This window comes from Cricetulus griseus, chromosome 3, assembly GCF_003668045.3.
Source record: "Cricetulus griseus strain 17A/GY chromosome 3, alternate assembly CriGri-PICRH-1.0, whole genome shotgun sequence".
NCBI classification, from domain to species: Eukaryota; Metazoa; Chordata; class Mammalia; order Rodentia; family Cricetidae; genus Cricetulus; species Cricetulus griseus.
In genome coordinates this window covers 171,705,786-171,777,442 of record NC_048596.1, presented here as the reverse complement: position 1 = coordinate 171,777,442, position 71,657 = coordinate 171,705,786, and the positions used below count along the sequence as shown (strand labels likewise).

At 44.5% G+C, this 71,657-nt stretch overlaps 2 protein-coding genes across 3 annotated transcripts; one reads left to right on the top strand and one right to left on the bottom strand.

Moving 5' to 3' along the window:
- The first annotated feature begins 14,888 nt into the window (after positions 1-14,888).
- Positions 14,889-35,841, top strand: Prss54 (serine protease 54). Of its 2 annotated transcripts, none has more exons than XM_027405709.2 (5): positions 14,889-14,949; positions 18,953-19,124; positions 27,884-28,142; positions 28,883-29,014; positions 35,311-35,841. In XM_027405709.2, exons 1-5 carry the CDS (start codon positions 14,889-14,891, stop codon positions 35,839-35,841), a joined length of 1,155 nt encoding a protein of 384 aa, XP_027261510.2. The 2 variants fall into 2 exon arrangements, with proteins under 2 accessions (XP_027261510.2, XP_035297310.1); XM_035441419.1 differs by having other exon boundaries at positions 18,953-19,128; positions 27,888-28,142.
- A 452-nt stretch (positions 35,842-36,293) lies between these two features.
- On the bottom strand, positions 36,294-63,742 carry Ccdc113 (coiled-coil domain containing 113). Its single transcript, XM_027405708.2, has 9 exons — positions 63,642-63,742; positions 60,768-60,894; positions 58,674-58,835; positions 55,462-55,617; positions 53,493-53,573; positions 50,560-50,715; positions 46,040-46,147; positions 37,573-37,728; positions 36,294-36,380 (listed from the first exon to the last, which is right to left on the bottom strand). The coding sequence occupies exons 1-9, from the start codon at positions 63,740-63,742 to the stop codon at positions 36,294-36,296; spliced, it is 1,134 nt and encodes a 377-aa protein (XP_027261509.1).
- Positions 63,743-71,657: the final 7,915 nt, after the last annotated feature.

Genomic DNA, 71,657 nt, shown 5'->3' with positions numbered 1-71,657 from the left:
TTTTTTCCCTTCAAGATTTTCTTACTTTTTTTGAGATTATAATTTAATTGCAACATTTCCTCTCTTCCTTTCCTCTCTCCACACACTCCCATATACCCCTTCTCACTCTCCTTTAAATTCATGCCCTGTTTTTTCACTAATTGTTGTTGCATGCATATTTGTATATGTATTCTTAAATACAATCTGTTCAGTCCATATATAACGATATTTGTATGTATGTTTTCAGGGTTGACCATTGGGTGCCCGACAACCAATTGGTGTGTTCTTCCTGGGGGAGAACACCTCCCTGCTTCCAGCTTTTCTCAGTTGCCTATACTTTGTATAGAGATAAAGCCCCACATTCAGTTTAACAAGTCCATTGGTGTCTGTAGCACAAATAATAAAAACCCAGAGGCACATATTAGGGTTCAAGCTAAAGATCAGAAAAACAAAGCAGTCAATCACTAGAGAGTTCTTACCTCTATGAAGGCTGGGGCGATCCTGTTCTCAGTGTGACTGCAGGCTGAATACACTGCCTTCCTGTCTCCACACACCTTAGAGTCCTCACCAGTACTGGGACTAAAGGCATGCACCACCACCACCCAGCTTCTATGGCTAACTAGTGTGTCTGCTGGGATTAAAGGTGTGTGTCACCACTGCCTGGCCTCTATGGCTGACTAGGGTGGCTAGCTTTGCACTCTGATCTCCAGGCAAGCTTTGTTAGATCATAAACAAAATATCACCACAGGTGTCCTTCTTGTTCAGCTCATGTTTGGGCAGTCATGTTGGCGAGACTTTATGGGTGTAGCTTCTGATGTTACTAGAAGGCACAATCTCACAGCAAACTCCCCCATCCTCAGACTCCTCCAGCCTTTCTGCTTCCTCTTCTACAATGTTCCCTGAGCCTTGGGTGCTTTTGTATCCATTGGAACTGGGCTCCACAAGTCTTTATTTTGATTGGTTGTGATTTTCTGTAGTGGTCTTCATTTGTTACAAAGAAAATTTCCTTGGTGAAGGGTAAAGACTACACTTATCTGTGAGTATAAGGGCAAATTTTTATAGGTTGTTGTTAGGGATTATGATAGTTTAGGAAACTAGCATTTGTAGATTCTCCCTCAGTAACCATTTCAATTTAGCACTGAATAGGTACCTAGGTTTTCAGTACCAGGGCATGTGTTCTCTCTTGTTGAGCAGTTCTTAAATCCAATTAGAGAGTTGTTGGTTGCTACCAAGGTATGCACGCCACTGCTGCAACCTTAGGGTTATCTTGCCATTGTGGTTGTTGATATGATTCATAGGTGTCACATCTGGATATGACTGTTGGTTGCCTCCTGCCTTTGGAAGCTTGCATGAAACCTTCCTACAAAACATGTCAGATTCATAAAGATACCACATGGCTTCACTGGCTCATGTGTTTGTTTATTTACAACTGTGTGTTTGTCAGTTACAAAACTAGAAAAGAGATCATGAGTGGGGAGGAAGAGGTCTTAAAGAAGGTGGAAAGCAAAGAGAGCAATGGAAAATATGCAATGGGAGAGCAGAAGCAGGGTCTAACTGGGAAAAGAATAGGAGGGTACAAGGGGAGAACAAAATATGACACATATGAATAAGCCATGCTGTAGCTGTTACTTTGTATCCTAATCTGAAAAATTAAAATAACTTCAATGGTTTCATCTAAGGCCTCATTAAGTCACACACACACACACACACACACACACACACACACACACACACACCCATAGCATGAGTGTGCTGTGATGAAGAACCAGGCCAGGATCCAGGATGTAGCTAGAGACAATATCCAGTTATTATCTAGGACTTAGTTATCTAATGTTTATCTTAGTTTATCTTAGTTATCTAATGTTCATGCCCCAGCACGTCACAATCCAGGCATGGTAGCACACACCTGTAATCCAAACGCTTGGAAAGTAGAGGCAGAACAAGCAAAGTTCAAGGTTAACCTCAGGTTCATACCAGGAGGCCAGGTTTGGTGTCACAAAAGAAAATAGAATCGGGTCAGCTTTGTCTTTGATACCCTTGGGTTCATTCTCTTCTGTTTTTCTTTTAAATATATTTTGAATCCAGTCACACCTCAATACATCCCACTTTGATAAATCCCTCTTTGACCTCTGAAGTCAGAGCCTCTGCCATCACCTGGATTACTCCAGAGATTAAATAGTCAATTTGGGACTGTTCACACAGCCTCTTTTGCCCCTGCCCACCACAATCTAAAATAGCATGCCTGCAGCCTACCTCTGGTTGGGCTTTGTTTTTCTCCTAGCACTTATCACGGACATCAGAGTGTACCTGATGTGTGTGGGGTCTTGTTTTTACCACACTGAGTATTGAGCCTGAGGTCTTGTACTTATTGGTAGGTGCTCTATCACTGAGCTGTGTCATCAGCCTCCTATTGATTTATTTATGCAAATGTATGGGACCAACTTGGGTTCTTTTGAAAAGCAGCAAGTACTGCAGAGCCTTCTCTCCAGTACCAGTACCCCCCCTTTTTTTTTAACCCTTGAAAACATTTTTCATTATTTTTAAAGGATTTGTGGTGTCTGTGTGTGTGTGTGTGTGTGTGTGTGTGTGTGTGTGTGTGTGTGTGTTTGGGCTACATGTCTATGTACCACATACAAGCAGTTTCCACAGATGACAGAAGAGAGTTCTGGATCCTCAGGAGTTAGAATTGCAGACAGTTGTTAGTTGTCTGATATGAGTACTGGAAACCAGGTCCTCTGCAAGAACAAGTGCTCCACTGAGCTATCTCTCCAGCCCCAGCTTCCAAAGTGCCTGGAATTACAGCACGTCCCCGGGCACAGCATGCATGTTTTAAATTTGTCTTTACTATTAGAAGTTCCCAGGTAGAAACTTTGATTTGTTCATCTTGAGCTAGGTCAACATGTAATAGCCACTCAATGAACATGTGTTGGAGGAAAGAAAATGGGGATGATTGAGGGTGTCAGTACCCAACCCAACCCCCAAGTTATCCCCCAGGAGACTCCCTCTCCTGCTCTGTCCTACCCTTTCCTTTTGCTCCTGACCACACAAACCGCCCTTTCTTTAGGACTGTCCTGTTTCAACAGAGAGACACGTGCACAGTTCTGGTGCTGTTCATGGTCTGCACCCAGACTTAAGTGATGAGACGGGGGTCCCAATCCTGGATCTCAACCTTTCTGTGCCTCAGTTTCCTCATCTATAAAATGGCAATAATAATGCAGGGTCTTAGCCCAGCCACGGAAGGCTGAGCTGGGTCAGAGGAAGGGCAAGTGTGCTGCTCACCCGTTTCCCCAGTCTCCCAGGATCCTGGAGACAATCAGTTGCAGCAGGGAGTCTAGTCAAGCAGGAACTCATTTATTGCCCCACAGCAAGCATCTTTTAAAGCAAAAAACCACAGAGTGAGAAAACAGCCAGCCAATCATGTGCCTAGGTGCCCTATGCTTTTCCTAGTCAACAGGAGCCATTCATGCAGTGACCTCATCTGGTTTGATCTAGGCAACTAATCATCTTTTTTTGTAAACATCTCAGGACTTGCCCTCCTGACTTCCCCTCAGCGCCATCTTTATTTATTTATTTATTTATTTATTACGTAAAACAGAAACTGTATTCTTCAGATAAGACTAAAATGTTGCCTTGTTTAGTATCTATATCCATTAGTTAGCAGTTATTACATACAACTTTATTAATGGCAGACAAAATTTGTTAAGGTTGAGCCATAGACAATTAGAAGGTACTTTGGTATTATTAAATGCAGAATTCATTTCATGCCCTAACTTTGAACCTACTGATGCCTACACACTATTCGATGAAGAAATTTTAGCAAATTGTCTACAGTGGAGAAGAGAGCATGAGGAAGTAAGGTGCTATCACTTCTAAGTAAACTATATAATGTACTGAAACATATGTTAGTGGAGTTTTCCTCAACGCCATTTTTAACTGGCTCATGTGCCCTTCAAATAATAGTACCCATGTCTCTCAGGTTTGCAGTGAAAATTATGAAAAGGACATTTTTGCATATTGATTTACAGTGACAGCTATCTTTAGATGGTGGTGATGGAATTTGGTTCTTAAAGACTTGGCTTTAAGAAATATACAGAATTACCAGGAGTAGGGAATCATCCAGAGAGAAGGAGTGTGAGGCCATGTCAGGCATTTCTGACTTGGTGATATGTGGCAAGGTGAAGACTGAAGAGGGGAGTGACCCAGGTGATACTAGGCAGGTTAGTGATTGCTGATGGCAGGGGACTTGGTGACCCTCCTGAGTTGCTTCTTGCCTGCTGCTGGGGAGGGAAGTCATAGACCATGATGCCCAGGGCAGGTGCCTGGCAGCAGGGAGGAAGGTGGCTGGAAGAGACAGAACATTGCAGTGGTAGGGCATAGTGAAGGGGCGGGACCACAGGAAGTCTTAGGGTATCCTGGGGGAGGTGGGTGTGACAGGCAAGGAGGCAGGGGAAGGGGCCTGCAGTGCCTGGCTGAGAGTAGCTGCATTCCAACACTCCTTGCCTTTCCTCCTAACTCATGAGGTTTAGGCACCCCTAATTTCCTGTCATCTCTGTTGGTCTCAGTAAGGTAAGGTAGGAAAGGAAGGCCATCTTCAGCAAGGCACAGAGTCTCAACAGCTAGTCTGACAGCTGCTTTTCAGGAGTCTCCCACATGATTTTATTCTACAAGGGACCTTTGGAGGGTCCCATGGCATCCTAACATATCCCTCTTGTCTTCCCTAAGATATCTTCTCTCTCTTTTCTTGGACTATTTATTTTAAGTTGTATGTAGGTGTGCGCCTGTGTATGGGTGTGTGCATGTGAGCACAGGTGCCCGTGGAGGCCTGAGGTGTCAAATCCCCTGGAGGTGGAGTTCCCAGAGCTGGGAGCTGCCTGAAGTGGGGGTGCTGGGAACTGAACCCAGGTCCTTGCAAAATCAGTATGCACTCTTAACTGCTGATCCATCTCCCCAGGCCCTGACTCTTTTTTTTTTTTTCCATAAATGTTTATTGACTGATCAATGCTAAAGACAGCATGGATTTTCTGAAACACAAACTAATCTTTGTGACTAATTACTTATACTAGAATGTTCTTAAAATTATCTGGGCTGCTTTTGGACACTCCAGAGAGGCTGGCAGGATGACAGCTTGTGTCCTGTAAATGTCCCTTACTATAAAAAAGCAACACAAGCTTATTAAAGGGAAAGTATAAAACTGAATAAAGCCAAAAATAAAAGAGCCCTTTCTTCTTCCCCCACCCCCACACCTTAGCTTGCTGCCATGGGAGGTGTGGCTATATATAGCCCATCAGACATTTTCCAAAGTGATCTTTTCATAATGTGTTTAGAGAAAAAATAAATGGATTCTACTTCCTGCTTCTTAGCTTGCTTGTCTCCATAACGGATGGCCTTTTGGAGGCCCGGGCGTTGAACTGCACCCTGTTCTGTGGCTGCAGATTCCCTCTGTGTGCAGCACTGTGCAGGGCTTCTACAGGGACTATAGTCTTTAGCCCTGCTACCTTTAATGTGAAATGCTTAGCCACAAAGCCATCAATTTAATTGGACGACACCAGACCTGGTAGCAGTTTTTGTCTTTTGTGAAGCTCCAGCTGGTGGCCTGGGCCCGGTGCCATGGGCTTCTCACTTAAGGGAACTCTAAACCTCCTCTGGGAACAATGAGGTCCCAAGTGGAGCCGGACAACGGCCAGTTCAGAGGTGCGGCTAGGTCAGAGTCTGGATGTAGAATGGCCCACAGCCCCAGCAGATAGTGGTTAGGCCTGCTTTCCATTTCCTTTGGGGCTTTAGTTGTTAACACTGCGAAACAGAACACAAGTCAGTGTGTGTCCTGGAAGAGCTCCACCTAGGAAGACAGACTCTGGGTATAGAAAGTGATAGTGTCTCCAGTGAGACAATGCCAGTAATGGAGCATGGAGGTACCACCAAGACCTATGGGGCCATATTTGCTGCAGAATTATCTTTAATATACTTTTAAATTGGTAACAGTTTAGATGTCCATGGACAAGTATCTTTGCTTGAATGTGAAATGTCCTGCAAAAGCTCATGCGTTTGAACCCTTAGTCCCTTGCTGGTGGTGCTGGTGGGACAAATTGTGGACCCTTTAACAGGTTGAGCCTCTTTGGAGGAAGTGGATGGATGGAGGAGGTGGTTATGGGGTACACCCTGGCCCTGCTTCCATCTGAAGCCCTCTACTTCCCCACTGCCCATGTGACAGAACCGGCGCCCTGAGCTCCTGCTGCCTAGCCATGAGCCATTCCTGCTTCACAGCCATGATATACCGTATGTACCCTCTTGACCTGTAAGCCAGAATCCTTCCTCCCTTAAGAAGTGTCTTTCAGGTCCTTTATCATGGTGACAAGAAGTAAAAAATGCAGAAAGAATGGATAGAGGCCCTCTCACAGGATGGAGTATGTGACAGCACTGAAAAGGAACAGAGAGATCTTAGACCAAGGCTGACAGAAGAACAGCAGAATGATACGTGTGGTGTGAGACATGTAAAGACCTGCAAGGATTTAGATTCACGCAACGGATAGTTAAATCACTAGGATTCTATTACTGATGACTTCAGAGTAATAAGAAGGGAAGAACTTCTGGATGGGGCCATATTGGGAACATCACCTTCATCTGTGAACTCTCTCTTTTCCTATCCATTTCTTCCTTCCCTCCTTTAACTTAAAGTCATCCCTTTTCCTCTTCTGTTTTTTCACTCAGCTTGAAGGTGACAAAATTGTATATGTACACACACACACACACACACACACACACACCCTGAATATATATATATATATATATATATATATATTATATATATATATATATGACAAGATGTTTCTTTTTTAATGTGTGTCTTAGTTACTCTTCTATTACTGTGAAGAGACACTATGACCAATGTAACTTATAAACTACAGTATTTAATTGGGGGCTTGCTTACAGTTTTAGAGGGATAGTCCATTATTGTTGTGGAAGGAAGCATGGTGATAGGCAGTATCAGGGTGCTCACAGGTGATCCACAAGTTGTAAGTGGATAAAGGGGCAGAGAGAGAGAGAGAGAGAGAGAGAGAGAGAGAGAGAGAGAGAGAGAGAGAATAAAACTCGGCCTGGCAGGCATGGGGTTTTGAAACCTCAAAGATCACCTGCAGTGACACACTTCCTCCAGCAAGGCCACACCTCCTAATCCTTCCCAAACAGTTCCACTAACTGGGGACCAAGCATTGAAACAGATGAGCTTATGGAGCCATTCTCATTCAAACCACCATAGTGTGTGTGGTATATGTGTATGTATGAATGTGTGTAGGTGTGCTCACCTGTGCATGCACCTGTGGAGGCCAGAGGTCAGCAATGGGTGTCCTCTGCTATTGCTATGAACCTTATTTTTTGAGACAGCATCTGTCACTGAACCTGGAGATCACTGGTTAGCCTAGGCTGACTGGCCAGTGAGCCCCTCGATTCCCCCATCACTGCCCTTCAGTATTGGATTTACAAATACACATTGTTGTGACCAGCTTTTATGTGGGTACTAACAGTCTGAACTTAGGTCCTCATGCTTGCCAGCTCAACACGGTATTTTATTGTACATATCTGCTATGAAAGGATTGCCACACTCAAGCTAGTTACCATGATCATAACTCCACATCATTATCCTCTATTTAACCTGCCAGAACACTGACAATCTGTTCTAGTAATGACTTTCACATGCAGGACTCGCTGCTGTCAATGACAGCCACCATATTGTACAATGGATCTCAGAACTGATGCATCTTGCCCAACTGAAGCTTTGGTCCCTGTGTGCCTCATTTCCCCATCCTTTCTCTGTAGATCCCGGCATCTACCATTCTGTTCCATGATTCTTGGGTTTTTCAGATTTCATACATAAATGTTATGAAATAACTTTCTTTTCTGTACCTGGTTTATTTCTCTGAGATAATGTCCTACAGATCCATCTACACAAACGGCAGGATTTCCTTTTTTAAGGTTGAGTAATATTCCAGGGTGGGTAAATACAATGTTTTCATTACCCATTCATCTGTAAATGGGTATAGGTTGCTTCCATATTGTAACTCTTCTGGATAACACTGCACAAAGAGGGGAATGCATTTATCTCTTTGATATTCAGATTTCATTCTCTTCGGCACAGTTCTATTTTTAAGTCTTTCTTAAGGGACCTACATACTGTTTTCCAAAATAGCAACATCATTTTAAACCCTTCCGTCTCTGCACATGGGTCTCTGTCTCTTCAATGCTTGTCTTTTTAAAATCATCTGTCCTAGCAGATGGTTGGTGATGCTGTGTGGTTTCCGTATACCTGCCAGCCACCTGAGTGTCTTCTTTTGAGAAATATCTACCCAGTTCCTTTGACCACTTCAAAAATTTTAAGATTGCATCATCCCCTTTTAAAACAGGGTCTTTCAATGCAGCCCAGGCTGATGTCACGCTAGCAGGCCTGCATCAGCCTCCCGAGCCCTCAGTGGGATTACAGGCACACACCATGGCCCCAGCTCTTACTCAGTTTGTTTTGAATAATAGGAATTTTTTCTGGCTATTGAGTTGACTTCCTTAGGTGTCCTGGATGATAGCTCCTTGCCAGATGCACACCTGCAATACATGCTCCCATGCCGGAGGCCATTCCTCATTCTGTTTTTGTTGTTGTTGTTGTTGTTGTTTTTTCCTTTGCAGGTGTTTTTGGCTTTCTTTCTTTCTCCATAGGCTGGCACTGTACAAAACTCATAGCCCATTGGTCTAGTTTTTCTTTTTGTTGTTATGCTTTGGAGCTGCGTCACAAAAGTCCTAAAATGTCAGTTTTCCCCTGTGCTTTCCTCTACAAACAACGGGCTATGGTTTCAGATCTGTGTTTAAGCTTTAATCTATGTTGAGTTACCTTTGAATACATTGTGAGGGAAGGGTCTGATCTCATTCTTCTGCATGTGGATATCCACACTGTGTACCAAAGGGATTGTTTCCTCATTGTGTTCCCTTGGCAGCTTTGTTGAAGATTAACTGTCCACAAATACATGTGGACTCTATTCTATTCTACTGTCCTAAATACCTATTCTTATTCCAGTACCACACTGTTTTGATTACTATAGCTTTGTGGCATACTTTGAATTCAAACAGTGACAGGCCTCTAGTTCTGTGATTTTGGAGCCAAAAACAAAATGCTTTATACAGGATTGTCTATGGTTCCATGTGAATGTTAGGATTTTTTTTCTATTTCTATGAAAAAAGAGACACTGATTTTGTTTTTATGAGACAGGGTCTCATTCTAAAGACAAGGCCAGCCTCAAATACAGAGGTTCATCTGCCTCTACCTCACAAGTGTTGGGATTAAAGGTGTGTTTTGCCACACATGCTAGCATTAAATTTTTGATAGGGGTTGCATACAATCTGTAGATTAAGAATTATGGACATTTTAACAACATTAATTCTTTCAACCCTAAAACAGAGAATATTTCTCTAGTCATTTGTGTCTTCTTTCATTAGTGTTTCATGGTTTTTAGTTGACAAATGGTTACTTTCTTGATTAAACTTCTCCCTGAGTATTTCTGTGCTACTGTTATGGGATTGTTTTCTTGATTTCCTTGTTCAATTGCTTGTTGTTACTGTATAGAAATGCTGCTAATTTTCTCTCTGTGTATGATTTGTGCATGTTAAAATATGTGTGTGAGTATGTGTGCATGTGGAGATCAGAGGTTGGTGTCAGGTGTATTCCTCAAATGATCACCTTAATTTTGGGACCAGGGTCTCTCACTGAAGCCAGAGCTTCCTGATTTGGCTCAGCTGACTGAGCAGCAAGCCCTGGGCTCTTCTTGTCTCTGTCTCCCCAGTGCTGGGATGACAGACATGCACCAGAGTACCTAGGTCTTATGAGGGTGCCAGGGATCCAAACTCAGGTACCCATGCTTGCACAGTAAACACTTTACCCACCAAGCCATCTCTGTAGCCCTAAATTTTGTATGTTAGATTTATAGTCTTGCAAATTTACTGAACTGGCTTATCAGCTTTCAAATCTTTTGTTTGTCTATTTTTGTTTCCGAGACAGGGTTTCTCTGAGTAACAGTCCTGGCTGTCCTGGAACTCACTTTGTAGACTACGCTGGCTTTGAACTCCCTGAAATCTGCCTGCCTCTGCCCCACAAATGCTGGGATTAAAGGCATGTGTCACCACTCTGCCTCAAAAGCAAGTTGGCAAATAAGTTGTAATTAGGTACATGTCTAAGAAAATTCAAATCCAGAATTTGGAGAGAGACCTGTACACCAGGACTCACCTCAGCATTCTTCACAACAGGCAAAGGATGGGAATGCCTTGTACACGTACCCAAGGATGAATGGATATAATGTGATATTTAGAAAGGAATGAAGCCTCTAGTTTGAAGGCTCAGTGGATAAAGTGCAAACTTGAGGTCCAAACCCCACATAATGCTTGGTGGCTGTGGTGACCCACATAGGATTCCAGGCTCAGAAAGCAGAAATCCCTGGAGCAAGCTGACTATGGAAACTAGCCTCATTGGTAGTCTTTGCATTTGACTGAGAGACTGCCTCATGAACACTGAGGAGAATGATGGAGGGAGACTCCAGATATCAACCTCAGCCGCCTGCCCTCTCCCCACATGCACACATAAGGAATGGAATTCTGATATGTGCCACCACACAAATGGACAGAAAAGATGGCATGTTGAATGAAATGCCAGACACAAAGGGACAGATACTGTGGGGATCTAATTGTATGTGGGATGGTGCCTGTAGACAGAGGAGATGGGGGTTATGGTTTGATAGGCGACTTTCCATTTAAAAAGACGAAAAACCTCTGGAGCCAGTTTGGTGGTGCACACCAGTAATTTTGGCACATAAGGGACAGAGGCAGGAAGATCACCACAAGTTTGAGGCCATCCTGGTCTACATAAAGCTGTGGGCCAGCCCTCTGGGACTACTAGGTAAGGTACATACATACATTCTGCTTCATAAAAAGAATGTTCTAGAGATAAACAGTGGTGATGGTTGCCCAACACTAGAATGTTAACACCACTGAACTTCCACTTAAAAGGTTTAAGCGACGAGGTGGTGTGTATGTATATCCTTCACAATATAAGTAAATGAGTAAATAAGTCCAACTAGTGAAAATGACAGGTAAGGAACTTTAAAAGTTTGCCCACACATAGAATAAATTTTTAAAAATTGAAAGATCATATAGAATAATTTTTAATTAAAAAGTCTGTCCTTCTATAAATACCAGTGGGAAAAATCTAGTAAAAATCATTAAGATTAAGTTTTTAGAAATCTGGAAACCAATGAACCAGAAGAATGCCTAGAAAGAAAACCAGCCAGCCCAAAGGAAGGTCAGCTCTGAGGGGTCTTAATTGATCTGAGTCCTGCCCCTACTTGCAAAGAATTGCGGGACATACAAAGAGCCAGGAAAGGATTGTCTGCATGCAGGGGACTTACACACAGTACTAGGGATGAACCTAGGCTCAACTACTGAGCTATAGTCCCCAGACCAACTAGCTATTTTCAGAATATTCAAACAACTAAATACAGAAAAGGAAATTATGGGAACAGTGAATGAACAGATAGATAAAATTAATAAATAGCTAAAGAGCTAAAACATTTTTAAAAAGGGACCCAAATAGGAATTTTGGAGCTGAAAATCATAATAACCATCTCTCCCCAATTCCACAGAGCATTTCAGTATCAGACTAGAACAGAGAGGGAAACAATTGGCCAACTTAAATCAATCAAGATCATTAGGCCTGAGAAACAAAGACAGATGAACCCGGACACCAAAAGTGCACCAACGTATGTGTAATGCAAAGAAAGAGATAAAGCGGCAGAAATAGTCACGGTAACAATGGCCAGAAAAGCCCCAGATATGATGAAAATGTGATTCAATATAGGCAAGAGGCCCAACAAACTTAAGTCAGATAAATATGAATAGTTGCATTATTCACTGTATCCCAACATAGAAACAGCCCTCTCATAAGAGGAGAATGGATGGTAGTTATATTATATGTATGTCCAGCATATGGACATATATGTACTATTAGTTAGTCTCATAAAAGAATGAAGCACTGATAAACACAGTAACATGGATAGCCTTGAAATCATCGTGCCACATAAAAGAAATCAGATGCAGAAGACCACCAAGTACACGATCCAGCTTAGATATATGTTCAACATAGGGAAATGCACAGAGATGCAGGGTAGACTGCAGGTTGCCAGGCCAGAGAAACAGGGGAAATGGGATTATAAACAGCCTGAAAAATCTTGAAATATTTCTGCAAAATATTCCAAACTCTTGATTCTAAAGTCAAACCAACAATCTACTACGTACTTGCTATTTGTTCAAGTATCAGTATATTATCTACTTTAATTAAGCCATTCATCATAACCATAATTTTTTCATTTTTTGCAAATCATTTACAATGCTTAGTATGGAAATTGATATTTTGAGTTAGTTGAACTAGTATGCTGTATATTCTTGTTTTAACTGCTGGAGGCTCTTGAATAAACCTGTCTTTTCTTTGAAGGTGAAAGTTCTTTTGTTTTGTTCTGGTGAATGAAATGGTGTTTTTCTTGTGAAATGACTGATTGATTGGTAATGACTGCCTACTCTGAGAAGTATTCTAAGAAGTTCAGACTCAGAGGAAGGGTGCAGTGTTTGATTAGTGATGTGTGCTATGAGCATGGCACTGGAGAGCTAATTGTTTGCAAGGCCAGTCAGTTATTATTTTCCTTTATCAGTTATCCTGGAGAGTGAAGGAAATATCAGATACCATTTCCCAAACACTTCATCTTTGGTGATGATAAGTGACCTCTTGGCTTAATAAACATAATCAAAGAGGAACCAATGAGATTTCCTTCAAAAGCATTGGACTTTTCTAAAAGGTATGTTTTTGATAAAAGTTCATGGTTTTACAAGTAACCCCTCACCTATACATCTTTGAGTAACTTCAGTAAACTCACCAGGCTAGAAATCATTTCTTCTCTCTGTACCTATGTTCTCTATCTGGGGTGAATAGAAACAGACTCCTCAAGAAAAGGTCACTTAACAGTCCCTGCCCTCTAGAGAGCAGCTATAGCTTTGTCCCAGTTCTGATCTCTGCTCCTGCCCCTGATAAAAACAGTAATGGCCTGGCAGAGAAACTCAAGGAGATGGCTCGCCACCTCCGGGCTGGAAGCATCTGGGTTCGCCCTTCCCCTGCCAATCCCCAGGTGGGTAACTGTAGGGAAGTGACCAATCTGGGCCATTGTGTCCTTATCTGGGAAAGGCTTCCTTTGTTCTTCCAAGGAGGCTATAGGTTGGGAATGAGAAAATGCACAAGAAAGGTCACGGGGACTTCCAACATCAAACAATGAACAGATGGCTTTCACTGCCCAAACCCGTTCCCCAGAGGACATCAGGGGTCAGCCGGAGACAGCCACCACTTTCTTAGGACCCATGTTCCATTTCCTCAGACTTCCTCTCTTTGGTCACTATTATCCACCAAGTGAATCTCTTCTGAGAGCCCATGCCAGCAGCCCACTAGCCTTTTGTGTTTCTACGGAGTTATATCTTACCATGACGTTGTCAACACTCATCCAGTCCTAGCAGATGTATGAAACTAAGGCCTGCTCTTAGCAGCTGAAGAGCAGATCTCACCTGGCCACATTATTTCCTAGAACCTGCCCAGGACTTTAGCTTGTACCCACAAGGTGAGAGCATGGGGGAAGAAAACTGAGCTCCATCTCCCAGAGGCCATCCTGGCAGTGTGAGGGACTGGAGACATGCTCACTCTGTCAGGCAACTTGTATAAGTGAGGGCAGGTGCTGAGCAGGAGGCAGCCTGTAGCTACAACCAAGGACCTTGTCATCTCGCAAAGGAGGAGTCTTCTTAGCCATACCCAGAAGGCATCTTCCAGAATAACCTCATCAAGGCCAGCTAATAACACACATTTCATCCTGTTTCTCTTAAATCCAAATGTTTGCTGAGAGATGCCGTGGTAACCATGATGCCATAATGGAACATTCTTCCCAAGGCGTAGAGAGAAACTCCCCTGTAGAGCTCTGCTGCATAAGGCCACAGTGAGTTCATTTCTCCTTTAGTGGGAACAGTTCACAGAAGAACTTGTCACACCATCCTGAGGACAAAGGAAACATCTCATGTCATGAGGGGAACATGGTGACTTAGAACTGTGCGCACATTTTCCTTAGGTCATGGTGCACAGTTTAAGGCCGGGATGTGAGGTGAAGCCCCGTGGGCCTAAGGGTTCATATAGTTTTGAGCTCACATTCCAGATTTACTGCTTAGTTGCTGAGTGACCTTGGGCCTGTTACTCAAAGTCCGAGTGTCAGTTCTGAGTCTGTAAAATAGGGATTACGAGAGTGCCTATGTCGAGGGTGGCTATATGAATGGACTGAGCTAAATGCTGAGACTGTTGCTAGTGAAGACATCCCAGCAAGACTTGATGTGAGTTTTAATAGGAGGGTGAGATCGCAGTAAGACACTAATCCCTGGGGGAGCTCCCACCAAAACCCTGTCTTTTTTTTTTTTTCTTCAGCAGTGTTTTATGGCTATACAGTTAAAGCAAGGGTTGAATTCCACAAATCAAAAACCAACCCTTATTAGAGAACCAACTCTCTAGCACACCCAGAGCCCCAGGCTACCCTGAGAAGAAAACTGGAAAAAGCAGACTACCCTCTCTCCTTGGGCCAGCTCTCAAACTGCTAGCTGAGCATCGGAGCCAGACAGCCGCTTCCCGCCTATGTCTGTACAGAACCCAGAGCTGGGGATGTGACAGGTCAGTTTGCTCACCCGGGAACCTTTGGTGGTAAAAAGAAATGGGCTTCTACAATAGGAATCACCCCTTGCGGTGTGGGAAGATGATGGAGTCTTGTCTCTTCTGTCTTCCCAGCTGCCCATGGTGCTCGCTGCGTTTCTCTCCGGGGATGGCAGAGATTCAAGCGGTGCTGCTGGTCCTGCTGTACATGTCTCACTCATCATCTGCCAGTGAGTGCATCCCTTCCCAAGGTGTTCAGTTTCAGGGGGAGCCTGGGCTGGGGTGGGGTGGAGGGCCATTCAGGAAAACCCAGAGGCCCCTAATGCCTAGAGAGGAACTCACTTGGTAAGGAAGCCAATCCCCAGAACTTTGTCCTGGGCAGCAAGTGTGAGTGGTGAACTAGGCAATGCAGTATCAGAGCATGGGTGTGGGACTAAATCTAAGGCTTGGAGACAGTTATGAAAATCAGCTCTAGGGCACAAAATGGCCTATGGGGCGTAGGGGTCAGTGTGAGAACTGCTTCCCACACAGACTTGATGTGAGTCCCACAGCAGCAGAGGTCTCTTGGGCAGCAGAAGTGACTTCTATGCTCGCCTCCTCCTTGACCTGTAGACTGCTCAGGACTAGCAAACCAAGTTTAGGAAAAGGTAGGTGAAGAGGGGACAGATAAGTTAAGAGGGCTCTATCCCCCTTTGCTGCCATTGGTTAGATAGGTGATCAAACACACACACACACACACACACACACACAAATGCACAGACCCCACACCTCCTCCTCCTCCTTTTCCCTGCCAAGGAGACAAAGAGACCATCAGAAACAGACATGGTATCTTTCCCATTAAGCCATAGCTGAGACCCAAAGCAAACACTTGGTTTGTTTTCTCATCATGGCATTAGAGATGGAATCAGGCACAAGGCAGTGACTGCACAAGTATTCTGCCACTGAGCTGCTTCCCCAAATAGTGTTTTGGAAAAAGGAATGCCATCACATACATGGAGGTTCTTGGTTTGGGAAGGATTGGCTAATCCCTGTGTTAAATGGGAAGGATTGGCTAATCCCTGTTTTATAGATCATCAATGTCTCCAGAGAAAACTCAGGGCACAGATAAGGAATGTCATTGTTGGTATTTCTGAAGTATCCTTAGTGTTGTCCCAGCAAAGCCTGTGTAAGAGACTATCTATGGATGGAAATTTGGTCCCAGGATAACCCATAATGAAGAGGTCCTCTGAGTTCTTTTTTGTTGTTATTTGTTTTGTTTTGTTTTTTGAGACAAAGTCTCACTATATAGCGTTGGCTAGCCGTAGTGCTCAGTAAGTAGACCAGGCTGGCCTTGATTTACCTGTCTCTGCCTCCTGAGTGCTGGGATTAAAGGCATGTGGAAATACCTAACCCTCTCTGAGTTCTTGACAACATTATAGATAACAATGTACTGTATGTTTTGGAAATGTCTTTGCTGCCAACAACCTAGGTCACCACCAGAAGAAGCCCTTCTATTTACTTCTAAATACTCATCCTTTGGGTCTTCCTGTAGCCATCAGTCCTTCAAGTGTCACTTCCACCGACTCCCAAAGTCCATTCCTACAAGCTTAGTTCCCAAACCAGTGCCTGGGAGGGCTCTGTGTAAGTGGCTGAATGGCTGAAACGGCATTCACTGGGAGCCCAAGGCACAGGATCTGCTATGGGTACCTGTTACATGGCATGGAGACCCAAGGCCTCCAACACAGAAGCAAGCATTGGGTATTTGCAGTTTGGGATGTGAGAGCAAGCAGGGAGATTGTTTGCAGTTTGGGAAACGGTATTGCCAATTTTGCTCCAAGGTTCAACGCTATCATTTAGAGAGATAGAGTTTGCATTTTCCCATAGTCTCCCCTATGATCTTGCAACAATCCCAAGTGGTACATAGGCCCATGACTATACCCTTCAAAAGAGGAAACAGCACCAGAGAGAGTAGTGTCTTGCCCAAGAACTCACAGCATACTAAGAGACTAACTTGACTTTGAAGTCTGCTTCTAGACTCTTCCCAAATTCATGTCAGGGTCTACTCTGGGAAACTTTTTTGCAAATGCAGTGTCCAGAGATTTTTCATAGATGCCAGATGCTCTTGGGGTGGAGAATATCTACACCCTGGCTCCACAGGGAGCTGAGAAAGAGTCCTGTGGGCACTGGAACTCAACAGAACAAGGTGTGCCAACCGCTGAGGGAGGCCAAGGGCCAAGGGAAGGAGTCAGCAGTTTGGGGGAGCAACATAGTTCTTGGAGTTGCCATCTTCTTATGAATGATCCCTGGAAAGTTGGGGCTTAGCTGACCCTACCCAGCACTGTAAGGAAGTCAGTTCCTGTCCTTACCTTTTCTTTCCTTCTCTAGCCTCCATGATCTTTTCCTGTTCTAATAGTCTCTATGCTTGTATGAATATAGAACTTTAAGAACAATACAGACCCATCCAACCTTAGGCTGGAAGAAGAGGCATGGCATTTAAACAACATTGTACTCTCCCTGGAAACAAAATCCAGGTTTCCCAGGAGAATGCACAGTTGGACAGTCTGGAAGGCAGAGGATGAGCAGGATTGGGAAGGGGAACCTCCACATGTCAGGGATTTTATCTCCTCTGACAGGAGGTCAGGGAATAGACAACGGACGGAGTCATTTTACTCACACATCAACTTACTAAACACCAACTAGATACTAGGCACCATGCTAGCTCCTAGGGACACAGTGACAAGCAAAACAGACCTGGTGGGAGGAGCCATGCATATCAGTACTTGCAGGGGATGCAGGGAAAGGCAAGCAGGAATCCGAGGCTGAGGGTATGTCTGGAACTCAGACGAGAAGTTTAGTGGTGGAGTTTGGACTCCTTGGCATTGGCTCCATATGTTTCCACCTGTGGGATGGAGACAGGTGCTACCTGCCCTAGAGCTGGAGTCCCCCATCCACTTTAGCAGTGTCTACCTCCAGGGTCAAGGGAGACTTGTCCCAAGTAGTGAATGTTGGCTATGCTCAAGACTCTTTCACTTTCTTAAGTTCTTGTCCTAGTATAAATTCTGCTGCTGTGGCTAAACTAAACACCACGCATGAGGAGCTCAAGCGGCTGTTACATCACACCCATCGTCGAGAGCAGCGAGAAATGAATGCTCATGTGCTGCCTGCTTGTTCGCTCAGCTAACTTTCTTTGCTTTTGTTGTTTTCTTGTTGTTTTGGACAGGGTCTCACTATGTGGCACTGAACTCTTCTGTGTAGACCAGGCTGGCCCCAAACTCACAGAGATTCCCCCTGCCTCTGCCTCCTGAGTGCTGGAATTAAAGGTGTAGGCCATCACCCCTGAGACTTCTTCACTCTTACACAGTTACTGTGTACTGTAGACAGTACACAGGTACTGTCCAAAGGGGGCTGGTCCTTCTTCTATCAATTAGCAATTAAGGCAGTCCTCAACAGACATGCTGTCAGTCCAACCTTAACTAGATAATTCCTCATTAAGACTCTTTTCCCAAGGTTGGAGAGATGACTGACTCAGTGGCTAAGATCACTGGCTTCTCTTCTAAAGAACTGGTGTTCAATTCCCAGCACCCACATGGCAGCTCACAGTTATCTGTAACTCCAGTTCCAAGGGAATCCAACACCCTAACACAGACATGCATGCAGGGAAAACACCAATGCACATAAAGTAAAAACAAATTATTTTAAAAAACCCAAAACTCTCTTCCCAAGTGATTTTAGGGTACATCAAGTTTATAATTAAAGCTAACCATCACAGGCTTTATCTTTTGCATCTACCATAGTAGAAAATAAACCAGAAAAGGTTAAAGCACAAGAACACACAAATTCACGCATACATTTAGCCATAAGAATGACATCACAAAGCTGTAAAACTGCACCACACCTTGTGAGAGGAGAGTTGGGAAAGCAAGCAACAGCTTTTCCCCGAAGAAAGGGTCTAGACAAGATGCTTACAGGTCCGGTTGTCACCTGCTTTTGTAAGAAAAATTGCCAGACAAGGCCTAGGAAGTGGCCCCACAGAAGAGTGCCAGTAGTAGGGTCCAGTAAGACCTTTAAAGGGTTCAGAGATGCTAGCAAGCATCTTTTATGTGGAAGATCTCCTGGGACGAACAAAGCAGCAGGGTGGTAGAGCCCCAAGCAAAACAGAGCCTGCAGAACAGGAGTCCCAAGGGCTTGGGAAATGGCAGCGCCCACAGGGGGCCAGCTTCTTACCACACAGTGAGGCCTATGCTCCCTCTGCAGTTTGCGGCTCCCAGAAAGCCATCATCGTGGACGACTCCAAGGAGAACCTCGTGGGCAGCAACGAGTTCCCCTGGGTGGTGTCCCTACAGGACCCAGAGTACACCCACCTGGCATTCGGCTGCATCCTCAGCGAGTTCTGGATCCTCAGCACTGCTTCCGCTCTCCAGCACAGGCTAGTGCTCCCCGGGTAGATGGCTGGGCAGGGTGCTCTGTAGGAACCGGGACTGGTGGGGCCAGAGGGTAGACGCCAGGTGTACTCGCCTGAGCCAAGATCCTGAGGTCACCACTGGCTCATGGGACTTTACATTGATGGCACCAGTGAAAAACGAGATGCGGATTATTTAATTCTATCCACCAGGTGTCCTTCCGGGATAAGTTAAGAAAGTCTGCAGGACACCTTGGGCCTCACAAATGTCATTGCCACAGACAGAAGGGCACAAAGAAAAACCGAAGGAGATCAGCATGCTTCCAGAATGCTTTTCTCTGGGTGATCAGAACACAGACTTCTATCGTCCAACTGTGCTTGTTTCTGTTCCCCAGATTATATACCATAAACCCAAATTCTCACAAATAAGAAAAATTATAAATATGCTTAAAGAAAATATTTGGAAAACATTCTAAAATATTTTCATAAACTGTGGAACACTTGTAGTCCAATGACTTTAACTTTTGAGAATCAGCAGCAAGGAGATAATCTCAACCTCTGGGGAAAAAATATTTCCTGCACAAAGTTGCTCACTGAATGGCTAATTGCACAGAAAATTCCAGAAAGAAAGTAAACTTCCAAAGGGGATTGCTGCATAGACCTGTGATCCCAACACTTGGAGGGTGGAGGCAGAAGGAGCAAGAGTTCAAGTTTCTTCATTCTTAGTTATATGCTGAGTCTGAAGCCAGCAAACAAAACAAACAAACCCAACAATCAAGTAACAGCGAACATCCAGTTATCACAGATAAGCAAATTATAATACAATGTCTTGTGCACACTGTATGTTAGAGAATATAACTGCATTACGTAGCTGGAGGGAGAAAGAATAGAGTGTATCAGCTTTGTGATGTCATCACTCTGATGGCTAAATGTATGTGTGAGTTTGTATGTTCTTGTGCTTTAACCTTTTCTTGATTAATTTCTACTATGGTAGATATGAAAGATAAAGCCTGTGATGGTTTTGCATGTGCATGTGTAATGCACACGTGTGTGTGTGTGTGTGTGTGTGTGTGTGTGTGTGTGAGAGAGAGAGAGAGAGAGAGAGAGAGAGAGAGAGAGAGAGAGAGAGAGAGAGAGATCGGGTATCTTCCTCATTGCTTTCCACTTTACTGAAGCAGGGTCTCTCACTGATTTGCCTGGATTTTGCCTGGGTTTTGCCCAGAGCTGGCTATCTCTGCCTTCTGAGTGCTAGAATTACAGGCAGGCCACTTAGCTTTCATGTGAGTGGTAGGGATCCAAACTCTGGTCTTCATGCCTGCATAGTGAGTGCTTTATCCACTGAGCCATCTCCCATGCCTGAAAGAATAATCAATTTAATTAGCCAAAGAAATTATAATGTAAACATGAAATCGAATATTCTATGACTGCTGAATTTTAATACTTCATTTATGTGTTTTTAAATTTATTGTTCTTTTGGTATGCATAGAAAATAATAGGCTTCATATGGCATTTTCTTTTTATTTATTTTATTATTAAAATTATTTTTCATAATATATTTTAACAATGTTTCTCCCCTCCTCAAAATCCTCTCCACCTCTCTATCTACTCAACTTTGTTCTTTCTCTCTTTCAAAAACAAAACTCAAAACAAACAAGCAAAAGATCAATAAGATAAAAAGATGCCAAACAAAACAAAATGAAACCAAAAGTCCACAAAAATATCACTGAGTTGGTTTTGTGTTGGCCAGCTACTCCTGGGCATGGGGCCTTCCCTGGAATGTGGTTGATATACTGATTTTTCCCTTTGCTGGCAGGAATCAATTACAAATAGTTTCTTGGTTAGGGCTGCTACCTGTAAGTCCAGAAGGAAATAAGCTTGCTGACATTCTAACCTTGGACTTTGTGTGTACACTTCCTCCTCTCAGTGCTGGGATCCCATAGGTTGGAACCTGTGAAAGTCTTGTGTTTTACTGGCACAGTCTCTGTGACTTCATATGAACTTCAGTCCTGTTGTATCTGGAAGATACAATAGTGGAGTCATCCATTACCTCTGGCTCTTAAAAATCTTTCTGCCTCCTCTTCTTCATAGATCCCTGAGCCTTGTGAGGAGAGGTTTAATGAATATGTCACATTTAGGACTGAGTATTCCTAAGTCTCTTATTCTTTGTACATTGTCCAGTTGTGGGTTTCTGTCTTAATTTCCACGTACTGCAAAAAAAGCTCTGATGTGTGTTGATCAAGGCACTGATCTGTGAGTATGTCAGCAGGAGTCATTTTATTGCTGTGTTCCTTTAGCAGAACAATCATATTAGGTTTCTCTCTATGCCCATGACCTATCTAGTCTCAGGTTCTTGATGACTTTGTATCAGGTATGACTTCTATCTCATGGAGTGGGCCTTAAATCCAGCTCCCCAAAGTTGTTGGTTACTCCCATAATATTTGTGCCACTATTGCACCAGTATATTTTGCAGGCAGGTTGCTGCTATAGGTCAGGCTTTATAGCCAGATGATATTGATAGCTACCCTTTTCCTTTGGTAGTGTGCAGAGACCTTCCAGTACCATGAACACAAGTAAGTAGGAGTGAAGCTTCTATTAGGCACCAGATCAACTTCTCTGTGTTTAATGGCATAACTGATGTCTTCAGCAACAGGGTCTTACCCTCAAGTTGTGGAGAGTAACCAACAGCCTTGGCAATAGTCTGTGATGTCAGGGGCATTCCATGGGACACCTTTGGCCAGCGACTCAATAAGATGTAATCCATTCCTGATGCTGGAGGTTTACTTGGTACCATAGATGTCTACTTTGTGATGGTGTTTTCAAACATATATGTGTCATTGTATTTTGCCTAATCTGCTCTCATTACCCTCTGTTGTTCATGGTCCACCCTTGATCCTCACACTGGTGTGTGTGTGTGTGTGTGTGTGTGTGTGTGTGTGTGTGTGTGTGTGTAATACAGAGCCTTGACTTTTATTATTTAAAAACATTCCATACTTATTTCACTTTCTGACTCTGTGCTTATGCCTTCAACACTTTCACAACAATGTTCTGCTGCTCAATAAGGGAGCATGCCTGATCTTCCACGACACACTCAGTACACATGGAACCACCGTAGGCCCTGCTTCTCTGTCTTAGATAATTTCATAGGGACTTCAGCTCTCACAACACAACCCCCCAAAGTCTGACTTGGCACATGCCACATGCAGATTTTGGTGCTTCCCCAACCTTCTTAATATAAAAGTAAACAACCCTATGGCTAGGGGTTCAAGACAGCCTAGTTTTATGAGACTGTATTGTAGGAAAACCTACAATGGTGTGTCAAACATGGGTCATTCCGAGTGTGTCTCAGCACTGTCTCCAGAAGAGCCAGAATTTATATTTTTAAGTGGAAATCCATGTATATAGTTGAATATCCACAAAGAAGCAAAGATATGCAGTGAACTCACTCCCTTGGTCACTAGTTTCTTTCCCTTGTGCCATGTCCTGTCATCACTTTCTTGGATGTTTTTTGTTTTTATTAAAATTAGAAACAAGCTTCTTTTACATGTCAATCTCAGTTCCCTCTCCCTCCCTTCCTCCCCTATCCCCCCACCGACCTCCTATCCCAACCCCTTTCTGCTCCTCAGGGAGGGTGAGGCCTTCCATGGAAATCTTCAAAGTCTTTCATATCATTTGGAGCAGGGCCTAGACCCTCCCCAGTGTGTGTAGGCTGAGAGAGTATCCCTCTATGTGGAGAGGGCTCCTAAAGTTCATTTGTGTACTAGGAGTAAATACTGATCCACTACCAGTGGCCCCATAGATTGTCCAGACTTCCAAACTGACTTCCTCCTTCAGGGGGTCTGGAACAGTCCTCTGCTGGTTTCCCAGCTATCAGTCTGGGGTCAATGAACAACCCCTTGTTCAGGTCAGCTGTTTTTGTGGGTTTCTCCAGCCTGGTCTTGACCCCTTTGCTCATCACTCCTTCCTCTCTACAACTGGATTCTAAAATTCAGCTCATTGTTAAGCTGTGTCTGCTTCCATCAGCTACTGGATGAAGGCACTAGCATGGCATATAAGGTAGTCATCAATATCATTATCAGAGAAGGGCATTTAATGTAGCCTCTAGACTATTACTGAGATTGTTAGTTGGGGTCGACCTTGTAGATCCCTGGACATTTCCCTAGTGCCAGAATTATCTTTAAACCTATAATGGCTCTCTCTATGATGGCATCTATTTTCTTGCTCTCCTCCATTCCTCCCCTGACTAGATCTTTCTGCTCCCTCCTGTCCTCTTCTCCCCTCTCCTTCTCCCCTTCCCTTTCTTTTAACTCCCTCTCCCCATGATCCCCATTAGCTTAGGAGATCTTGTCCCTTTCCCCTTCTCCTGGGACCATGTGTGTCTCTCTTAGGGTCCTCCTCCTTTCCTAGCTTCTCTGGCAGTGTGGATTGTAGGCTGGTAATCCTTTAATCTATGTCTAAAATCCATATATGAGTGAATACATACTATTTTTGTCTTTTTGTGACTGGGTTACCTCACTCAGGATGGTTTCCATCCATTTGCCTGCGAATTTTTTTTTTTTCCCTGCTGAGAAGTACTCCATTGTGTAAATACACCACATTTTCTCCATCCATTCCTCAATTGAGGGGCATCTAGGTTGTTTCCAGTTTCTGGCTATTACAGATAATGCTGCTATGAACACGGATGAGCAGAAGTCCTTGTATGAATGTGCATCTTTTGGGTATATGCCTAAGAATGGAATTGCTGGATCTTGTGGTAGACTCATTCCCATTTTTCTGAGGAACTGCCATACTGATTTCCAAAGTGGCTGTACGAATTGGCACTCCCACCAGCAGTGGAGGAGTGTTCCCCTTTCTCCACATCCTCTCCAGCATAAACTGTCATTGTTGTTTTTGATTTTAGCCATTTTGACAGATGTAAGATGTTAGGGGTTGGTGAATATCTTTTCCCAGTCTGTGGGCTGCCGTTTTGTCTTACTGTGTCTTTTGTGTTACAGAAGCTTCTCAGTTTTAGAAGGTCCCATTTGTTAATTGTCAATCTCAGTGTTTGTTCTACTGGTGTTATGTTCAGGAAGTGGTCTCCTGTACCAATTTGTTCCAGGGTAACACCTACCTTCTCTTCAAAGAGGTTCAGTGTGGCAGGATTTATGTTGAGGTCTTTGATCCATTTGGACTTAAGTTTTGTGCATGATGATAGATATGGATCTATCTGTAGTCTTCTACACACCAGCATCCAGTTATACCAGCACCATTTGTTGAAGATGCTTTCTTTTTTCCATTGTAAAATTTTAGCTTCTTTGACAAAAATCAGGTGTTCATAGGTTTGTGGGTTAATATTAGGGTTTTCAATTCAATTCCATTGGTCTACCTACCTATTTTTGTGCCAATACCAAGCTGTTTTCAGGACTATAGCTCTATAATAGAGCTTGAAGTCAGGGATGGTGATGCCTCCGGAAGTTCTTTTATTATACATGCTTGTTTTGACTATCCTGAGTCTTTTGTTTTGTCATATAAAGTTGAGAATTTTTCTTTCAAGGTCTGTGAAGTATTATGCTGGGATTTTGATGGGGATTGCATTGAACCTGTAGATTGCTTTTGGCAAGATTGTCATTTTTACTATGTTGATCCTACCTATCCAAGAGCATGGGAGATCCTTCCATTTTCTGGTATCTTCTTTCATTTCTTTCTTTAAAGACTCAAAATTCTTACGATACAGGTCTTTCACTTTCTTGGTTAGCATTACCCCCAAGGTATTTTATATTGTTTGTGGCAATTGTAAAGGGTGATGTTTTTCTGATTTCTTTCTCAGCACGTTTATCGTCTGTATATAGTAGGGCTACTGATTTTTTTGAGTTAATCTTGTATCCTGCCACTTTGCTGAAGGTGTTTATCAACTGTAGGAGTTCCCTGGTAGAGTTTTTTGGGCCACTTACGTAGACTATCATATCATCTGCAAATAGTGAAAGTTTTACTTTTTCCTTTCCAATTTGTATCCCCTCGATCTCCTTTTGTTGTCTTATTGCTCTATCTAGAACTTCAAGGACAATATTGAAGAGGTATGGAGAGAGTGGACAGCCCCTTCAATAGCTCAGTTGGCAGAGCAGAGGACTGTAGTGGATGGATTTTTTTTAAACACCTAATATGTTCATGGATATCTATATTTTTCTATATTTATTCTTATGTCTATTAACACAAAATTCTCTCTCCCCTAGTCAGCTTAGATTTCCATAACAAAATATCGTAAACTGGGTGGTTTAGCCCAGAAAGTCCAAGGTTAGAATGTCAGCAGGTTTGTTTCTTTCTGGACTTACAGGCAGAAGTCTTCTAGGTGTGTCTTTACATGGCTATTTCCCTCTGTGTAAGAATAAGACAGAAGACAGACTGGAAGATTCCTGACATCAACCTCAGTCACACAGACACACACAAACACACACACACACAGACATACCACATATATACATGAAAAGAAAAAAGGGGCAGGGGACTCTGGTTCTATTAGATTAGACCTTAGGTACCTCTATCTCCAGATGTAAAATAAAGGCTTTGCTACCAAATATGGTCCCATTTGGGGGGATCATGATTCGTTCTATAACATCTTGTTGTAGAAAACCCTCTCATGTCCTATTTATGGCTCACACTTCTTCTCCAGGGAGGACTTTCTAGGCATCGCTATGCCCCTGGCTTGTGTCTGTGTAGAAGTCTGAGGTGATTCAGGATGGCTACAAATACTTATCTTCCCAGGAGATGCCTGGCTTAGCCCTTCCATCCCAGCTCCTGCCATGACTCTCATTTCACTTCCATGAGTTTCATGGGTTAGACAATAAAGTGTTTGCTCAAATAGAATGATTTCATCTTCATTGGACTGGACATCCAGTTATGCCAGATCCTCCCCTGTCACTCATGATCCACTCTGCTCTCTCCCCTCCGGTGTGGGTGATGCCTTTTCCCCGTGCATCCTAGCTGCAGTTGGGTTTCATCAATGCAAGCACTGACAACAGACTGGAGGGGATAGTAAGATAGTAAGTCTTTATTCTTCTTGGCTGGGACTGGAAAGATGGCTGCTCCTCCAGAGGTCCTGAGTTCAATTCCCAGCAACCACATGGTGACTCACAACCATCTATAATGAGATTTGGTGCCCTCTTCTGGTGTGCAGACAAACATGCAGGTAGAACACTGTATACATAATAAATAAATCGAAAGAAAGGAAAGAAGGAAGGGAGGAAGGAAGGAAGGAAGATAAACTTGGCTGATTTCTGTCTTGTTGGTCACTGTTTTTGGCCTGCTTTCTAAGTCTTTCATCGTTTTCATTCTCCTCATGCTGCTTCTAACTTGACATTCACCTCAGTGCTAGAAGATGACTTTCTTTCTTTTCTTTCTTTCTTTTTTTTTTTTTATTTTTCAAGAGGGATGGTTTCTCTGTAGCTTTGATGCGTGTCCTGGAACTTGCTCTGTAGGCCAGGCTAGCCTCAAACTCACAGAGATTTGCCTTCTTTTGCCTTCCCAGTGCTGGGATTAAAGGCATGCACCACCACCACCACCTGGCTTCTTTTTTTTAAAAAAAAATAATTTATTCTTATTTTATGTGCATTGGTGTTTTGCCTGCATGTATGTCTGTATGAGAGTATTAGATCTTGGGGTTACAGACAGTTGTTAGCTGTGGGTGCTGGGAATCAAACCTGGGTCCTCTGGAAGAGCAGTCAGTGCTCTTAACTACTGAGCCATCTCTCCAGCCCTTGACTTGCTTTATTTCTTATCTATCTTGTTTGCTGAGAAACTTCTCACCCAGCTGCTCAAGAGCTCAGTGGCAGCAGGTGTCACAAAACAAGGGTTTTGCCAGCCCTTGTTCAGATGTTGAGTGTTGAGTCCTCTTTATGGTTTCATGGTGTATGTGTTTGCTTTACATTCTTATAGTTTCTTGGGTGAGTCCCAAGGGGAGAAGTAGAGAATACCCAGCTTAACCCCACCACTGGTAAGCCATATCCTCCCTAAGTGCACTCACAGAGTAAGTGAGGCAGATGCTGCATTAAGATATTAAAGGGCCAAGCAGCAGTGTTTCCCACCTTTAATCCCAGCACTCTGGAAGCAGAGGCAGGTGGATCTTTGTGAGTTTGAGACCAACCAGGTTTACAAAGTGAGTTTCAGGACAGCCAGAACTGTTACACAGAGCAACCCTGTCTTGAAAAACAAAAAACAAAACAAGATGTTAAGTGCTGAGATGATGAATGAGAGTCATGATTACATATTTTGTATTTTTTTCTACATTAAAAATAGTCATATAGAAGTTACCCAATAACATGTGAACAGATGATCTTTGCATGGTAGGATAAATAGTATCAGGACAGAAGAATCCCCTAGGTGACCTTGGGCTCCCAAGGGAGAGAACAAACCTAGAAATTCAGGAGATCCCTGGAGACTGAGTTCAAAGGTATGAATAAAAACTAACGAAGTGGGGGGTAGGGGCTGGAAAGATGACTCAGCAGTTAGAGCCCTTTTGCTTTTCCAGAGACCCTAAGTTTAGTTCCCAGCACCAATATCAAGTAGCTCACAACCATTATTAACTCCAACTCCAAGGAATCCAATATGTTCTGCCCTTGGCGGGTACATGTGGCATGCACACACACACACACACACACACACACACACTCACATAAAATGAAGATAAAATACCCGGGGGGTTGGGTTGGATGAGCATGCCATATTGAAAATAAAACCATAAAAAAATGAGAAATGAGGAAAGTGTAAGGCTTCCTAGCCTTGACTTCTCAAAATCCTCTTGTTGTCTTTCTTTCTAGGAAGAAGGTCATTGCTGTTGTCGGTATAGCAAACATGGATCCCAGAAAGATTGATCACACAGAGTACCCAGTCAATACCATCATCCTCCATGAAAACTTCAATAACAAATCCATGAGCAACAATATAGCCCTCGTGAGGACAGAATCTGCCATACATTTCGACAACATGGTCCAGGCCATCTGCTTCCTGGACAGAAAGCTACCTATATCACCAGCCTTGAAGAACTGCTGGGTGGCAGGATGGAATCCCACGTCTGCAGTTAATGCATTCCTTCTCCTAGAGGAGGCTGTGTGTGTGCTGGTGGTGGGGGGTGACTCAGAGGAACTTCCCTAGGGCCTGTCTGTCTTAATCATTCAGGATGCTTGAGGTTTTAGAGTTGATTCCAAGGGTTTACCTTTCTGGGCTTTCCTTGTGCTATATTCCACAGGTCTTTTTTTCTTTTTAGCACTATACCCACTTTTTAGCACTATACCCAAAAAGTGTAGAGTCCACAGACTGCCTCACCAAGTGCTGGGAGGAGTAAGGGGACAAGGGCTGGGTGTCCTCTTACCTAAGCCACCCATTTCCATCATTCTTGGATAAGAATGAAACAAGAAAATGCATACTCTTTAAGTATGAAGGAAGGGTGACTTGCTCTCTGCCTGTTTACAGATTTTTGTTTTGTTTTGACACAGTGTTTCTCTGTGTAGCCTTGACTGTCTTGAAACTCACTCTGTAGACCAGGCTGCCCTCAAATTCACAGAGGTCTATCTGCCTGCCTCTGCCTCCTGAGTGCTGAGATCAAAAGTGTGAGCCACCACCGCCACAAAGTTACAGCTTTAAATTCAAAGCAAAGATAGTTTTCAGTAAAAACTCAGACACCAGTTCTGATTTCTGTGGGTAAAAGGGTTGTGTAGGAACATCTTCTGTTTATTCCTGTTTGGAATGTGAGTTGCTGTCGGTTTGACCAGGACTGCCTTCTTGTTAGTAATTCTTGGGCTCTCTGTTGCATGGTCCAGACAGGAAATCACATGACAATGAGTATCCTGAGGAGAATCTCTGTGAAAGACCTTGACCTGTGTCCTGTACCTAAAGAACGGAAAACAGAATGTGCCAGTAGCACAAATATGGAATCCAACAATGCTTGCCTGGTAAGAACTTGATACAGTAGAAACCAAATCTTGAAAGTAATCATTGGCTGCACCAAGGGGTCCTTGGAGCTCCTCCTTACTGAACAGGGAAAGAAGGCAGGGGCAGTGCCTTGGGATTCATGTCTCTGGTAGGACTAACACTTGACAGAAACCTACAGGATGATCATTTAATACAGCCAGTCTGGCTAGCCACGCCCCTGTGTGCCCCCCCCCCCCCGTCCCCCCCCAGCCCACATGGACTCTCACTCTCAGTACCCAAGTTCTCGCCCTCATTCTTGTTCAGTATGTACTTTATCCACTGAGCCATCCTGAGCCACTAGCCTTTAGCTTTTGAACTGAATTCTGCTCATGAAACATCTATTGGTGACTTTGGTATTTGGAATGTTTTCCTCTCTTGGAAATGGGACCTGGTGTCTGGTTCCTGAACACTATACTTCTCAGACATAGAAGGAACTTCCAGCTTCAGAATCTGACTAATGGGCCCCTACGGGCCTAGCAGAGCTGCTCTTTACCTTTCCCCTTAACTTTTAGAGTTTTTATAACACTTTGGGGGATATCAGGAGGAAGGACCACTCAGTGAAAGCGGCCCCTGTGTGGTAGCTGCCTCTGACCCCAGGTTAGACAGACCTGTCTCAAGGGCCCTGGGCCAGTGTCCTCTGTTCCCTATACATCAGAGACCAGAAATCATGGCTCCACTAGGTGGAAAGAAGAGGAAAATCAAAAGAAAAACCCTAGCTAATTCTGTGCCTGGAGTTAGCAACAAAACCATATGGATAGCCAGGGTCATCTGTACCCACTACTGTGTCAGAGCCATCAAGCTGTGTGTCCTATATCCCATCCATTTTCTTCTCAAGCACAATTATGATCCACTTGGGGATGGGACCAGTGAAAGGAGGGAGACCACACCATTCTTCAGCAGGGAGCTCCATGCCCCAAGCAGACTTAGTGTGTTATGGACAATGGTCATTCAGCAATCCCAAGTGACCAGCCCAAACTCTGAATAACATTTCAATCCTCTGCCAATTGGTGGAGTGGGGTAACGCAGCAGACTATGGAAAGAAAAGGAAATACATCACAAGGATGCTATGCTGCCCCTTCCCTGGAGTGAGCAACCCAGAATATTGTACAGAACATGCTGCCCATGAACTGGCTTTGGCCTTCTTGAAGGCTAGCCAGGCATGACAGTGTCTTTGCAGAATGTATGTGCCTCAGCTCTGCCCTGCTTTCAGTCACTCCTTCTTCTACCATTCACCCTCACCTCTGCTCTGGCCACACTTCCTAAGCAAGGGCAAGTATATTGGGAGGGGACCCAGGCCATTACCCAGACTGCAGATGAGAAGGGACTGATAAGGTCAACCTTTGCTTCTCCGCTTCTCATCCTTGAGTTTGTTAAAACTGTTTGCTGTTATCAGTTGCCACCCTGCTCACTGCTCGCTCAGTTCAAACAGCAAGAGCAACATATCATTGGCAGCTTGCCTGGCTTTTCCAGTCAAGGGGGCCATACAGTCAAGGAGGGTAAATAGTCCTTCCCCTATCTCGGACCCAGATGGACCATGATATGAGAGTGGAGGTTTGGCACTTGCAGAAGGGGGACCCGGGGTGTGATAAATGAAACCTAGTAGTTATCTTGAGACTGTCCCATTTCCCTCATCTTCATACAGAAAACTTACAGCCTTTAGCAGCCCCCATGATGACCATAGCTAATACTTGCCTGAGTGCATACTGCATGCCCAGCACCAGTGCTGCAAGTGTCACGCACTAGTGAATCTCCACATTGCATTAGAACCAGGCCACCTGCCCCAGTCACAAATCCAGCTCAGTATGCTAAGCCTCTGTCCTCTCGCCTTGCAGGAGTTAAGGTGTGTGTGGCAGAACACCTGAGCCCCACTGGACTACTAATTCAGGAAAGGGGGAGGCTACCACATGGCAGGGTTGGTGAGCAGAAGGAGTAACTAACTAGCAGCTGGAGCATGGGTTAGGAAGCTGTGAATCAGGACAGTCTGAGTTCCTGGGGAAATGCTGACCTTCCTTCCCCTCCACACAGCTCTTCCTTGGGAAGAAGGAAAAAGAGGAGGCTTCAGAGGTTTGATGATTCTGAGCCTGCAAAACTGATATTTGAGGAATGAGCAGCCAAACTAGAGGAAAGATTCAGAGTACCAGCAAAAGCCAAGACAGGAAAATGAGCCAGGAAGCTACAAGCAATCTGGGAGCCAAGGCCACAAATAACTTGCATAATACAAAGAATAACTGGGATGAGGAAGTAGCTTAACGGGCAGGTGCTTGCCTTAAATACAGGCCTGGCTTCAGGGATTTGATCCCCAGCTCTGCATTGTAAACCAGCTGTGCTAGCCTGTACTCCCAGCATGAGGAGGTGGAGTCATGGGGCTCAGAGTTCAAGGTCATCTGTAGCAGCATAGTGAGCAGGTTATGTGAAATCCCGACTAAAACCAACAAGCAAGAAAAAGGGAGAGTGAGTGTTATTCTTTTGTTCAAATTAAAAATAAAGAAGAGGAAGGGGCGCAAGATGAGACATGTTAACCAGTTTATTATAGGCCAGGCAGAGTAGGGAGACTAAGAGAGAAGAGAAACAGGGTAAATGGCTGACCGCCATGGCCGGTCGCCATAGAGAGAGAGAGAGAGAGAGAAGAGAAGCAGAAGCAGACAGAGAAGAAGAGAAGAGTAGAGAGTGTAGAGAGAGAAGTGTAGAGAGTAGAGTAGAGAGAGAGAGAAGTGTAGAGAGAGCATAAATGGGCAGGGATCCTCTTTTAAAGGGGTCCTCTGCACCTGTGTGCAGACTTAGTTCCCATGGAACCCAGGGCTGACCAGGGTACTACCTGTTCCACCAGGCAACAGGGGCAGGCCAGCATAATGCCTGAACCTTTCAATCCCACCTTTACTTATTATTTTTAAATGGTGGGGTGTTGGACATGGCAGAATAAGGAATAAGGGCATTGAATTCTCAAGACTGCTTCCTGATGACATGGGGGGCATTGACCATCTTTGGGGGACCTGAGAAGGTTGGGGTGCTGCCAAGTCCTGGGCTAGCTGGTTGTTTCATCACAGTCCAGGCTGGCAAGATGTTGGCAGAGCAGAGGACAAGGTTAAGTTTAGAAAAAAAATTTTCCTTAGGTTCTGTCACTTGAGGGGATGATTATAAGATGAGGGAGATTATAAGATGAGTTCCCCAAGGAGTCCCAACATGAGGGAAGGGAGTCCAGGGACCAGGAAAAGACTGAATAATATTTATTTGGAGTGAATCTGACCTGTTTGTTTAGATCCAATTCAGCTCCCTGGAACTTACAAGAATCCTTAGAGTTTGTGGAAACATAAGTATTAGACATATTAGCAGCATATTTTGTTAGAAGCAATTAGAAGCAAATTAGAAGCAATTTGGCTGAAAGCATTAACAGTTTAAAATTGACATATTTTTTAAGACAATAAAAAGCATCTTAATCTTGACCTCGTAGTTATGAGGTATTGTACAATACCTCATGGTATTGTAGAACTTTACTATGAACAGTAGCATGAGAAATAGAGAAATCAGGAACATATTTCATTCTTTTTAATGTCTCAACTCACTTTATCATCACTTAAGCCTTTTTATCCTCAGACCTTCATAACTTTAATTCATACATCTTATATTACCATCTTAGACCTTCCAAAGACCTTTATGCCTTCAATTCTCAGACCTTCATAACTTGCATTTATCCACCGTGTTAGACCTTTCCATCCTCAGAACTTCATAACTACATTCCCAGACCTTCATACACCTTACACTTTACTATCTTCACATAGATAAACCCTAAAATACCTGTTCCTGAAATCTGTTTTGCTTTAAGCTGGCAAGACTACCAGTCGTCAAAAGAATCAGAGTTCTTGAGAAGGATAAGATTTTACCTGAATTAATGACTAAAGAATGACAGAGACTTGCCAGAAGGCTATATGGACAGCTACTCCCAAGGTCCTCCATCCATAGTAGCGGGCTGCAGGACACCTGCCTTCCTGCTGATAGCATGTGACCTGTGGATTACAGACTACAGGAAGGCTCCCTACCATTGGCCCAAGCAACCCGGGGAAAGTCGATTCCACTGTCCTCTTGTGCAAGGTCTGGAGTACTTTGTAGCAGTTGAGGTGAAGAGCAGGGTTGCTCAGTGACTAGCGTTGTCACTGACTCGAGATGAAGTTTCTTTAGTGCCCATCAGTCTTCTTGGAGGAAATGGGGTGGGGCCAGCAGCTGGCCTGTCGCTCTGTTATGAAAAACTTTTTAACAAAACATTTTAAATGCCATGTTCTCTAGATCTCTGAGCACTTGAGGACTGTCTGTTTAGTATCTCAGCAGTTAAAAATCTGCCTTTAGTTAGAGAAAAATCCCTTTTGGTAATAAAAAAAGCTGTACCTTTGTAAATGGCTTACAGGATGGACTGAGTGGTATAAATATTTTGTTAATTTGAAATAGACCTTTGTGATTTTAAACTTTCATCATTTAAAGATACATGAGTTAAATTTAAGTTGTATAGACTTAACTTATATTTTAAATATAGTTAAATTAGACCTTTATGACTTTAAATGTTCACCATCATTTAAAGATACATAGCAATTTATAAATATGAGACTTAGCACAGTTTAATATAAGTTGTATATAGTTAGATAGGTATGAAGTTAAATTACAGGTACAGAGACAAGCAGGACTGGATAACAGTAAAAGGAGGAACCAGAATGCAATCTCTGATCCCTTACATGGTAGCAAACAGACAGGAGATTTAAAGGGACAGAGTAGATTTAAACAGAGGGCCCTGGAAAGACACAGTATTCTGTAAACAAGCCATGAGCAACAGAGCCAGTGAAAGAAGAAATCACAGACAAAAAATAAATAAATAAAAAGCAAAAAGATCTGGCAGCCAGGTTTGCTGGCACAGGCCACTGGAGTGGGCGTGCCTACAGGTAGGTCACATGGCCAAGATGGCGGTCCCCAGGTTAGCCCACATGGCCAAGATGGCAGCCTCCAGGTTAGACCACATGGCCAAGATGGTGGCGACCATAAGCTGCTTTTTTTGTCTGTTTACCCTCCTGTTGGCTACAACCAGAAAAGTTCCTCTATGCATTTCCCATGGGTGAGACAAATGGAAAAACTGGCAAAAAGCTCCTCTCTGGATGCCCATCGGCCCATGGGAGTTGCCAGGGGGCTGGCCCCTAAGGGGACACAGCTGTCCCGAAACAGAAAAGGACCCAGCAGTCCAAACTGAAAAAGCAAAAAAGCACCACTCCTGGAGCAGGATCCCAAGCCTAACCCTCCAGAAATTCAAGGGATATCTTACCAGATTGTAGCGAACAGGCAAATGAGTGGGTTCCAAAGATGGTTAGTTGGAAAAGCGGCAAGTTGAAGTGTAAAGAGTTCCGGCATCTCAGGCCGCTGCAGGCAGGAGGAAGTGTCGGGGAAAACCGGAATGGAAGTGGGTTATGAGTTCAGATTTTATGATCCCTGAAATTTCCTGTGCCCCTGGCAGGAGAGGTTGCAGAGAAAGCCTATTCCACCAGCAAGCTACGAGAGAGCTTATGGAGAGAGCTTAAACCGAGTTGGGCACCAATGTTATTCTTTTGTTTAAATTAAAAATAAAGAAGAGGAAGGGGTGCAAGATGAGACATGTTAACCAGTTTGTTATAGGCCAGGCAGAGTAGGGAGACTAAGAGAGAAGAGAAACAGGGTAAATGGCTGACCGCCATGGCCGGTTGCCAGAGAGAGAGAGAGAGAGAGAGAGAGAGAGAGAGAGAGAGAGAGAGAGAGAAGCAGAAGCAGACAGAGAAGAGTAGAGAGTGTAGAGAGAGAAGTGTAGAGAGCGAGTGTAGAGAGAGTGTAAATGGGCAGGGATCTGTCTTTTAAAGGGGTCCTCTGCACCTGTATGCAGACTTAGTTCCCATGGAACCCTGGGCTGACCAGGGTACTGCCTGTTCCACTAGGTAACAGAGGCAGGCCAGCATTATGCCTGAACCTTTCAGTGAGAGACAGAGAGGAAGAGAGGAGAGAGAGGTGCTACCATGTTGTAGTTGGTGGTGGCTGTCTAGATTTGAAATGATAACCTGTAATTTGCCCATTTCCAGAGAGAATCAACGTAAAACCTTCTAAAACAGACACTGGCACAAGAATGTGGGCTGGAGAGATGGCTCAGAGGTTAAGAGCACTGTCTGCTCTTCCAGAGGTTCTGAGTTCAATTCCCAGCAACCATATGTATTGAATGGCACAAGAATGTATTGAAAAGGAAGGTTTTCTCAAACCCAAGATCTGCTCTCCTTTATTGCAGGGGGAACCAGGAAGCCCTTTGATGTGCCAAGTGAAGAAGCTGGATCTCTGGGTCCTCAGAGGAATTCTGACCCATGGAGGTGACTTGTGCCCCGGCCTGTTACTGTATGCCAATGTGGAAGACTACAGTGACTGGATCATAGCCAAGACGAGGAGGGCTGGCCCTTTCCTGTCTGCGCTCAACCCCTGGGAGAAGTTGGTCCCTGAGTTCCAATTTGACGAATCAAATATTGCCCTGACAAAGAGCGTGTATTCTGTACATAGCCATGCTGAATGGCCCCGATCCTACTCCCAAGGATCAAAAATGTCCTCTCTGTATGACATGTCAACAGATGATGGGAAGAACTTCAGGGTAAATGGTCTTCAGGAAGCAGGCTGGCCTTCGAAGGTGGCTGTTCAACCTATGTACTACGACTACTACGGTGGGGAGGCGGGGGAAGATGGGGCTATGGCTGGCCAGAACAGGCTGCATTGGCCCCAAGAAATAATCTTGATGTCCCTCGTGCTTGTTTTCTTGGGCAGTGGTGTCTAGCTAGCAGCTAACCTACCCCACAGACAAGAAGTTCAGAGTGCAAGGTGCTAGGCATCTACCGTACTGTTCTGGTGTCTGCTCTTGAAAGGTGCCACCTGGGCGGCCACGGGCAGGCCCACAGCAGCACGGGCTGGCTCTCCCTCCTCTGCCCCACTCCCATATATGGGAAGGTCACTTTCATTTATGCTTGTGAACTAAATGTGGGCTAACAAGTGTCAAACCATTAGAGTGCCCTGTGGTTCTTTCAGTGTTAATGGTGTCAGGGGCCAGACTGGGAAGATATTCCCATGGGTAGATGTGGCCCTGCCGGTGACCATCGAGATGTGGTCTGGTAGTGGGGGGCGGTGTGTACTAGCTGGGCACAGGAAACAGTGAGAGAACCCCACTACTGGAAAACACTAGAGTACTTTAATGGGTCATTTCTCAGTCTACAAGCTATGGGTTGTTCCTGGCTATTTCCCTGGGGGCCGGACTGTCTGTAGCTGCTCATCTGATGTTTTCATTTTATTCCAGGCTTTTCGGTACCCCTTTAAAGAGATCTACAAAACAAAAAGGGGGGGAAATGGAAGAAAGTTACTTGGGAAAAATAGCATGTGCCTGTGCTGAAGGCCACTGCCATCTATAAACTGCTGACTATGCAGATGTCCCCTTGAGGGGCCAGGGTCCTGTGGTGCATCCCACTGGCAGACATTATCATAGAGCAATGGATACCCAAAAAACCTTTCTAGGGCTGAGGATGTAGCTCTATTGGTATAGTGCATGACTGGCATGCTAACAGCCCTGTGTCTGATCTACATATATACATCAGGGTGGTGGTGAACTTAGGAGGTGGGGGAAGGGGATCAGAAGTTCAAGGCTATCCTCACCTATATATTAAGCTTAATTAAGCTGAAGAATAGACTGGGATACATGGGACACTGTCTCTAAAACAAAAACAAAAAACCCAGCAACAACAAAATCTCAAAAGAATGTTTAAAAAGAGTGTGTTTTTGTCCAAAGAATTGAGATGGTACATGTTGGATTCTCTGCTCAGTTCCAGGTATGATATATGCCAAGTTAGAGCCCTCAGGTCCTCCCTGTCACCAAGTGACTACTTGAGGGAAATGGAGGGCCTCACTGTGTAGTTTTGAGTAGCTTGGAACTCACTATAGAGACCTGGCCTCAAACACAGATCTGCCTGCCTCTGCCTCCAAATACTGGGACTAAAGGTGTGTGCCACCATGTGTGTGGTTTCTCATTTTCTTAAACACTGTCTTCTCTATGTAAGAAGCAGCAGTTACTTAATACCCATGGTATGGAAAGATTTACAAGATTCTAGAATTCATTGTGGAAACAAGCAACTAAATACACTTGTGTAACAAGAATCTCTCCCTGACCTTAAAGCACACTGTCTTTAACCATTAAAAGTGGGAGCTTACGGTGGTGGCATACGTCTTTAATCTCAGCATTTAGGAGACAGAGACAGACAGATCTCTGTGAGTTCAAGGCCAGCCTAGTCTACAGAGTTGAGTTCCAGCACAGCTAGGGCTACACAGAGAAACCCTGTCTAAATGAACTTTCCACTGTTCATTCATTTTGGCTGAACAGTTTAAACAACTGCAGAGATTTCTCATGGACACAACGTCCAGCATCCCTATTATCTCAGCCCGGTAAACAAATCCTGAAGAAACATGTTGATGGCTTGAGATGCTTGGTGATCCTGCTCTGTCTTCCTGGGGACAAGAGGCTCACCTCTGCAATCTCCACCTTCCTCTCCCACATTTTGATGGCCTTCTCCAGCTCCCCATTCAAGATCTTCTCCTTGACATACATCATCACCTGGGGAGCCCGGAACTCTGTCAGCTGCTTCCGTAACTTAGTGTTCAAGGTATGGGCTTTGGCCCTGTCCTGTGGGAAAGAACCCATCAGTCCATGAAATTCTGGGAGCTCCTGCTCCATTCCCACATCTCAAAAACAGTTCACAAACTGAGGATGACAGTCTCAAGATGCTGTGTTTTTCTAGCAAGTGTGTTTTTTTTTAAATCTAGTTCAGAAATGCTAGAGACTAGACTTTTTGTTCCTTCTTTCCCTTCTTTATTTTCTTTCTTTCCTTCACTAAGGACTATGCCTTCTCTTGTTTAGTTTCTTTGTGTGTGTGAGATTATATATTTATATACACTTTGATTTCATCAGTCTCAATTCACTTTCCTGCCTTCCTGTGTTGTAAAGTACACATAACAAAATTTTAACCATTTTAAGCACTTAGCTCAGTGACAGTAAGTACATATATAATTCTAGCACTTGAGAGGTAGACACAGGAGGAATTGGAATTTTAATTCATCCTTGGGTACATACAGTTTTGAGGTTGGTACGAAGTACATCACATCCCTCACAATCTGGGGAGGCAAGCTACTCCTTGGTACTTCCAAATGAAAAGCTATCATGTCATGGATCAACATGTGGTGTTGAACCCTCCTTACCAAGGATTGCCTTTGGAATCCTTATGTGTCTGGCACTGGTACCATTGCCAGACTGGTTAGAAATGCAGACCTGGGCAACCCCAGACCCATCTTGTCAGTCTGAACTCTAACAAGCTCTCCAGGTGATGGGTTTCCAGTTGCCAATTTGACAAGCACTATTTTGATTCACTGTGATGCAAACTAAAAAAAAAAATTACTATTAACATGTTTTAAGAAGGTGGTAATCTAAGCAGGTTGGTGGTGGCACATGCCTTTAATCCCACCACTTGGGATTAAAGGCAGGTAGATCTCTGTGACTTTGAGGCCAGTCTGGTCTACACAGTGAGTTCCTGACAGCCAGGGCTGTTACACAGAGAAACCCTGTCTCAACTGCCCCACCACCACGGAAAAAAAAAAAAGCCTAGGCTACATAGTGAGACCCTGTCTTGAAAGAGGAAGAGAAAGAGAGGAGAAAGAGAAAGAGAAAGAGAAAGAGAAAGAAAGAAAGGAGAAAGAGAAAGAGAAAGAGAAAGAGGAGAAAGGGAGAAAGAGAAAGAGGAGAAAGGGAGAAAGAGAAAGAGGAGAAGGAAGATTATGAAGCACCAAAATGTGTTATGGCTGTGAGGGTCATGCTGTGAAGACCAAGGACTACATCAGAACATTCTACTTGTATATCAGGAATGTCACTACACAGAAGATGGTCCACTGTTCTCATTCCATGGCAGGCAGGAATTTTGCTGAAAGTTCTGGTCGACTGCCTAAGGTACTGACTGTATTTGGGAGATAGTATGAAGGACTCATGCCTAACGACTTTGTAGGAAACAATGGAGATCTTTGGGATAGCCACTTTAGAGGAATTGTTTATAGTTTCTACTGCTGTGATAAACACTGTGACCAAAAATAACAAGGAGAATAAAGAGTTTATTTCATCTAACAGCCTTTAATCTGTCATCCGGGAAAGTCAGGGCAGGAACTCAAGGCAGGAACTTAAGCAGAAACTGCTTTCTGGGTTGTTTCTTATGGCTTGCTCAGCCTGCTTGCTTGCTTCCTTGTTTTTTCTCCCTCCCACCCTCTTTTCCTTCCTCTCTTCCTTCTTTTTTTATATTTTATTTTTATATGTATATATGTATGGGTTTGTGGATATAAGTACAGTACCTCAGAGGTATTGGATCTCTTGCAGCTGAAGTTACAGGCAGTTGTTAGTGACTAGATGTGGATACTGGGAACCAGAGTCAGGTCTTCTCCAAGAGCAGTGCTTTCTCTTACCTCCTGAGCCATTTCCAGCTTCCCAGCCTGCTTTCTTATAGTACCCAGGCCCACCACTGCCCATGGCACGTTGGGCCCTTCCACATCAATAATACATCAAGAAAATGCTCCACTGCCTATTAGGACCCATTGGACAAGATGGTGGAGACATTTTCTCAGTTGAGGTCTCCTCTTCCAAAAGGGCTTCAGCTTTGAATCAAGTTGATATAAAACTAGCCAGGTTCAATAATACAAGTGGCAACAAACAAAACAGTTGACCAGCCAGATGTTTAACAGAACCAGACAAACAAAGAAGAGCCTCCTTGGGTCTAGAGAAAGCCTCTTACTGGAAAGAGGCCTGGCCATGACAAGGCTGTGCCTGCTGACAACTCAGCAAAAGCAGACATATAATCTACTGACCTGGTCCAGCCAGATCACTAAACAGTGACGACACCATGACAGGAGTTGCTATATTACCTAAAATGTGCAGTTTTCTGAAAATTATGAGATGGGCAAAGAAACAGGAAAATTTGACCCACACAGAAGAAACAAAAAAAGCAAGAAAACCAGGCAACATGAACTGTCTCTGGAGGAGTCTGGATGGGACTAAAAGCAGCTATTCAATTATCCAAAGTAAATCATACTGAAAGACTTTATGGTGATGCAGCCCTTTTAGTCCCAGCACTCAAAAGGCTAAAGCAGGAGTATCAAGAGTTTGAAACCCTGGGCTACACAGCAAGGTTCTGGCTCAAAAAAAAAAAAATCTTTTTGAAAAAATTTATGTATTTTATATACATGGGTGCTTTGTCTGCATGCACACCAGAAGGGGACATCTAATCCCATCATAGACAGTTGTGAGCCATCTTGTGAGGGCTAGGAATTGAACTCAGGACCTCTGGAAGAGCAGCCACTGACCTAAACCATTGAGCCATCTCTCCAGCCCCTCAAAACATCTTTTTTAAAAAAGATTTAAATCAGTAAAAGATGATAACATTTCATTAAATAGAGAATATTAATAAAAAGATGACACCAGGACTGGAAAGATGGCTCAGATGTTAAGAGCACCGGCTGCTCTTCCAGAGGTCCTGAGTTCAATTCCCAGCAACCACATGGTGGCTCACAACCATCTGTAATGAGATCTGGTGCCCTCTTCTGATGCGCAGGCATACATGGAGGCAGAATGTTGTATACATAATAAATAAATAAAATCTTGAAAAAAAAAGACACCATCACCATTAGTAGTTTTTTGAGTCAGGGTCTCTCTGTGGAGTTCTGGCTGTCCTGGAACTCACTACGTTAATCAGGCTGGCCTCAGCCAGAGTTGAGATCCACTGACCTCTGCCTCCTGAGTGCTAGTATTGAAGGCATGAGTCACTATACCTGGCACATCATTAGCTTTTGAATGGGGAGTCTGGGCTAGACGGTGGCTCAATGGTTAAGAGCACTATACTGACCTCCCTGAGGACCTAATTTGGCTCCTAGCATCTCCATCAGGCAGCTCTCAGCCACCTGTAGCTCCAGCTCCGAGGAGATCTGCACTCACTGCCGGTGCCCACAGGTAGACATGCACACATATGCATACTAAAAAATAAATCTTTAAGAAGTGGAGCACCTGGAGTCCTTTGCAATGCAATAGCGGGAAGGAAACCTTCAATTATTTGGGGGAACCAACAGTAGATTTAGGCTGTTAGAAGAACCAAGTACTGAACTTGAAGATGGATTGGTAAAGATTATGTAATATGAAGAGAGAAAGTGAACACAGAAAAACTAACAGTTTCAGAGAAATGTGGTTAACACTGAGTGTGGTACATGTAGTGATAATAACAAAAGGGGAAAAGGAAAGAGGAACAGAAAAACAAGTTTCCATGGATAAGAATCTCCCAATTTTTATTTAAAAAACATTAAACACCTGGATAATTTAACAAGCTCCAATGAGGACAAATGCAAAGAAACCCAACCCAAATGCAGCTCTCATAACACTGAATGATAAGGCAAAGGGGAGAGCTTATATGGGAAGGAAAAAAAAAAGTCAATCCTGTATGCAAGCATGGTAAGATCACCAGCTGATTGCTGATCAGAAACAACAGAAGACACAAGACAATGGAATACAACATAGGCTAAGTATGGGGGGAAGAAAAACTGCCATCAAGACTCTGAGGTGTGTGTGTGTTGTGTTTGTGTGTGTGTGTGTGTGTGTGTGTGTGTGTGTGTGTGTGTATTTTCCTGCAGGTGCATATGGAAGCAAAGATCAATATTAAGTATCTCTCTTGGTTACATCCCATCATGTTTTTTGAAACAGGTTCTCTCACTGAACCTTGAGCTTTACTCATTTGGGTAGGTTGGCCATCCATGGTCTCCAAGAATCTTTTTGTCTCCACTTGTCATCGACCAGCCCTGAGGTCCCAGATGTGCACCACTGTACACATAAAAGTGCTGGGGATTCAAACACAAGTCCTCATGTTTCCACAGTAGGTGTTTTACTGCCCAAGCTATCGCTCTAGCCTCCAGCACTTGCTTTCTAAAACCATTGTCAATTAAGAGGGATCAGGACTCTGAAAAACATGGTTGAACCTTAGATGGGATGAGACATCCAAGGTGAGTACACAGCATCTTCTAGTGCAAGGGAAGAAGTCTAGATTGATATGGCATTGCGCATAGGGTCATCCTACATGGAATCTGCAACAGTCACAGCACATCAAGCAAAAACAAAGGAAGTATATATAAAAACATGGACTTTAGTCAATAATGATGATCAAGCTGAAAACCAGTGACAGTCAAGGGACCGCAAGTCCTCAGGAAAACAGACATCATTCGAGCCTTTGTCAATACTAGTCACAGATCTCTTAACTGATTAAAATTCAAACATGTAGGAAACACATATCATATTGTGTTTGGAGCCTATGCCCTATAAAAGGAAAATGTATTTGAACAGTACAAAGAACAAAGACCAGGTGGAAAGAAAGCCATATTGAGGAAGAAGTAATTTCAGATGGCAATTCAAATCCACAGAGAGTGACAAGAAGACCACTGTGGTCAAATACAGTTAGTAGCATAAATTTTAGGTCAAACCTTATCTCTTTTCTATCAGCTCTTGAATCCTCTCCCCAAACTTAAACTTAGATGTAAAACTTGAGCAGGTCAGTTCTTCACTGTGCCTGACTAGGCAGGACTTCTTAGTGCCTTCGGCCTCACAACACAGTATGAAAGAAAACATGAAGTGGACTTCACCAAAAAAATCAAAGTCCTGTGCTATCAACAATACCATTAAGTTGAAAGAACAGTGAGAGCCCATTACCAGCGGTGGTGCAGCAGAAACCAGAGGCCTCGAGCCAGACCAATGACTCATAACAATGAACACTTACAAGTAAAGATAAATGGACTACACAGTAAACTGTGACTCTCAGAGCAATATTACAGCTTCTACAACGAGGTTCTTTTTGTTTTTATTTTTGTTTTTTGTTTTGGTTCTTTGTTTGGTTTTTGATTTTTCTTTTTCTCTGTTCAGCTTTGGAGTTTGATTTTTCTTTTAAATTGGGTTTTGTTTTGGAAGGGAGGTTGCAAGGGCAGGGGGCAGATGCAAGGGCATGGGGAGATGAGTGGGATCAGATGCACCATGTGAAATCCACAAACAATAAAAGGGTTTTTTTTAGTAAAAAACTGAAAGAAGGCTAGACAGACAGCTTAGTGGTTAAGAGCACTGGCTGCTATTCCAGAAGACCTGGGTTCAATTCCCAGCACCCACATGGTGGCTCACAACCATGTTCCAGGGGACCTCACCCCCTCTTCTATCTTCTTTGGGCACCAGGTGGGTACATGGTGCTCGGACATATATGCAGACAAAACACTCATATACACAAAATAAAAATAATGAAAATAAGAGAAGTACCACAGAATAAGTCAAAATGACGTACGTGATAAGAGATTGAATAGGCAAAGAATTGTTATAGCTCAATTTTTAAAGAAAACTCAATTAAAAATGAAGCAAAGGAGGTGACAGCACATTTCTCCAAAACAACAGGCAGGTGTCCACAAGCAGGAAAAGTTGCTCTGTGTCATTAGTCATCAGGGAATAAAACCATCATAAAACACATGACTTTACACCAACCTGGATGGCCATTAAGAAATAGTGATGTGTTGATGATAATGTCTAGAAGGGCCAGTATGATGGCTCAGCTGGCAAAAGTGTTTTAATGCAAGTCTAACAACTTGAGTTCAACCCTTCGAATCCACTTAGGAAATCCAGATGTAAAGTACAGAAAACAAGTTAATGAAATGCACGACCTCAGCTGGAATATCTACATCACCTCCACACCCAAGGATCAGGGACCACCATGGAAGAGGGGGCAGAAAGATTGTAAGAGCCAGAGGTTAGGAAGGCCAGGACAAAACAATGTCTGCCAGACATGATTGGGGAATTGCATTTCTGAACTCACAGGACCTGTAGCTGCCTGTATAAGACAGGCAGAAAATCAAGCCAGTCATTGTTCTAGCCTAGAAGCCGGGGCTAGTGAACCTCCAACCCTAACTGAGGAGCTGTAAGTAGCTGATGGCTTCTGGGGTAGTGAGAAACAATGTAACTCCTGGCTGGTTCGCCAAGTTCCAGGGGATGACCCCACACCTAGGAGTATATTAGGTTAGCACAAATTGGACTCAGTGTGCCATTAAAAACAAAGGGAGAGGCTGGGGCAGTGCTGGCACACGCCTCTAATCCCAACACTCAGGAAGCAGAGGCGGGCAGATCTCTGAGTTTGAGTCCAGCCTGGTCTACAGAGGGAGTTCCAGGACAGACAGACTACACAGAGAAACCCTATCTCAAAAAATAAAAACAAGTTAACAAAGGGGAGAGAGAGGTGTGTAGTAACACACCTATAAACCTAGAACTCGGGACAGAGGCAAGCACATTTCTATGAGTTTGAGGCCAGCTGTTCTACATAAGGCCAACCAGGCCAACCAGGGCTACACAATGAGACCCTGTTTCAAAAAAAAAAAAAAAAAGTTAATAAAAGGCCATGTGATGGTTTGAAAGAGAATGGCCCCATAGGCTCATATATTAAAATACCTGGCCTCTAATTAGTGAGACGGTTTGGAAAAGATTAGGAGGTGTGGCCTTATTGGAGGAGATGTGTCACTGGGGGCAGGCTTTGAGGTTTCAAAAGGCCCACACCGTTCCCAGGGTTTCTCTCTCTCCCCCTCTCATTTTTGGATCAAGATGTAAACTCTCAGCTGTTCCTGCCACTCAGCTGTGCCTCTGCTCCACCATCATAGAACTCTCTGAAATCATAAGCCCTAAACTAAATGTTTTCTTTTATGTGCCTTGGTCATGGTGTTTTATCACAGAAAAGAAGCTAAGACAGGCTAGGAACGTAACCCTTGAATAACACGTGTAAAGCCCTGGGTTCAATCCCCAGCACTGAAAAACAGACGTTAATGAGAAAACTCAAATGTGTTGACCATGACTTCAAAAAGAGGACTTTACGTTTTAATGGCGATCTAATCCAAGGGAAAGCACAATGCTTAGACTGCAACTTCAGCTTTGCTGCCTGTCACTCTGTCCTAAGGCTGGGCTTTCTTCAGGAGTTGGCTCTCTGCCAAGCACATGAGGTAGATGACACCACAAGCTAATGGGGTAATCCTGTGGTGTTCTGGCCACTGTGAGATGATTTGGGTCACACATACTCCTAGAGAAACTTCAGATCCACTCAAAACCATGGCGCTAACGATGCTCGTGGTTTAGAAGCTGACAAAGCACTGTTATGGGTAGACCCATCCAGTCACCACCATAAGGGCCTGGCCTCTATTTTACATGTGTGGATATAGTCCTGTCTCACTAAATTGCATTGAGACTAGAAGTCAGCAGACGTGAACTGAGGCCAGCCCTTCTGCCCAGGAGGCCAACAGATTCACTCCTCCACCCTTCCTGAAGGATTCTCTGTGGATAACACCCTAGTGTACTACAATTCCAGACATTCAGCTGCCCGTGCTCAGGGCATGCAAAGTTGATGTGTAGGCAGCTCTTCTGACTCTGCCCATCCTTCTACACACTGACCGTTGGCCTTGGAGTGAGCTCTTACTGGCCAGAGGTCACAGTCCTGCCATTTCTGCTACAGTCTGCTCAAGCTGAGCATTTGAAGGACTGCTATGCTTTAAAGAACACTCCCTCCCTCACTCCCCCTTCCATCTCTACCCTTTATATAAAACATCGTGCATTTTGCCTCATATTGGTTACATCAACACACCTTATGTTTTTTATAAAGGCACAGACACAGAGCTTTAGAACTTGGGAGGCTGTACTCTGGCACGTGACTGTTTTCTTTGAGAGCAGACCCTGGAGCCTCACCCAGTGGTAAAATGCTGAACTGTAAATCCAGCATCTGCTTTCATGGCTCAGAGCTGTTTTGATCTTTGTGGTCTGGGCTTCTTCTCTAGATTAACAACCAAGGATCAGGGGTCTTGGCAGACAGTGACCCTTGTGGACAGGAGGCAAACATCAGAAACGGCACACTGTACCCTCCTACCTCCTCTGCTTGTATGGTTTCTTTTTCAATTTTTCCAAGTAGCTCATTTCTCTGGAAGATCTCCTTGTCCAGATTGTTGTATATCTCCATTGCCCGATTAAGCTTGTTCTGAAACACAACAGAATGGTATGTGCTAAGAGGAACTCTCCGAACTGTGGGGAGGGAAGACAAGAATGAAGCAAGGCAATCCATTCCATCTACATGGATTCCTATCAACTGGGGGCCAACCTTCCCAAGTGTCCAGATCTGGTGTCTCAGAGCTGGCTGGAGAGAGGAAGAAGACCTTGGGATCTTGTCGATGCAGAGTGGTCCAACAACAGGACTCGATTCTTGCCCTACTGGTTCCTAAGAGAAATTTCTCTTACATTGATATGGTCATCTTGCTAGTAGAGAGCAGAGCATTGTGTGTGTGACAGGTACAGATCACGACTACCTCATGAGGGTGCTGAGAGAGAGCCCTCCACAGGAGGTGGGTCCCTCTGAACCCTCTCCCCACTTAAAAGTTAGGGAGCCAGGATTTGAACGGATGCAGTGTGATTCCTCAGCCCCTGAGCTCCACTTCACATCCCTGCCTAAAGGAGCTGGGCCTGCTGGTGTCAGAGAATTCTACAGGAACGGCTTCATCGATGCCCATGACATAATTAGCCCTTTAGTTCCTCCAGGCCCCTCTTGCTTGGATTGATCTTCTCTGGAACCTTCTCCCTGAACCCTACCCTGCCGGGGGAGTCTCCAAAAATGCTGGAATGTGCTCTGCCTGGCTAAGGAATAGGCACAACCCAGGAGTTGACCCACCCCATCCCAGGCACTGGTTAGTGAAACATTCTAGGCCTTGACTCCAGGAAGCTCACTCATAACCAATGCCAAGGGAGGTAGGGATGCTGAACTTCATGGCAAGAAGAATTCCAAGACTGCACCTGGGCCATGGGCACATGGTAGGCTGAAGCTGGTGTGTGTTGGGGTGGGGGTGTCTTGCAACAGGAATGGGAACAGAGAATTGAAAGATAAAATCACACTTATCTCTGTGAAGAAGGAAGAGAAGGCAAGGTAAGTGTCAGGGGAAGGAGTGTCCCAAAGGAGCGGAGAGATACAGAGTGGCATGGAAGGTGGAAGGAAGAGGATGCAGGGAAATTGCCACAGAATATCAAAATGTAGGTGAAGCAGAGAAGCCTGGAGTCACCTGTCTGGGGGACCTTAGGCACCAGAAACTATTCACTCCTGGTCCTTCCAGTCCTTGCTCATTTCCTATTCCCTGCCCTGTGTGAGAATAAGAAACCAGACAAAGAGGGTCAGCTATAGAGTGCAGGGATGACACTCAGGGGCAATGTCAGCCACCTGAGGTCACTACAGAAAAGACAGATCCAGCTCTCCAGTGTAGCAAAGCACTTCAGATTCTGTGCTTAAAGCAACCCCCAGTCTGTCTCTGTCTACCCAGGGCAGTAGTCTGGGCACAGTGCAGTGGCCTTCTCTGCCCACAGGCCCACCAGACTGAAATCTAGAAATTGGCCAGGCTCATGGCTTTGTCTGGGTCACAAGGACCTCTCTTAAGCCTGGTGGTTTCTGGGTATTTCCCTGAAGTGATAGCACTGAGGGGTTTTCTTCCTGGCCATCAGCAGTTAGTTCAGTTCCTAGAGGCCATCTAAGACTCCTCCCATGCAGTCTCCTCTATCTTCAAAGCTGTAATGGGGAACTTCTGCCCCCCAAATTTCATTTTTGCTTCATATCTATAACTTCTTTTTGCAAAGAAAATCTGCTCTCAATGGGCTCATGAGACGAATCGGGCCTCCTGGTCACCTCATCTTAGTGTCAACTTGGCCACATAGTTGGTTAGATCACAGAAATGACTCCATGCCTTAAGCCATCAAATTTCCATTACATGAGGGTGTGCTCCTGTGAGTGGGGCTGGGGACTTCTTATAATTCTATCCTCCTCAGGGCACCAGGTCACTTAAGTCAGTCAAGGGTGATTCAAGACTGATGTAGTCACAAGCTTATGCCCTGCTGGACCCACCAGGCAGGCTTGTGGGCATGGAGTCAGAGAAAACACCAGCACCGGTCACACTCAGGCTCACTTAGGAAAGTCACAGAAGAGAAGACAGCGTGCTTGCCTGTATGGTCTCAGAGCTGTGCCCTGAGCATTTGGCCCTGTCTCTGGCATGCATGGGCATTGTTACTTTTGCCAATAGAGGGGGAGTTAATCTGAATGGTTCCAGCAAGGTCTTATACATGGTTGTTTAATTTGTGTGCCAAATGGCTCCTCCTTTCACCCTCCCATAACCACCAAAACCACGCCCAAACTGCTGCCAGTTAACTTTTATTTGCTGAGCATTTTCTCTGGGCAGGCCTTGTTTTCTGTTGCTGGGTATACTGCACATCCAAAGCAACATCCAGAGGTGAGATGTGGACCTTGCCTCTGGCAGCAGAAGCACCTATACCAGATGAAACATTGCCACTCCTCCAGTAGAGCCACCATCCAATCCCAGTGGAATCAGATTCCCTGAGTCACTAGTGTTCTGCCTCCACTTCCCCTACAAGAGCCTAGAATTGGGACATGGGAGAAGCCAGCAGAAGCAAGATAGCGTCTCCCTCATTTCCTTATTGGGCCATCCTCTGACTCCCATTCACCTCCACCTTTGTTCACCTTCTTGTGTGACAGGCTCAGGGCACTATTCTGACTGTCCTGCCACTGTTCCCATTCACCAGCAGTCTACACTGACTTTAGACCCAACTATGGAGCCCAGGTTCTGCAACCTGGCGGCTTCACCATGGAAACTGCAGCTCCATTGCCCAAATTCCACAAGTTGAGGCAGGCCCTGTACCCCTGAATTGTCTCCATGGGATACAGTCAAGGCCCAATGTGAGCAGCCAACCAGTCATTGAGGACCTGAAGTCATCCAAACTGGTCCCATTTTGAAGTAACTGTTCAGATGGCATAAGCCAGATGTGGACAATCCCACATGAGCTTTGGAATACTGGCTCAGTAGGTCTTCATGCTCTGTGCAGGATGGAGGAGGATGAGCGGAACACACACTGGATGGCTCTTATTTATGACTTGACTTTTAACAAAAACTCAGCATCTTTGCTTTAGTTTTTTTTTTTTTTTTGATTTGTAAAGAAAAATGTTGAGCAAACATAAGTCTGGTGTAACACATTCAAATTCACTGTTTTTCTTTTTTGTGGGAGATTTTTGGGAGGTTTTGTTTGTTTGGAGGCTAGGTCTCCCAATGTTGTCCAAGCTGCCCTCCCCACCCCTAGCCCCAAGTACAGGAATTACAGACACATTACCATGCCTAGCTACAAATTCACATTGTTAATCATATTTTTGTGGACCAAATGAAGTGCACATGTAAGCTACCTAGGCTACAGCCACCACTGTCCCAGGAACAAGGCCAAGAGCCAGCAAACTCGTTCCATGAAGGGCCAGATAGTAAATATTTTCAGCTTTGCAGGACCAGAGGCAAAATTTTACACACAGATAGCTACTTCTGCTAACAAGAGAAAAGCCTCCAGAGTCCTACAAGTGTTTTACTGGTGAAAGTAAAAGCTTAGTAACTGAGTGCAATACTTTTGAATAGGGCTGGTGAGGTGGCTCTGCGGGTAGACCTGTTTGCAGCCATGTCTGACAACCTGGATTTGATCCCTGTAACCCACATGGTAGGCAAGAGCTGAATCTTGTAAGCTGTCCTCTGATCTCCACAAGTATGCCATGGCATACTTGCCCACAAGCACATATGCACACACTAGCAATAATAGGATGTGATATATATGTATTATTCATATGTGTATAAGTAAGATGATATATATATATATATATAGATGATATATATGCATATATATATATATATGGACTTTATAGAAAACAGCTTAGTTTTTATGAGCTGGTTTGACAATGTTCTCCATCATTCAATTGCATGCATGTGCTCCTCTTTGAAAGTCATTCTTAGCTGGCAGGACAGGGGATGAGGCATACTCACGCATCTTGCTGGCCACTGCAATACTTCATCACTCAGAGGGTAACCAGATGGCTTGATCTGCTGGGGACAGGCCCTATTCATACCCACAGTCCCTGCTTAATTATTAATAGTACCTCTTCTGTTGCCCCAAAGTGTTGCATTCAGATGATAAATAATTTAGTAGTTTTCTGATTTATGGCATCCCTCAATTAAACGGGGCCCCAAATGTGGTTCACTTTCAAACACTGTACATAAAAATCACCTAGGGAATTCAAAACAAAGCCAGATCCATGGCCCTTGCCCCTAATTCAATCAGCCAGGGTGGGACTAGAACACAGACATATGTTTTTAAAAGGAAAAGGCTCCCAGGTGGGCCTCATGGACAGCTAGGACTGTGAGAGCATTCTGGAAATTTTATGAGACTAGGCTTTTCCAAGTCAAGAGAAGTCAGAGGGCAACAGGAAACATCTACAGTCTGGGTGACCTGCTTGTGTGCACAGGGACCTCCCGAAGGTGGGGCAGGTGGATGTAGGAAGCCTGGCAGGGTGCCTGGCCCTGGGGTGGGCCTTACTTTGTAGGTGTTGAGGACCTGCAAGGTGTTCCCAGAGGCCAGTTTCAGCCGGATCAGTTCTTTATTCCTTGCTTCAATCGTCTCTAGAAACTGAGCATTCTCAATTTTCAGCTGCTGAAAGTCAACATCATGCAGGGCCTCGCCAACCTCCTCCTTCTGTGGTTCACAAAGAAAAACAGAGGCAAGGTCAGGTGTAACCAACCAAGGTCAGGTTTAAGCTCCTGTACTGCAATCTGTCGAGATTTCAGAGATCTGCCACCATTTACTGAAACATCCCAGGCACTGGCATGGCAGTAGGTATTAAGGCTGCCCATTTAAGTTAACACAATGCCTCCAGACTCAAGGAACATATACACCATGGAAAAGCCAAAGATGGTGACACAACAGTACAGTGAAAAAAAAACGAGGGACACAGCACACAGAAGTCCTAGGGCCAGGCCAGGCTAGGGGAGACTGCCTACAGAGGAAATGGTACTTTGACAAAGCTTTGAGGGCCGACTAACAGGCAGGCCATTTAAAAGTGAGTTTTAATCTGGACTTGGTGGCACAGTCCTGTAATCCCAGCACTTGGAAGGCAGAGGCAGGAGGACTTCAAGATTGAAGCCATAGTAGGCTATGGGGCAAATTTTTTGTCTCAAAAGCAAATAAATAAATTCAACCTCTAAGCCTGGAAACCCACAAACGGCTGCCCATAAATTCCCCTTGTTTAAGTCTACATTTGTATAGGTGTGTTTATGGGGTCCCTCTCTAAACTGTGCCCTCACTTCTTGTCTTCTTTGTGGGAACAATAGCCAACTTGGGAGTTGCTTACTTCCCACCTCTACCATCTACTGAGCTGTATTAAGCACCAGGGTTGCTGTTCCCTCCCAAATGCCACCTTAACTCCAGATACCACTCACCTATCAACACTGCACCCTGATTTCTGCACCCAGGGCAACCCCACTGGCCACTGAACCTCTGACAAGGTAGCTCTAGGCCCTTGTACCTCTGTCCCCTTTATACAGAGGTACACTATGCTCCTCCCAGGACACTATGCTCCATTAGCCCGTGTGCTTGGGGATAGAGCTCACATGTCGTTCATCTCTGTGCAGCAATGACATATAGGTTAAAGGTCATCTACATACTCTTACTTCAAGTCCCTCATCATGGTGCCTGAGCCTGCAGGAAGCCCTGGAGACCAGGAGCTCACCACGTGCAGGCAGCCCCTGGGCAGCATTCCTTCCTCTAGCCCTCATGGCCTCTTCCTTTCCATGGCAGCCTATGCACAGATAGCCACCCGCCCTCCCTCCTCTTGCCATAGCCATGCTGAGCTTCATTCAAGTGTGGAGTTCACACTGGTGGGGCTGCACAGAGCAGGCAGAGCAGAGCCAGTCCCTCCTTGGTCTGGTTTCTAGGACAGCCTGAGCCCATTCTGTCAGAGACACTGCACCTAACCCTGTGCCTGTGCAGACAGATATTTTGGGAGTCTTGCATTTCTCCTTAGTCACGTGAGGGCTGTTCCAGCTTGTCAAGGTCTCTCTGTATCCTGAGTCAACCAAGCAATAGTTGCCTGACATAAACATTGTCCTGCCCAGCCCCACCTCACTATCCACGGCTACCACTGATGCACACGTCATCAGAGGCCATATTTGAAATAATGATTAAAAAACACTGGACAAGGAAATGATAAAGCCACAGACCATGCTCCAGAATCCTTGAGCATACCAGCCCTCCTGCCTTTAATTGGGAGCCCTTGAAGTCACCTGTTGAAACACTAGTGCACAGTGAAACGATGCCACTCAGCCACATCCCTCAAAAAGCCTTATGTGTGTCGTAAGAATCTTTCTGTCTATAGAAAGCCCCGAATTTGCCTGCCCAGTAGCTATATTGGTTTCTTCTGGTTGCTGCCAAAATTGTTACAAACCCGGTGGCTTAAAAACATGCAGGGGTATTACGTCCCCATTCTGGAGGCTGACGGTCTGAATAGGTTTGGGGCTAAAATCATAATGCTACTAGTGCTGCCTTCCTTCCTTCTTGGGGATCTTGGTAAGAACATTTCTTGTTCTTCCCAGCTTCTGGAAGTTGCCTGTATTCCTTGGCTCATGGCTCCTGCTTACTATATTTTCCTCTCATCCTCTTTCCTTTCTCTCATAAGGAGGGAAGTGATGTTGGGTGCAGTCAGGTAACCCAAGATCATCTACAGCATGGGTTAGCTTTAATTGTCCAATTGATACAACCTAGAATTGCATGGGAGGAGTGTCTCAACAACAGTTGGTTTACACTGGCTGGCCTGTGGGGGAGTCTTAATTAAGCTAATTGACATGGGAAGATCCAGCCCACTGTGGGTAGCACCATCCCCTAGGCAGGGTATCCTGAACTGTATTAAGAGTGCAGAAATCCAGATGAGCACAAACAGGTAAGCAAGCATGAATGTTTTCATTTCTCTGCTCTTGACTGTGGATGTGATGAGCTGTTTCAAGTCCCTGCTACCTTGACTTCTCCATGATGATGGACTGTAACCTGGGACTATGAGCTGAAAAATATCCTTTCTACCCTAAGTTTCTATTTCTCAGGATATTTTATCATAGCAATAGAAATGAAGCTAGGACATCTCCCCTTCTTAAGAACTCTAAATCAGTAACAACTGCAAAGTTCTTCTACTGTGTAAAATAACCTGTTCAAAAATCCCAGTAACTAGGACAGGAATATTTGTCAGGGGTAGGTGGGCTGATGTAGGGATAGTACTCAGACTACCTTTTTTAAAAAGATAGAGGGCCAGGTGGTGGTGGTGCCCATCTTTAATCCCAGCACTCGGGAGGCAGAGGCAGGCGGACCTCTGTGAGTTCAATGCCAGCCTGGCATACAGAGTGAGTTCCAGGACAGCCAGGGTTACACAGAAAAACCCTGTCTTGAAAACACCTCTCCCAAAAAAAGAAAGGAAAAAACCCACATACCTGTCTCAATTGTAAAAGCATCTTTTTCTTCTGAACTTTGAGAGAAACATTTTTCAAAGATAATTTATCCTTCATATTATCCTTAAAGAAAGCACATTTTAATCAATTACTCATTTATACCCATTACTCTGAAGGATAAACCTGGGACTACAAACTGGGCCTGGAGCTCTAGCATTCAGTCATTTATTTTCAACTTAATTCTGCCCAAACAGATACTGAGATGCCATTTCACTAGAAGCCAAGATGAAAAGGAAACTTGGTTGGCTCCGTGCCATGTCACAGTACATCTGCATTTAGCATTGTTTGGGTGTGGTGCTACTGCAGGGGATTTTACTGATAATATAACCTTGGAGCTATTTGGTCTTTTGTTCATGTGGTAGGCTACAATTGTTTAAATAATTTATTTAACCTTTATTTATGTGCATTGGGGTGAAGGTATCAGATCCCCTGGAACCAGAGTTACAGACAGTTGTAAACTGCCATGCAGGTGCTGGGGATTGAACTCCTGGTCCTCTGGAATAATAGTCAGTGCTCTTAACTGCTGAGTCATCTCTCCAGCCCTCTAGGCTACAAATTTTTATCATTCATAGTTTGTTAGGATTAAGAACTCTGCTCAAATGATCCCAGGGTCCAAAGCTTAACATGCTACCAAAATCTTTGCAATTGAAAGCATACTCTCCTGACCCAATTCCCCTTCCTTTCTCTTGTCAGTCTGGGTCCATCTCCTCATAGGAAGGACATGAAAAGCGCTGCAGAGTGACCTGTATCACCCCATGAAGTAACCTGTCTAGTTCACACCTTTCTCAAGGAAGCGCACAGATCTCAAAAACAGATAACAAACAAGAGAAAACAATATGATACACTACAAATACACATCCTGCCTGGTTGGTTGTGTTTTCCTTTTATAAACATACTTAAAGCACATGTTTGGGGGGTTGTGAGGGTTGGAGAAATGGCTCCACACTTAAGAGGACCCGGGTTTGAAACTCACAACCATTCATAATTCCAGTTGCAGGAGATCTGATACCCTCTTTTTGTCTACCCAAGCACCAGGGCATGCACATGGTACATATAATTATACCTAGACAAAACAAACAAGCAGACAAAAAGAAAGCCCATACAATATAAATATTTTTAAAATTTAGATATGCACACACACTTGGGGATTTTAAAACTATGCTATACATGTGGGAGAAAATGCAGGCAAAACCTGGCGGCCAGCCTACCTGGTGCACTGCTCTTCTAAATAAGAAGCATGGCACAGCCTGCTCCTGAAGTCAGAACGCTGACATCTAAAGTAGCCTCAGTAGCCGATGGCAGCGGGCCTGCGGATGACTCTTCTTTGGCATAAAGTCCCTGGTGGTGTGAGCACTCACTATCCAACCCAATGTAATGTGCTAACTGGTCACATCAATCACTGTCGATAGGCTTCCACTATATAAGTGGTTGCTCACATGGGATTAAGCAGATGTTGTTCCCTGAAGCTATCCCTAAAGTGGTTGGTTTATCAATGCTTGGGCATTGCTGCCTTGTCAGGGAAGCCGAGTAATTACAGCAGTGGTTACCACGGGCAGAGGCTGCAGGTCATTTCTGTGTCATTGCCCTAAGGATTGGTTCTTTTGTTTTGTTTTGTTTTGTTTTTGAGGCTGGGTCTCTCTACATACCCCTGGCTGTCCTGGAACTTGCTATGTAAACCAGGCTGGCCTTGAATTCACAGAGATCCACCTGCCTCTGTCTCCCGAGTACTGGGATTAAAGGTGTGCACAATCTTTAATCCCAGCACTCAGGATGCAGAGGTAGGTGAATCTCTGTGAGTTTTAGACCCCCTGGTCTACAAAAGTAGTTCTAAGACAGCCAGACTGTTACATAGAGAAAGTCTGTCTCAAAAAAACAAACAAAACAAAACAGCAACAACAAACAACAACAAAAAGCATCGATTCTTTAATTGCAAACTCTGCTGGCAACTCACCCTCCGGCGGTTCATATCCTCGATGTATTTCATCACTTTCTGAGTGGCCAGAATGCTCCCTTTCTTCTTGGTTATGGTTTTCAGAATATCTTTTTCAAAGTCATGCACTGCTCTCTGAACTTCAGTCCATCGAATTTCAGCTTCCTCAATGATAGCCTGGAAGGGTCAGCCAAGAGAGAATGGTTTCCAGAAAACCTCCACAGCATATCCTCTAAGGACACCTAAGTCCCACTGCCTCTGTCTCAGTGCAGCTATTTATTCTTGGGCTTAGAAAGACATCTTTAAGTACAAAGCTGATTATATGACAACTATTATTTTAAAACATGCCATGGAAGTTTAAAAAAATCCACCAAAACGCCAGCTAATATACAATGCAAAGCACGAGTCACAAATTAAATCTAGAGAGAGATGAACTGGTGAGTGAAGTGATAAAGCACTGTTGTATGTGTGTAACTTGAAGAAAGGATAGCACAAATGAATATATGTGTGCAGAAGTCTTTTTTTTTCCTTTTCTTATTTTTTTCTTTTTATTTATATTTTATTTATTTTGAGACAGGATTTCTCTGTGTGGCTTTGGAGCCTGTCCTGGAACTGGCTCTGTAGCCCAGGCTAGCCTCAAACTCACAGAGATCGCCTGCCTCTGCCTCCCGAGTGCTGGGTTTGTGTATGCCACCACCATCCAGCAAGAAGTCCTTCTTTATCTGCATATTCAGTGTTGACAGATAGATATTTGAAGATATTAAACAGGAAATGCAAGAAATAACTAATTCAGGTTTTAATTTGTGCACCATCCTAAATAGCATGATAAAATTTCCATTCTGTCCCACGTGGGACACAAAGTCACCTTTTACCAGTGTATCCTGTTATATATGCTACCCTCCTGTTAGTCAATTAGCAGTCACTTGGGTTATCCCTTGACTGTGGGGAGATGGGAAATTTAGTATTTGTGTTCAAACAGCCCTTATTTTACTCAATAAAGGCCCAAAATGCAAAAGAAATAATGCTCAAATTTTATTAAAGCTTATTGTCCTATTCTATATTAATTATTATTAATCTTGTGCTATACCCACTGTATAAGTTAAACTTTATTACCATGTATGTAGAGGAAAATACAGTATAGGGTTATCATTATCCAAGGTTTGGGGAATCCACGGGACAACTTGGAGCACGTCCTCTGCGGATAAAGAACTGTGTAATGATGTAGGAAGACAGTGTTAAGCAAAAAGAATTTGATACTCTTAAAAAGAAATTCATATGTATACAGAAATTTATCTGAACTCTAGGAGACAAATCCAAGTGTGAGTAGCAATTACCTCTGCTAAGATGACAGCACTGTGTTTTCAAATGTTCTTTTTGCTTACCTGTCCTTTAGAATGTACTGTAATGGGGCTGGAGAGATGGTAGAGTAGTTAAGAGCACTGGTTGCTCCTGCAGGGAACCTTTGTTATGTTCCCAGCACCAACATGTTGACTTAACAACTCTCTGCAACTCCAGTGTCAGGAGACCTGACACCCTCTTCTGGCCTCCATGGGCACCAGACATGCATGGAATGCACAGACATACATGCAGGCAAACATTCACACTTACAAAATAAGAATAAATAAATCTCTTTGGTTTTTTGGTTTTTTCAAGACAGGGTTTCTCTGTGGCTTTGGAGGCTGTCCTGGAACTAGCTCTTGTAGACCAGGCTGGTCTCGAACTCACAGAGACCCACCTGCCTCTGCCTCCCGAGTGGTAGGATTAAAGGCATGTGCCACCACTGCCCGGCTAAATAAATCTTAAAAAATAATAAATATTCTATAACAAATATGGACTGAATTGAACATGGAAGCGTGTACACACACACACACACACACACCCCTACCTACCTTTAGAAGATAATGTGAAAAGGCACCTAGACCACACAGTAAATCATGCTAGCCCAGTCTTTCCTAGTTTGCTAACAGGAAATAGCATCTTCAGTGGATCTCCCCAGACTCTCACCTTCCCATGTGGGAGCACCAGGCCCCAGGCCCTTTACACACTGCTTTTATCATGTTGTTTTCCTGCTCAATTATCCTCAGTGGGATCCAGCATTCTAAGACATGAAAGGTTTGATAAACCCTCTGCTTAGTTCTCCAGCCTAATTACCCTACTTGACCTGATTCCCAAACCGGACTCCTTAATATGAGAGTTTGCCAAACTGGTACCTACATCATGTCCTTGCAACTTTCACCTCGCCTGTGCTGCTGCTCCTTGGCCTGTCCTGAATCAAAGGACATCCTTCTTCAGGGCTATACCAAGTCCTGTGCTAAGGAGGAGTATTTCTTTTTCATCCACTTGGCTATCAAAGGCAAGTTTATAACTTCATCCCACGGGAAACCAAATGAATAGGATTATTTCTTCACTGGAGGACAGATTTGATTGGACTTAATCGGGGAGTCCAGAAGTCATGTCCATGACTATGCATGTGGTATATGAAGGCTGACTTGGGTCCTGGCACCTAATTCACTCACTTAAACCTTAAACTCCTTGTGTTATTAAAAAATTATTTTTAAAAAAACTTGAGGGTCTGCATAGTTATTGCAGTTATGGGGCAGAAGTTAAAGATTTATTATTTTTATGTATATGAGTGCTTTGCTTGCATGTATGTATATAGACCACGTATGTGTGACCATTGGTATCCTCAATGGTCAGAAGAGGGCATCATATCTCCAGGGACTGGAGCTATAGATAGTTATGAGCCACCATGTGGTGCTGGGAATTGAATCCTGGTCCTCTACAAAAGAAACAACTGCCCTTAACCACTGAGCCATCTCTCCAGCCCATGGCTATGTTTTTAAAAAAGGAAACATATTTTAGAGACAGATGACAAAATACTTACAGTAGACAATACACCTAGAGTTCACTTCCTAGCAACCCCATGTGGAAAGGGGAACCAGAGTGGTCTTATGCCAATGAGTGTCATATCCAGGTGCTGGTGGTGATGATAGTTCTCTATGCTGAAGTATTTTTGATATTTTATATTGAAGCAAGTTTAAAGATTGTTACACAGAGAGACAGAGAAGTGAGAGACAGAGAGAGAGAAAGAGAGAGAGAGAGAACACACTACTGGAAAGTTCTGTAGAGGTAAGTCCTTCGTTTGTCTCATTCTCCTTGGGTTTCTTCTCAAGGACCAGCAGGATGTGGACACCACACAGATGGAGAGGTGCAGCCCAGGGAGCAGGGGATACCTCATGGTGCTGCAGGTCCCGTTCTGCATTAGCCCGCATGTGCCGTATTTCATCTCTCGTGTCTTCCAGCTCCTTCTGTACAAGATCAAGCTTTTGTTCTACAGTGAGGCCTGCTGAACGGTCCAGACCTGTGCGGGTCTTGGATTTACGCCTACTTCGAAACTGTAACCCAAGCAAAACCAAGTCATGGTCAAAGAGGAACTGGTGATAAAGCAGCCCTAGGCAGTCATCAAAATGAGCTCTGAGACCTACTAGAAGGTGCCAGGGAGCCAGGGAGACGATGTGGTGAAAGGATGTTGGACATTAGGCCTGAAACATTTCCCAAGTCATCCTAAGGCCCTGCACTAAATATCACAAGGCTGATGTTTTACAATGAGTTGAAATATATAAGAACTATCTCAAGGGTAGAAATGCTGTGGACCAGTATTATAATGCACTATCCTCTGAGCCAAACAGTTGCCATCTCCAGGACAACAGCTGTATGGACTTTGGAGATTCCGTCACAATTAGGTCTGTGGACTGTTGACATTCCCTCACAGAAGGAGCAGGGAATGTTTCTGGACACTCCTCCCAGCCGCTTGCACACAATTCTGCCCTAATTGTATGAGGTCTCCAGATGGGGCAAGAGTATATAGACTGGGGAGGACTGGGCAAAGAGGCTGCCTCTATGAAGCTATGGGGAAGCCATCATGCATACTGGGTGAAGACTTTGCAGGGCAGCTGCTTTGGGGTCACCCATGCTCTGTAATAAGCCCAATCAACTCACTGTGGGGGATCTGTACTTTGGTTTGTGTTGGGACCTTAAGAGGATAAGAGAGTTACTGTTCATATCTCCCCAGGGAAGGAATTTTGGAAACACCCCAGCTATGGGCCAGGGAAGGCCTAGAGTTCAGTGCTTCTAGATGAGCACAGAAGAGCAATGTATCCGGGGTCACAGTTTAGCAAAACAGACAAAAATTATGAATTGTCAAGGCCCTTAAAAGCAATGATCATGGAAGGTGGTTCAGGTAAGGTGTGAATCTCAGAGTAAGTTTGTTTCATCCTCCAGGAATAAACGGACACCGATTGGCCCTTTGAGATAAGTCTGGGGGGTGGGCACTTCACCCATTTATGTTGCTGGACAGGCCTTGTTTGTGGCTGTTCTGAGACAGAGTCTCTCTGTGTATCCCTGGCTCACCTAGAACTCACTATGTAAATCAGGCTGGCTACATAAAACTCACAGAGCTTGGCTTGGTTCTACTTCCTGAGTTCTAGGATTAAAGGTGTTAGGAGTCAGGCATCATGCTGGCCTGTCCCCTGTCACCTGGCAGAATACACTCAGACAGTACTTTGACCAGCCCAGGGTACTATGGCTGCTATGTCTGTACACAGGTGCAAAGGTTTCTTTAAGAAACCCACCTCTTCTTTCTCCCTCTTTCCTCCATCTCTCTCAGAAGGCAGACAGATCCCTGTCTGTTGTCTCTCCCCCATCTCTCTTTTCTCTCTCTCCTTCTCCTTCTCTTCTCTCCCCTTCTCCCTTCCCTTTCTCCACTCCCTTCCCTAAGAAAACTTCCTTTCCATGTAAGTTCTGCCTGACGGCCTGTTTGTCCCCTGCCATGGAATCCACCGAGGTCCTACACTGCACTGTATTTAACAAAAGGCGTGTGCAACCATGCCTGGTTTGGACAGACCTTGTAAACTGAGTTCCCCCATTTAAAGGCATTTCTTTTTTAGTGAAATGGTTTGAACCCAGGGCCCTGTGTCTATTAAGCAAGCATTGGGTTTTTGTTTGTTTTGAGACAAGTCTTACTATGTAGCCTACCTAGGCTTACCTAAAACTCTGTGGCCTTCCTTCCTTGGCCTCTGAAGTGCTGGGATTACAGGTTTGCATGACCATACCAGCCTTCAAGGTGTTCTTCTGGATAAACTTCTGGAAGAGTCAGCTACTAGGTGAGTGGGATTCCCTCACTTGAAAGGGATTAAAAGGGATGGAATAATCACAAAGTTGAATAGAGCAAGTCCTATGGCCATTTGACACCAAAGGCAGATACACCAACACTATTTGCATTTATGGAGGCAAACAGGATGAAATGGTTTTCACCTTTCATTATGTACCTGTGAAAATTCTGCTGCTGAAATTTTCATTTCTGATAACCGTGGCATTCGGTGGTCTCTGGGTTCCAGTCTAGAGTAATATTTCTCAAACATCTCTGTTTCTGTTTTGAGAGCAGCGTTTCCATAGCTGTAAGATAGAGGGCACCTAAGTGAATTCTACGACTAGCACCTCAAATAATCAGTATTTAGTACATTATTGACCACATATGGCCTTCTGTCAGACATGCAGCTTTCTGGTGCCTTCCTTTCTTCACCTACAATGGGTATGTTGATATCCTGGCTTCTCCCTCTCCCCAGGTCCTGGGCAACCTGGCCCTGTTCCTGCTCCTGACTCCTCATCTTCTCTGGCCCCAGTAGTTTCTCCTCAGCATCTACCTATCATTCTGTGCCAGGACCTCTCCTGGGCCAGGCCTTCTCCTTAGGGAACCTTTCTTGGTTGCCTGGCCTCTCTAAACCTCGGGCTCTCTCCCTGCCCCAGGATCGCTCTTCTGGCAACCTTCCCCTACACCTGGATCTGTCTTTGACAGGTGATCGTTCCTCGCTGACAGCCCAAAGGCTATCAAAGGTTGCATGGCTACATCATGCATGTGTTAAGTGGCTGCATAAGGACTTTGCATGCAGAAACCACTCGGAGCTGGGGCCACATGGAGCTGGGCCAATGGCAGCTCCATGACTCCAGTTTCAATGGCCTCAGCTGCTGAGCCTCGTTCTAAACCACTCCCTTTCCCTTTATGAGCAAGTGCCTTCCTCCTGTTCTCCCTCTCTTTCTATTTCTGCTCCCAATTGGTTAACACCTACCTCTCCCTTCTCTCCCTTTCCCAATAAACTCCATGTGGGTTTGTTGAATTTGGTGGTTCATGTTTCATCGCCTGAAGCTGCAGCAAAGAACAACAGGTATAATAACATCACCTTTCTTTAAGGGTAGTGGCAAGGAGTGCAATGACCTGGGAACAGCTTCATGTAGTGCTGCTAGCCTATTGGATCTCTTGGCTATCGTGTCTAACACGCCACGATGTTCAGAGTGCTGGTGTCCTACTGAGGACTGTTGTTGCTGGTCCCATCTCAGATATCATCTAAGTCATTTGTAAAAGTACTCCTGAATAACTACTTTCTTGAAACTATATATACCCACCCACCATCTTCAGACTATGGCTTATGCATATCCGCCCTTTAACTGGCAGCACCCAACAGATTAGAAATTCCACTGGACATTAATCATAAACAGAAGAAGTCTTTGAACTGTGGTTTTTAAACAACAAGAGATAGAATATCTAGCTTATCTTGTATATGCCAAGACAATGACCTTTATAACTACTTCTCATATATAAAACTTGCCTGTAATGTTTGTTTGGAGACAGGAAATAGTGGTTTGAAAGAGAATGACCCTATTAGGCTCAGGTATCTGAATGACTGGTTTCCAGCTGGTGGAACTGTTTGGGAAGGATTGGGAGATGTGACCCTGATGGAGTAGGTGTGTCATTGGCAGTGGGTTTTGAGGGTTCAAAAGCCCATGCCCTTCCCAGTTACTGCATGCCCTCTGCCCTGTGCTTGTGGAGCAGATGTAAGCTCTCAGCTACTGCTCAGCACCATGCCCGCCTGCCTGCTGCCATGCCGCCCACCGTGATCCTCAAGAGCTCTAACCCTCTGGAGCCACGAACCCCTAAACTAAATGCTTTCTTTTATAAGTTGCCTTGGTCATAGCATTTTGTCACAGCAACAGAAAAGAAACTAAGATACAAGGCATCACTGTGTAGCCCTGGCTCGTCTGGAACTTGTGCTATGCAGACCGCAGCCTAACCTTGAATTCACAGAAATTCACCTTTCTCAGTGGTGTGAGTCACCATGCCCAACTTCAAGTGTGTGTGTGTGTGTGTGTGTGTGTGTGTGTGTGTGTGTGTGTGTGTAGTATTGGGATCCAACCAATAGGAGAGCAACATCCCTAGTCCTAAAACTTTCCCATTCTATCTGTATGTACATACACAAATACATATGCAGACAGACAGTGGCATTGAGGCGTAGGTGCACTGTTAAGCTAATTCCTGAATTTGAGTTTAGTACAGAAGCCCAAGGGAAAGAAAGGAAAATCAAGACATCTTCCCTCTTCAACACCTATTATATTCTCAATGGAGCCTTCCAGGGGTTCCCTGGGTCTGAATCTCTCTCTGCTGCATGACCTTAGGGAAGGAAACTTCACAAAGTGTGTACCTCCTAGGATTGCTGTATCATATGTAAGGCTGTGCATACGATAGACACTCAAAAATGGTAGCTATTAGTAATAACCCCTCAATTCTGGTGTAAACTATTTATAGACGGTCAGAAGCAACATCTATCCAGGCTGCCAGAAACAGGATACTGTCTAAGATCAATACATTGTACATAGACCCTCAACTACACCGTAGACTCTTCGGAACCAGCTAGCTTGCTATGGAAGTAGAAAACAGGCTGTGGAAAACACAGAGCACCAGGCCAATCATTTCTCACGTCTCCATGCTTAAATCCTCATTCAGTCCATGTCTCAATCAAATCATTCAATAGCTTCCTTTCCACCCAGCTGCCCTATTAGCTTTATCATTTGGAATTTATCACTTTGGGAAGGGGCTTAGGAGGCCACCTTAGGAGGCAGAGGGGAGAGCGGCTGCCGGGCACCAGGGACACACCAGGCCAAATCCTCTCTGGTCTTTGCAAGGTCACCTGACTCCCTTGCCCCTCCACCTTGTCCTGGCTCCTTCAGTGGCTGGCCAGCTCAGGAGTAGACAGAAGCAAGAGTAACCAGGCAAAGAAGTTCCTTCTCCACCGTAGTGGGCTGTGTCCCAGGCTCGGCCTGGGTGGTTTGCAGGCTGCCGCTGAGGCCGCAGAGGCCCACGGTGCCGGTACCTGAGTTCCTCCACCAGCCCGCACAGTTGGATGACAGGCAGGTCGCTATCCTCCTCCGTCTGGGAGTCTGTGGCCACGCTTTCCGAGTCCTCTTCAGTCATCTCTCAGCCTATCGTGCTCTGGGAGCCTTCAATAAGACACCTCGCGTCACTCCGGCTGCGACCCTGCAGAGCGTTGCCCAGACAACTGAACGCTGCTCAAAGGGGCGGGGCTTCGGGTGGCCCTGCCCTTTCCTTGTGCTTCCCGCGACGGAGGAGGAGCGATGCTGCCTGAATACTCGGATGTCTGAGAGGGTTCTGTCTCATTTCTCTAGGAGACGCTCTGAAATTGGTAGTCACAACAACAGCTGAGCACTTTCTCTGTCCTTGGCGCCATGTTAAACCTATTTCATGCAAATCCTTGCAAGGACCCTGTAATAAATAATTCTATTCATCCTTCCAGCCAGAAACTCCAGGCCCACACAGCTAGCAGGACTCGAAGTCTCTGCCCCATGGCGTGATGAGAATCCTAGTTTGTGTTCACTGTCTGCAGCCTCACGCATGATAGCTACAGTTTTTGTAACATTTGCAACGTCTTGAGTTTCTGGAAGAGTAAGAGAAGCTGTGTCTGGTTTTAAAATAATTATAACGAATGTAATTATGAGTCCTTAGTATCCTGAGATGATGTGTGGGGAAGACCTTTGGGGCACTTTACTGGCTTGGAGTTAACGAGATAACGGAGATCCAACAAGTTGCAACCTGGGATGACGACAGCAACAGCACTCTCTGATACATTTAAAGGTGCTTAAGATGGTAGGTTTTTTTTTTTTTTGTCCTTGCAAAACCCCTTTTTAAAAAATTAAATATATGTAAAGTAGTGTGAGTTTCAAGGTGTGGGAAGTTTGGAAAACAAACCTTAATTCATACAATTAGTATGTCACTAAATTGGCACGATTACAATTAATACTGAAATTCATTCATTCTTTGTTTTGGCTTGGGAGTGTAGCCTGCTATCGCTAAGATGTCCCTATAAAAGGAAAAAATGGAGGGAGGGAGGAAATGACCTTCTACTGGAAGGAATTAGAAAATGGGGCAGCTAGAGCCAAGAAAGAGGAGTTCCAGAGAAAGCCTTGTCCCTGGAGGTGATGGTGGTGGGGTTTTTACCAAGGGCACCATAGGTGGTGTTCTCTTTTAAGCCATCAAAAGTTCTCAAAATTCTCCAACTGGAGTAAGCCCCAGAGCAATCTTGACAGCTTTCAAAACCAGAACTCCACAGTTGGAAAGTAGTGTTGAAATTTGGGGAGGTCATTTTTCCATGATTGACTATAGTGTGTTTCAAGTCAAAGGCAGGAAGACCTCTGGTACTCTGCCACTGATACTTTAACAGAGGCCATCCTAGTGGTAAGAAATGGACCAGTAGCCACAAGTGGGTCAGCTGTGATGTGTGGCCTCCTCCGGAAGTTTTAATGAAGGAGAAAGTAACTTGTTGGCTGGGTTTGTCTCTGAATAGTTTCCCAGTGAACTTCAGTTTGCCGAAGTGCCCTTCCCAGTCATCTTCATGACAGTTACAGTCCATCAACACAACAGTTGCTCACTACCTGTAGACAACCAGAAATAGCAGTAAGGTTTCTTTTCTGAGATTCTTCAGAGGAGGCATTGCAGTTCAAAGGGTTTCAGAAGACTAAGCTGCAGTCTGTTTAAAACAATATGAGGATCAACTGTGGCCCAAAGGGCTATGAAGAGACAATTTGAATTTTTTTCTGTTTAAAGGGGCATGGGGATGGGAAAGGAAAAGATACTGTGTTTATTTATTCACACCTTGATTGTAGTTGTGCTCAACATCAACTTTAATGCCACTTAAAGAATGCACAAACACATATACACAATCAAGCTGAGTGTGGTGGTATAAACATGTAATCCCAGCTTTGGTAAAGGGGACAGGAGGATCAGGAGTTCAAGGCCATCCTCAAACACATAGTAAAAGTCATTGGTTAGCCTGAGCTACCTGAGACCTTGTCTCAAAAGTAGATAGATAGATAGATAGATAGATAGATAGATAGATAATTGTATTTTGTTGCTTAGCAATAAGGAAACACTAGAAAATGGGTTGTTAGGCCATTGCATCATTGGGCAAACACCAGAGAGTGTACTTATACAAACTTAGGTGGCCTACAGCACTCCTGGGCCACAGGGGGCAAATAAAGGTTCAGCCTACCTCACCCATGGCCAGGATGAGCAAAACATCCCAAGATCAGATCAAACACCAGAGAGAATGATGCAACCCAGTGACATGGTAAACACACAGCCCATGAAGCTGCTCTGGCATAACATAGCATACTGCTTTACAGTAAAGTTCTTTTTGTAAGCAGAAACAATGTATTCTAAAACAATGGGGAAAGTCTAATTTTTACTTAAACCAACATAATAGTTACTCTGATTATTAAGTATGTATAATACTCAACTATATTTCGATATTGTTATATCACTGGCAGCACACTGGATTTGGTCACATCAACAGCTTCACTAACATACCAATAACACATTGCACTATGATGCTGGGAAGGCTACAATAATGTAGATCAGCTCATTACTACCTATGGGACCTCACCATAGATTTAGTGTGTTTTTGACCCAACTGCCACACGCAACACATAGCTGTGTATGGACTACAAAGGAGAAGATGCTCAACATTTCCCTCTTTATGGAAACAAGGATGAAAGCTGTAACTTACCAATAAACTACTAGAGTGCACAGGAGTTAAAAAGCCCAACCAGACCAAGCAGCAGATGAAGATTCCCACTGGTTGTTCAAATGTAGAATGATACAACCCCTTGGAAAACCATTCAGCAGTTTCTTAAAGATCTAAAATACTTCACCACTGAGACATTCCACCCTGGGTAATGGCATCTTGCCAGAGAACCTGTAATGGTGGCCACACCCCTTTGGGCGTGGCTTCAGGCGGAGGAAAGAGGGAAAGTGGTCTGGCTTGTGGGCCTCTTGTTCTTGGGTCAGCTGATCCGATAAGAAGGGCAGAGAAGCACTCCTACAGTTCTTTACTATTTTCTGTGTAAATGTTCCCCCAATAAACACCCACTTATCATTTATCTTGGGTCTAGTGAAATCTTTACACCCTCGCCTTCAACCCTGAGATGTTCACCCAAGAGAAGGAACCTAGGTCCACCTAAAGATGTCAAGTCCAAAGACAGGAAAGTTCACACAGTTTTAAAAGTTTTTTTTTTTTTTTCTTTAAGCCAGGTGATGATGGATCACATCTTTAGTCCCAGCACTCGGAAGGCAGAGGCAGATGGATCTCTGTGAATTTGAGGTCAACCTGGTCACTACGAAGTGAGTTCCAGGACAGCCAGGGCTACACAGAAAAACCCATCTCAAAAATAAAAAACAAATTCATTTTATTTTAAGTGTGTGTGTGTGTGTGTGTGTGTGTGTGTGTGTGTGTGTGTGTGGTATGTTAGTGTTCACAGAGACTAGAAACATCAGATCCCTTTGGAGCTTGAGTTATAAGTAGTTGTGAGACACTTGGCAGGGGAGCTAGGAACCAAACTGAAGTCCTCAGAAGGAACAGTATGGACTCTTAACTGCTGAACTGTCTCTGCAGCCCCAGGCAACTCTAATTCATTTTTTATTAGTTCAAATTAGGAACAAGCTTGCTTCACATATCAATCCCTTCTTCCTCTCCCTCCTCTCACCCATCCTCCCCACCCCTGACCTACCCCCCCCACCTCATCCACCCTCCACTCCCCAGGCAGGGTAGGGCCCTCAACGGGGGCTCCCCAAAGTCCACCACATCATCCTGGGCCGGGCCTAGGATGGCAACTCTAATTTTAATAGTCTCAAATTGGAAGTAATCTACATGTCCACCCACAGATGAAAGACTAAGGTCATACTGTGCATGAGTTACTGTCCATCAATAAAATTGGGAAGTGGACTGCTACTTTAGGTAGTGACATGCATAAACCCCAAAATAAGAAGGTGAGTGAGAGAAGTAAGACAACAAAAGATTCATGCTGTGTAGACTCCTATGTATGAAATTCTAGAAAATGCACTCTCTATGACAGAAACAGATCCGTAGCTGCCTGGAACAAGTGTATACAGTGAAACAGGACTATGAAGAGAAACACATATGGAACAATGACATACACCATAGATATAGACAAAAACTTATCATGTTGGGTACTGTGATTGGCCCCCATAAGTGGTAGTATTAGGAGGTGTGGCTTTGTTGGAGTGGGTATGGCCTTGTGGGAAGTCGTGTGTCACCGTGGGGGCAGGCTTTGAGGTTTCCTATGCTCAAGATACTGCCAAGTGTCTGAGACCATTTCTTGTTGCCTGCAAGATGCAGAACTCTCAGCTACTTCTCTAGCACTGCGTCTGCCTGCACGTTGCTATGCTCCCCTTCATGATCATAATGGACTGAACCCCTGAAACTGTGAGCCAGACACCCCAATCAAATGTTTTCCTTTATAAAAGTTGCTGTGGTCATGGTGTCTCTTCACAGACACCATATACTTTTTAGTATGTAATTTTGCTGTGTATCAATTATAAATCATACAACCATAAGGTAAATGTGCTCTTTTCTCCACTCCAGCCCTGCACACTCAACCTCTACCTAACACCTGCTCCTGCCTGTGTGCCAGGCATGTTGAACTTCACATGTTCCCACTAAAGCGTGATTCCTTTTCTCTCCCTCCAAGCCCATATTCTTCCTCATCTTAGCAGATGATGGCTTCAACCGTCCATGAGCTCGGTTCGGCAAACCTGGGAGTCATCCTAGAACATCCCTTGAATGCTCCTGCCTCAGATCCACATCTTATTTCTCACCAGATTTGGCTGTCTCCCCCTTCAAGGTAAATCTGGAATGTAACTTCTTATCGGGGTCACCACAGTCTAAACCACCATTGTCTTTTACCTAAAGGGCTGCAGTTACCATCTCACTATGCACTTTGTAATGTGTCAATAAAACTGTAAGAGAGGAGGGGAAGAGAGGGACAGGAAATGAGGGGGAGGAAGATGACAAGGGACAAAGAAAAGACTAAGGAAGAGAGGGAGGGAGGGGAGAGTGAAGAAAGAGGAAAGGCTTTCTTTCTTTCTTCCTTGATACCATGCAATGTATCATCACTCAGCAAAGGCTCCAGTTAAACACAAATTGGGTCGTGCCTCCTTAGCCCAGGATAACATCCTGTCTGGCTCAGGGTAGGATCCAGAGTCCCTTGTAAGTGTGCACTCTCTCAGTTGCCTTGCACTTTCTTCTCCTGCCTCAGTTCTTACCTAGATCTCCTGACTTAATTCTTTCTGGTCACTCCAGTTCCCTGGCAGTTCCCTCAAACAGGCCAGCAGGTTCCTGCCTCTGAACTTTTACCCTGACAATCCCCGCATCAGGACACTCTTTCCTGGGGTGACCACATGACTCATCCCTTGGCCTTTTTCAGATTCAGTTTCCTTCCAAGTCTGTCTCCTCCTTTCTGCGCTCTTATCAGTCCGGGACAACCTAGCAAGCAAGTTCAGTAAAGAAGCACCTGGAGCCGGGCATTAGTGGCACATGCCTTTAATCCCAGCACTCAGGAGGCAGAGGCAGGTGGATCACTGTGAGTTCAAGGCCAGCCTGGTCTTCAGAGTGAGTGCCAGGACAGGCTCCAAAGCTACACAGAGAAACACTCTCTCAAAAAAAAAAAAAAAAAAAAAAAAAAAAAAAAAAAAAAAAAAGAAGGAAAACCTTGAACTCATGATCCTCCTGTTGCCTTCTCCCCGGTGCTGGGATTACAGCGTGTACTACCACTCTCACTGAACCCAGGCTTGCTGATTTTTGGCTAGGCTGCCTGGCAAGTCAGTGTCAGCTATTCTTTCCCTGTCTCTATATCAGTCCCAGCACTGAGGATCCCAGCACCCCCTTGCCTAGCTTTTGTATGTGGATACTTGGGATCTGAACTCAGGCCCTCATGCTCATGCAGCAAGCACCTTTATCCCCTGAGCCACCTCCCCAGCCTCAGAAGCAGATTTTTTAATGACCCAGGGTTTCAGCCATGGCTTGGCACCTGCCTCAGCGTGGGTAAACCTCCCAGGGTTTTGCCTCTTGGTTTCCACCTCTATGCATCTTACAAGATTACTGTGATCCATAGGATGGGGGTAAGGAAAAGCACATAGAAAATATGAAACCAAGATGGACTCCAGCATCACCTCCACCTGGTGGGTGTGGAGGCTGTGCACAACACAGGTTATTGCATGGATGAGTGATTCAGCTTGCAGGATTTAAATAATAATAGTGGAAATCGCCATTGTTAGCTCTTTGTGTATTTGGTACCCATTGGGTAATATTACTATTGCTTAATAAATGCCCTTGTACCAATCATTGTTTCGGTTACTGTTTGTTGAGTGCTAGCTATATGTGCGATGCTATGCAAAGCACATTCTGTGCACCATCTTGTTGCATCAGCATTGATGATTCTGTGAGATACAGGCGCCTCCGTGTGCCCTGTTTCACTCATGAGGACACTGAGGAACGAGAAGTTGAGCAACTTGCCCAACATCACATAGCCATTCTGGGCGGGGCTGAAATTTAAATCTCAGTTCATGTCACTCCCCTCCATCCCTTAATCCACCTACCCTGTAACCACCGAGGTACTCAGCAGGTGAGTAGGAGGGTCCTCTTCTGCCCTGGAGACTTCTGGAAATGTCTGAGCTGTTTTTGTAGTAACTGGGGATGCTGTGGGCATCTGATGGTGATGTTAGAATTGTTGTTCATATTAGCTTCCTAGAACCCTCCTAACAAACGACCCTTTAAGCAACAGGTTAGAAGTCCCAAATTAAGGTGTCAGCAATGCTCTACTCCCTCTGAAGCCTCTGGAGAAGAATTCTTCCCAATTCTCCTGGTTTCTGGTGCCTTCTTGCTCTCTTTGGCTTCTGGCCTCACCACCCTCTCTATATGGGTTCTTACCCTGTGTCTTTGTATCTTCTACCTTTTTTTCATAAGTCACCATGTTTATTTTTTCTTTTTAATTTTATTTTTGCTTTAAGTGATTGATTGTGTTCATGAATGTGTGTGCCACAGTACACATGTGGCGGTCAGAGGACAATTTATAGGAGTTGGTTTTCTCCTTCCACCATGTGGGAATTGAACTCAAGTCATCAGGCTTGGTGGTTACAGTCTTTAGCCACCAAGCCTTCTCTTCAACCATTCACTTCATTTTTAATCAAAAACTAATAGTACAGAACATTGCATTAAGAGCCAAGTCTAAATCCATAAGTATTTTACCCCCCAGACTCTGTTCTGACTACACCTGTGAATACCTTTCTCCTAACTAAGGGTCCCATTGGGGGTTAAAATGGGGGCCTGAATTTGCGGGGAGAAGCTATTCAACACTTGCTGCTGCAGAACAATGAACAAGAGAAGCCCCATCACCAAGACTTATCTAACTCCAGATACCAGCAAGGCCGGGGTTGAGGGAGTCTTAGGCATTCGTGCCCTGGGAAGTAAGAAGATGCACCCTTGTTAATCCAGACAGCTGCCTCAAGCAGTGACTCCATGCTCCAAGGCCACTCTCCCACCATTGCCTCTACTTCTCTGGGACCCTTCCTTTCACCTGGCCGCTGCTGTTTCTATGTGGGTGCTGTCCCCTGCTTGCATTTCTGCAGCAGTCTGTGTTTTGAACCATGGGGGCTGATCCACCCACGTATTAAGTTTTAACTATGAATTGAAACTTCCTGGCTTCTTTCTCCCCAGAGAGCAAGATGCTCCATCCTGGAGAAATGAATGTTCGGGCCTTCTGCAAACAAGAGCAGCTGTGTGAGGTGGAGCTCATCTAATGACTTCCAGAGCACCTGTCTTCATTCTTTCAGCAAATGTTCATTGAGTACCTACTGTGTGCATGGCCTGGAGCCTAGAGCAGTGAGTAGCAAAGCTGATAGTGTCTGTGCTCACTGGGAGCTCCTACTCTGAGGAAACAGCTGCAACCCAGTGTGGTAAGAGAGGAGATACAGGGTGCCCCAGTTTTCAAGGCATTAGGAAGGTTTCCCAGAGCAAATG

Coding starts and splice junctions, on each gene's coding strand:
- Ccdc113 (XM_027405708.2), bottom strand. CDS start 63,742: ATGACTGAAGAGGACTCGGAAAGCGTGGCCACAGACTCCCAGACGGAG. Junction 60,895..63,641: donor GGGCTGGTGGAGGAACTCAG/GTACCGGCACCG, acceptor TCTATCTTACAG/CTATGGAAACGCTGCTCTCA. Junction 58,836..60,767: donor CAGCAGCAGAATTTTCACAG/GTACATAATGAA, acceptor CTTGGGTTACAG/TTTCGAAGTAGGCGTAAATC.
- Prss54 (XM_027405709.2), top strand. CDS start 14,889: ATGGCAGAGATTCAAGCGGTGCTGCTGGTCCTGCTGTACATGTCTCAC. Junction 19,125..27,883: donor GCTTCCGCTCTCCAGCACAG/GCTAGTGCTCCC, acceptor CTTTCTTTCTAG/GAAGAAGGTCATTGCTGTTG. Junction 29,015..35,310: donor AATCCAACAATGCTTGCCTG/GTAAGAACTTGA, acceptor CCTTTATTGCAG/GGGGAACCAGGAAGCCCTTT.